The sequence below is a fragment of the Liolophura sinensis genome, chromosome 11 (genome assembly GCF_032854445.1).
Source record: "Liolophura sinensis isolate JHLJ2023 chromosome 11, CUHK_Ljap_v2, whole genome shotgun sequence".
NCBI classification, from domain to species: Eukaryota; Metazoa; Mollusca; class Polyplacophora; order Chitonida; family Chitonidae; genus Liolophura; species Liolophura sinensis.
Genome location: NC_088305.1, coordinates 8,062,439 through 8,134,527, shown reverse-complemented (window position 1 = coordinate 8,134,527; position 72,089 = coordinate 8,062,439). Strand labels below are relative to the sequence as shown.

Here is a 72,089-nt window from a genome sequence, read left to right as displayed (position 1 = left end):
TCAGTGAAGGAGCACAATATAAAAGAGCAGTGGAAATCCATCCTGCAACAAGTCGGCACATTACCTGCACTCCTTCTTCATTGAATGACTGAAAAATTGTTAAGACGTTAAACCCCAAGCAGTTTTTCACTCACATGCCTGCATGAACTCCTAAAAACAGGAGTTAGGGTAAAGACAACATTGAATTTGGTTTAAAATGAAAAATTGAAATGCTTGAATTTATTTTTCATAGACATGTAGACAGATGAAAAAGTTAAAGAATTGGGGCAGATGCTCTACATGTGTACCTACAGCAAATGTGCATATTTAATAGTTTTGTTGATGAAACTTACCTTTTGAAGAGGGATATGATCTTACCTTCCAAACAAACATCAAAGCACCTTTCTGCAGTAAACAGAAAAGCCGTGTCACACATGTAAGAACAAATTAAGATTATATCACAAAAGACAAATCATGAAAACCTGCAACAAAACACATTTCATATGTTCTGTTTTCTGTGTTCTGTTATCCTTTACAACATTAGACTCTGTGATGACCTGTTGTGAGCATAAACTTACAAGTGACATCAGTTACAAAATGTGTTTATGTTTCAAAATGCATCTAAAGATATACTTTTTAGTTTGACTTTGTTAAAAACTCAGGGCAGATTAACAAACTCGTATATATGATAAGAATTTTTTTCTCCTTCTCTTTAAAAGTGATCTGAAAAGGAACCTGTAGTTTTAGACTTAACAGATATTTATGAATACTGTGGTAGTTGGACACTTCCAAGACTTATTATTTAACACAAATTGAATACAAGCTGGTCTGTAATGTTGCATGCTTAAATGTTATGGAATAACAGACTGTGTGCAGGTTCAAGCACCTGTTTAGAAATCAGAGGACACTTTAGAAGATTGTCAGAGCTCGTGTTGTCCAGTTTTATTCTATTTTTGTTTAAAAAGGGCCTTTTTTTTTGTCAGTAACTGGATTCTCCACAAACCAGAATTAAACTAGATTTAAACCCTGCTGTTCATACATTTACATGTGTATATAGCCTAGCTGATGCTCACGCACTATCCGTGTCCATATATTGTACTGCAGTAAATGTATTAATAAGCTTAAATGTCAGTGTACCATCAAGGCAATAAATGTCATGGTGACCGGATATTGAACTAAACGCAGGCTGAAGTCTTCCTTGGTGGTGTTTGATGGACTCGCCAAAGCTTTGATTGAGATAATCATGGTAAACAACCATTTGTATTAATCCTCTGTTCTCTGCCCTTGCCATGTTTGCCTGATTAAAGGCTGATATGGTGTAAATGTTGCCTGATATCAAAGGTTGATATTGTGTACATGTATGTTGTACACCTCTCCCATATTATGACAGGCATGCATGATTTACAAAGCACAGCCGAATCAATACAACATTTCCATTGTTGCAGCTCAGCTGTGCATACCTGATGCACGCCCATATATTCTTAACTTTCAGGGAAGAAAATCATGAGATCCGATGTTTGCACTCAGAGTGTTGATTATCAGCGGAGTCATTATACTCCGTGGCAGTTAACACTCGATACTAAGTGTAGTACATACAGGTAGCATGGGCCATTTGTACACTCCAATAATAGTGTTGTATAACCTGTAATGAAGGATAGGAGCAGCTTGACTTCTAAATCATAGCCTAGGCTTGTTAAAAAAGTAATATACAGTGTATTAGAGCTGTATATAATTTGTTCCCTATTTTTTCGAATTTTTTGGACACCTGGCCTGCTATTTTTAGCCAGTATACATGAAATTGTAGCAGGAATATTTGATTGGTTGTGGACCATCTCATGAACAACATACTCATATCTTTACTTTTCTAAAAAGGTGGAAAAGAAATTTAATATTCTCCTTTCAGCACTATTAATATCTGTGCTAAAAATTAGAATTTAATAGGGTAATACGTAATTTCATCCTCTTTTGGGACATGTTTAGAGGCATACCGTGCATGTGCATCTTGTCTCTGTCCATGACTTCCAAGTTACCCTGTATAAAGACTGAGAGTTAAGTTGATCTTTAAAAATTGAAAGGCGCTTTTGGAGTTTTTGTGTCTGTGACATCTCACTCTCGGGGCACTTGTTAATTGAATGCCCATGTTAAAATGCAGGATGTGTCAAAAGCTTTACCAGGGGACAGACAGACAGACAGACAGACAGACAAACAGGCGAAGCAAATTTTAATACATGTATGCATAAACCTGCCTTTGGTCACAGCTAATAGTGCATGTAGATCTACAATGCTATGATACAGTGAATATAGATATGGTCCTAACGTTTTCCTGTAAAATTAGGAACTAAAACACATCTTGGAGTCAAAATTTCTTTTTACCCTTTAACTGAGAAAACTGATTTTGCCTAATGGTATTATCTTTTTGTTTTACTTGGCGTTGCTTTTCCCTGCTGAAGATTGTACAGAAGGAGGTAGATAGAACAGCCATGACAGCAGGCTGTATGTATTTTGTATACGTCTGGGTCAGGATGAGACACTGATCTGTTGTAAACACTCAATACATTGTGTGTACATGAAGAGCGTGCATGCAGTCTCTTGTATATATTCACCTCCGTGCCATCCATCCCCCCCCTCCCCCACCCAACCGCCCAGCCTGTCTGTATCTGGCACAGTACATCCAGCCAAAGTACATGCACTTTTTCAGGGTTAGAATGGTAGGTATGGTGTACATAGCCTCTGTAGTCATTACCGTACATGTATCATTATAATCTGAATGGCCTAAAATTGCCTCTATAAATGCATCAAATTCCACATTTTTCCTGATTCCGGATTCCTACTCTTAAGCAGTTATTTGGTCATTTGCTGGTTGTTGGATCACAGCAACTTGAAAAATGTAAATTTCAGCACCAAATGTAATATTTTATGATTTTTTAGGCAGTGATTCCATGAACATGTGATGGCGTTAGCGTTACTGTATAAAAGGTTATTATTAGTCACAAAATATGTGGCCCATGCTTTGACCACTACAAACCTACAAAACACCCAAGCAATACACCCTCGTCCGATTCGGTAAAAATGGAACATGTTTCATTTGCTCTACGTTAACACATGTCAAAGAATGATGAGCAGTCCTTGGAAACACTGCAGCGTATTTATGTAATTCCCCTTATCGGAAGAACTAACGAACGAGCAGTGGCAAACACAATCGCATTTCCACACAGAACAGAGCATTACATACATTTGCCTGTTAAAGGCAATGTTTGGGACAAGGCTTATCCCTGAGGAAGATTGCCCAATGTCTAACCGTGTGTCATTGGCACATTTAATGCACTGAAAGCCCTGAGTTTGTACATGTACCTGCCAGAGGCTCTCAAACCAACCAGAGCTCTGTTATGTTCACTGTGTGCACAGCTTTTTAAATGCCTTTGATTTTGTTCTTCTTCCTGCATCCGGGTTGGTGAAAATCTTCACATAACTATGGCAGGCATGAATGGAGCTATGGGTACAATGGTGTACATTGTGTCTGGATTGGCACACATTCCATGCCACACCCATAGGTTGTATATAGCCTGGATGGTGGGAGGGCTAGTGGGAGGGGGTGTCAGGGAAATTGCCATGAGAGAGATAGGGAAAACAGAGTGAAGACGGGCCACTGATTACAAAATCTGGCTATATGTGCCCACTGATACTGCAAAAATGCACTGTTTCTATTGACTGAATTCATGTCTGTATTAAAGCTAGTAATACGTGAATACATGTATCGCTGATTGGGCGACAGGACTATCTTCATGGGTTGTGGCTATCTTGTAGCTATCATGTAGCTGTCAACTACTTGATTCACTTAGCATGCTTTTAAAAGACGTATACAGTATACAGTTTCCTCAGGAATTGATATTTACTGATGTATAATTGTGTTGCAAAGTGGCCTTGCAATTAGCAATTCTAATAATACCCTAGCAAGAATAGTAACTTGTGAAAGTAATTAGAAAACTGATGAACTGTCAGAACTTCTGCCTCTAAGATGATAGACCTGGGATCAGTCCCAAATCTGGTCATACCAGTGACTTTCAAATTGTTATATGGTGCTTCCTTGCTTGGCACTCAGTACTGAGAGGTTAGAGCAAGGAAACAGCAGTTGTTGTGTCATTATAGCATGATTGGGTGGGGTGTCATGTCTGGTGTCATGAAGTTCAGTATTTTACTTCACAAGAAGACACGTACATGTATAGGTGCACACACAGTGACTCCTTGTCATCATGTGACTGGGAAAAAAAGCATGACCTAAAACACCAAACATAGATACATACAGGTTGGAGTCTTACATTTATGAAAGAGAGGACAACATTGTGCAATTAATATTGTGTGCATGCAAATACCATTTACATGCTCATTTTTATGCATGTAGCATTTTATTTTAACGTACTACTGAGGTGACAGGAGTTATTACTTCTCTAATCCTGATGCCTCATTGAGTGATCCTTGGGTTCTATTGGTCAATATGAATACACGGTCACATGATTTTCTGCAAGACATCACGTACAATAGATCACTCAAGGGAAAGCTACATCACGCTCACGAGGAAATAACCCACGTTCTCGAGGCAGCAGCCATTATGAGCATGTGCGTTTATTCTACTGCAGTTACCTCCATTTGTGTTATGAGGCCTCCGTGGCCGAAGTGGTTAGCACAGTACTTAGTAGTGATCCATGACATGGGTTTTGTAACATTTGCCTCATGAATATTATAATCACAGTAAGGCTCATGCATATGAATATGTATAATACATTATAATTGATTGGACGACATCAAGCTCATGCTGTACGTGGGAAGGTCTGTCAGCAGCCTGTGGATGGTTGTGGGTTTTCTCCGGGCTCTGCCCAGTTTCCTCACACCGTAATGCTGGCAGCCGTCGTTTAAGTGGAATATTCTTGAGTACAGCATAAAACTCCAATCAAATAAATAAATAAATCCATGGACTAGAGATCACAAGGAACATACCATGTCACAAAACATGAGGATAATGGATGCAGTACATGCCAGTTAATTAGAACTGGACTCCAGCACAAATGAGCTGGACATGAATATAAATGTGCGTGTATAAAGTAAAAGACGTAAACTTTTGTTAATCACTTGTAAAATTAACTATTTGGCCAGATTCTCAGAGTCCGTTCATCTCAAAAAGATGTTTTGGGGTTTGTTTGAAAGGTAGCATCGCGTTCTACTTAAATTGTACATTTCAGCACCAGAAGTCCGTTTTTTTTTTACTTGTTTTATGGCCTTTATTTGTAATACAAAGATGGATTGTTTTGGGGAATTTGTAGGCCACATCCCCGTGTGTCATGTAATGAGGCAGTACATGTACATCCATGTATGCATACCTAATGATAGCCATAACACTTCATGGATGCCCCAGGCATAAAACTTCAATGAAAACTTAAACATAGAAGTTGATGTCACGTGTGTTTGAAAATTTTTTCTATGGAGGGTATTTGGGACCACATCTTGGCGTGTGAAAGTAGTTCAAAGTACTTTACAAAGTATTTTATTTTTTTAAGCATTTTGTTGTTGAATGTCACAGCATGCATATTAATTGACAAGTGACACTTGTATTACTGAATTGAAAACTTCATACATTTACATGTGCACATCTGAAATGAGACAACAACATTGTATCCATGTAGGGTAATTTTTGTAAACCTTTAAGTTTTTGTGGAAAGTTAGGTGTTAGTTGGTTGTGAGAGTGCCAAGATTTTCACTTTTATCTGGGTTGGATCAAATCAAGTCAATTCAAGTCAAAATTTATTTCAAGTCATATATATGTAAACAGTGCAACACAATACACTGATTCTGCGGACCACCCTAAATGACCTTAAAAAAGAGCATTTTTGGAAGCAAATAAATATCATGAGATATTACTTCTGGTGCTAAAATTTACATTTTTCAAGGCTTTAGATATCATTCTACCTTCCAATTACCTCTCAAAGCATCTTTTTAAAGTCAGTAGAACTCCCAGAATCTGGGAAAGTGAGCAACTTAGTCATGGGTGAAATTTTAGGTCATGTTATAATGAGGTGCCGTCTAAGTTATTTAAGTCAGTGTACATGTACATGTTTGATATTACATGTGTGCATGTATGTGTACTATTTGATAAATTTGATGTTTGAATTCCAGCTGAGTTAAATGATATATGCGTATGTATTGACCCATTTCTCTGAAAGCCATGTGTTATGTTTGGTGTACATGTATTCCTGGCTAGGTAGAGATAAATTCGAAGCCCACCGAATTTGCCAGTTCTTATTTGCTGTAGGAACAAATATATATCTGTGGCTTGAAGATTGATCTTCAGTTTGTGTTAGGGGGCCTCCATAGCTTAGTTGGTTAGCGTGCTAGCGCAACGTAATGACCCAAGAGCCTGACACCAATGCAGTCGCTGTGAGTTCAAGTCCAGCTCATGCTGGCTTCCTCTGCGGTCGTACGCGGGAAGGTCTGTCAACAACCTATGGATGGTTGTCGGTTCCCCCCGGGCTGTGCCCGTTTTCCTTCCACTATTACGCTGGCCGCCGATGTACAAGTGAAATACTCTAGAGTACGGCGTAAAAAAAAACCAAAGAAATAAATAAATAAAGCAATCGGTTTGTTTCACTTAATACATATTCACGTAGGTATTAGTGAATGTAAAGAGTGCACACTCTTGCCTTAGAGTGATCTCAAGGGAAGTAATTCAGTGGAGGTCTGTTGGAGAGCTGAAAAATGTGTCTTTGGCATCGCACATCCCATGGCCTCTTAAGAATTCCTGATTAAAGGTAGATTTATCAAGCATGTCCTAACAAAATGGCTGTGGTGTTTTAGATCTGTTTCCACTCCTATTCCATACTAACTTATATCATAACGTTTTATTATTTGCAACATTTGTGATTTCAGTTAATAATGTATGGCTACAATGAATATAAACTGGTGTTGATCTGTTTCAGATATCTCCATACCTGTGTGTTACTGCTGCCGTGGTGTGGGCTGTGGTTGTATGCCTCAGTCGGCTGTATCTGGGGGTGCATTCTGTGGCGGTAAGATCCGAGTTCACCAATAACCTTATTCGTGCTCAAATCATATGTTCTAATTTGCTACCGGTAAACATAAGTATCAGGGCGAACATATTAGACGCATGAGGTGTTAGGCGTATGGTGATCTTCTAATACTAATGATAAAGATTAAGTAATGAAATCTGTCTCGGTTTCTCATTAGTCATGTTAGCCCTTTTTGTTATATTTAATGCTCCTCTAAAACATGGGTTTCCTAATTTTTGTCTTTCAATTATAGAGTGAGTGTACTTTTAGTTGAAAAAGATTTCTCGTGCCAGTAAATTTCCAGTTATACATAAGGTCATCATTAAACTGCAGTAACTGAATAATCTGCAGTGCATGTGCAGTAGTTGGTATATTTTCCTTTCACACAATGGAGATTTGGGTGAAAGTTAAAGTGACCATACTGTAATACATGGGTATTACTCATACCTGACATGCTCAACCGTATATTACCAGTTTGCATGACCGAGGTGGTTAGCATGCCAGCACGGTACAGTGACTCAGAAGCCCCTCACCAATGTGGTCATTGTGACTTTAAGTCCATCTTATGGGGGCCTCCACACCGGCCGTACGTGGGACATCTGCCAACAATCTGCAGATGGTAGTTGGTTTCCCCAGGATGCCCAGTTTTCCACCCACCATATTACTGGCTGCCGTCGTATAAGTGAAATATTCTTGAGTCAGGTGTAAAACTCTAATGAGATAAATAAATAAATGAAGTCACTCACAGCAAAGTTTGTGAGAAATTTGTGAAAGGTTAATGGTTTACACCAGGCTTCTTGAATTTTTCCCCCCATCTAAGAGCTCTATGAGTGTAATATTAAAGTCTGCTCACCCAAGAAACTGCCTGTTATATATATTATATTCCTAATAAGTAAAGAAATCTTCACTAAGATATGAAATATCGAGGCAGATAAACTAATAACTATATGCGGTTGCTGTGAGTTCAAGTCCAGCTCATTCTGGCCTCCTCTCCGGCTGTGTATTAAAAGGTCTGGCAACAACCTGCAGATGTTTGTGGGTTTCCCCGTGGGCTGTGCCCGGTTTCCTCCCACTGTAATGCTGCCCGCCGTCGTATAAGTGAAATATTCTTGAGTACAGCGTAAAACACCAATCAAATAGATAAATAAATAATGACTATATGTGCGTGTACCTGTGTTTCAGGATGTTATGTGTGGCATTGGCTCGTCTCTGCTCCTGATGGCCAGCATCTTGCCTTACCTGGGCAAATGTGACTGGTACATTCAAACACATATCTCCTCGCCGTTTGTGCTTTTGGTGCTCAGCCTCGCCCTCTGTACTGTCCTGTACCCAGCCTCTAAGGGATTCTCCTCAAGGTCAAATGCAACGGAGATCTTGGCTGCCTCGGCCGGAACGCTCACTGGCTGCTGGGTTTTACATTACACCGGCATTACCAAAGTCGTGCAAACCGCTGGACTCCACCCAGTCATCTACCCAACTCTAGACTGGGTTGCTTATTCCCTTGTGCGCTTTTCCATTGGGGTGGTCTCATTGGTGACGACATATTTCATCACTGGAAAATTTGCTGCATGGTTAGTTTCCTATATGGTGGGCCTGGAAAAAACTGATAAAAAACACCCATCTGTGATTATCCCTTACAAATTCATCACCTACTACACAATGGGCCTTGTTCTCATGGCGTTGGTGCCAAACATCACCAGATGGTTGGGCATTTGCCGCAGTACCTTCTTCGGAGAAGTTTTATAACAGGATGGTTTAGCATCTGTTGATTCTGTACTGGTCCAGTGTAGTTCATCAGAGGATGTTAATCTAGGCAGGATAATAACTATTGTATGAAACTGCATACAATTGGACTGTTTTTGAAACGACCCTGGCTCACATGTACGAAGCCCACTTAACGGTACGAACATGTGACTACCATGGCAACCAGCAGTGTAGGTATTACGTCGCCATGGTTGTTACGTGCTCGTTACGTTAAGTGGGTTTCGTACAAGTGGGCCCATTTCTGGAGGGATCATCAGGGTTAGAAGGTCAGGATGCAAGTATCGAAGTGTCTTTATCAGGTCCAAGTTACCTTATCGTGGTCATAGAGTCTGTATCAGAATCCTAGTGTCCTGTTCATGATTGGGGGTACCAGCTTGTATGCATCATGACCCGAGCATTCAGATCAGTGCCTGGGTTTGAGAATCAAAACTCGAGTATCACAGTCTAGTGTATGAGGGCGATTAGTCATTATCTGAATATCACGTATCAACTCTGAGAATCCATAAGTCGCTATAAGTTGTATCAAGATCCCCTGATCAGCGTATGTGCCTCAAGCTGTCAAGCCTGAGAATCGCATCACTTAACTTCCGCTTCCAGTTTGTATGCATGAGGAGAACTTTAAATACAGTGTAGGCTTCGTCAGTTCCTGATAATTTGATTGTGCATATCTACATGTGTATTGGTCATCATTCTCTGTTATGGCCAATTTTAAAGCTTTCGAGAGCGTACATGTCTGTTAGCTATCATTGAAAGCGGAAGAAACGCATAAAGGTTAAACTCCATGTTAAAATTAGAAGAGAGATTCACGAGGAATGACTGCAATTAAAAAAAAACCCATTAAACACCGTTATTATCAGCCGATTCAAATGCTTTTGAAACTTTGGATTGTGAGTTGCCCTCTTTGGAACACAGCAAGTATAAGTCACGTCACATGTTTTGCTTTAAACAGTTCATTACAAGATCTTTTCGGCGAATGCATACATTCAGACATTTGAATGTAGAAGTTTAGCGGCCTTTGTGTATGCAGTGGCAATAAACCGGAGGTGACGTCATGTGACGTCATCACAATATGGTCCGAAAAGACCACGGTAGAATCCAAGGTTTAAAATGCATTATAATCGACAGAGACAAATCTAAGAAAGCATTCATCTGACGTATACATGTATATCAAGTTACTTTTTTCCTTGCCTTGAAGTATAGCTGAAGGTGTGACCTGCCTTCCCTGTGACTCTACGAAGTAGTCATCTAGCTTCCCACAGCCAACGTTAGATAGATGTCGGCACAGAAAAGTGGATAAAAAAGCTTACCAACAAATGCTTTATACGGATGCCGATCATTTGTTAGGATTCTTCATGACTTTTACTTGTCTAGGATAAAATCTGGTGTTGAAGTGTGTGCTGAAACGTGGGGGAAGGGGCATTTTATTAGTTGTAATTTTAATCCGCCTGAAAAAGCTTTGCCGCACATGTGACAGATTTGTTCTTACTGCAGAAGTTCCAAATTCAAACAAGGTTAAGAAAACGTTCGGTGTTGTCTGACAGTTGTTTTCAGGAATTCCTGACCTTATCCAACCCAAGTGATAGTATTGTTTCCGATTCCAACTTGAGAAGGCACGAGCATTGTGTACTTGCCTTTGCAGCACCATACTCCATTATAGCGCAAGCGCCGCTCTCTACGTTCACTGAAAGCGAGCGCATAGAGCGGCACGTGGTGCAATTCATGGGAAGTTTGTTACGATTTGTAAGCCTTCAGACTTGTACATGAAAACGCTATGCAGGCAGCATTTGTAAGTAATTTCCGAAAGATAAAGGTAGAGGTCAGGAAAGATTAAGATTAGTCCTAACCGCAAATATTTTCATAAAAAGTGATCAAGGTCCAGACAGTTTCTTATGGTCAGCTGAATTGGTGGACGGGCTGGATTCGAGATCGGTGTTGATGAATACATGTATATGTGCGAGTATTAGTTAGTTTCCTTGACTCAAAAGTGCGTAGAATAATAATGATTTAGCAAAAATGTACATATTGAATGACTAAAGAAACCAATACGTAATCCTGACATTACCTTGTGATTTTTGTCGCTTTACATTGATACTAAGGGAAGAATTGACCTCCAATGACCTACAAATGTGACATAGTTTTATTATTCTTTATGTCTGAGATTTTATGATTGTTCTACATATTGTATAAATTGAGAGATATTTTTGTTACTTTAATATTGTGGTTTCCTGTGTATGTATGCGGCTACTCTTATGTCATAATCCTGTAAATAATAATAGTATGATAAAAAAAAAACCATGATAGTCCATCTACCCCGTCCTCTCTCCCATTTTCCTCTCCCTTGCTTTTCCTGTGCCTATTTCCATTCCGCATTTTCTCAGTAGCCCTTTTACAATTTTCCTGGTTCTACCCTGTTCTACTGTGCTTTCTTTTCCCTGATGTACCTTTCTGCTTCCCATTTTCCGCCCTTGCCCATTTCCCTTTAATATTTCCCTGATATCACCATGTGATGCCCTTTGCTGATCCAATAACTGACCATGTCATTTCTTTATTTTGCCTTTTCTCCATTTTGCCTTTTCTCCAACATCTTGTCTCTTTCACCTCCTCTTATGCTATTCTCCATTTGTCTGCGCCCTATGTCCTATGTTCCCAAAGGTGCCTTAGTCCCTCTTCTCCCCCAGTTCCCCATTCTACCCCGTCCCAACTACCTTCTCTCTTGTATAACCATAAATCTATATATGTATTGATACTTTTTTTCCCAACCATGTGTAATTTCAAAGTATTTGTTATCCTGAGTAGTACACGTAGATACAAAAATCTACTTGTGAACATCGTGACTACTTGTAGACAGGCTGTAACATCTGGAATGTTTAAACCGTCACTGAAAAACCACAAGGCATTTTTTTTAATAGTCAAATACATGTACGGACATGAATGTACATAACATTCGTAGGGCGTTTTTGGTATTTTTGAAGAAAAGCTCCAAATAAAAAAGTGTCGGATATTTACAGGCGAGTTTTTGTTTGAGATCATTATGCAATATTTGTATGATTGTAATATCCAATAATTGACCGTGTCGTTTCTTTGTTTTGCCAGACAAGCCAGTGAGTAATAATCTGACTGTAAACACGTTATCTGCTCTCCTCTATATTCATACAGTCATATTAGTATTTCACAGTGTATAGTTCTGTGTGGCAAAAAAGTGATACCAATGCTGTTGTTTGCTAAGTTTTTGAAATATTTTTCTTCAGATTTTATGGAAATTAAACTCCATTTTATACACCGGTCTGTCCTGGTAGGCGTTGTCCACTTGCTAGTATACGTAAACGTTTTGTCTTTTCCATTATATCTTCATAACCGCTTCTCTTAGAGCCGTGAAATTTCACATTTTTTTTTTATCTTCAGCACCCAAGCATAAGCCACCTGGCGAGCAATAATATCCCTTCAAAATTTACAGTTATCTGTCTTTTTTACAGCTTTAACATTTACACAAATACGCCCTCATTTGTGATGTAATGATTTTTGATCAAGAGTGTGTTTCAATAATTGTTCGATTTGAAGCAGGTTGATCCAGTGTAGTTTTGATTATCGACCAGCTTATGACCACTGGCATTCTGCCGAGGGTATAGTTCTGACTTTTTTTTCAGTTCTGTTCATGAAATACCGCAAACCGTGAGTCATTTTTTTAGATTAAAAAAGTCACATAATTCTTCTATGACATAATAGCTCAGTCACGGAATCATTGGCGGAGCTAACGGGTATTCCAGATCTTTCAAGGTTTCATATTGTTTAGAATTGTTTTGTGTATAGACTTTGGTGGAATCGGAAGCGTTTGAGTTGTATGTACGTATACATATACCTGTGAAGGTGCACATGGAAGCGCTTGTGCCAAATTAAGCGCACAGGGCGCTATTTCGTGGTATACATTATGTGCATACAATTTATATTTTTTGCTTTAAAAATAAACTTTGAATGCTTGTAATGGAAGCCACCTTATTCCCTCATCGGATAACCCCTTTATACAATATTCTGGGAGACTGCTAGATTGAACCCTCTCCACCTGGCCAACCAGCAGTTCCCCTACTTTTTTTTACTTTATTATGCTATTAGAAATTTTATTGCAAGTTCCATATTGCTATGTTGTGAGGTCAGTTTTCATGTTCAGAGTTTGGAAGTGTTTAAGATCTATTTTACTTTGTTAAGTTGGGTTTTTTTTTTTTGTTTTTTCTTTTTTTTTTTTTAGACAAATGGCACTTGCAATCAAAGATGGGCTTGTTAAAGTTAGGGAGAGTTGTCTACGTCGGCCAACCAAAGTTTGCATGACTCAGGTACACAGTTAACGTGCTTTTTTGCCATCGTTACATTTTTGGTGATGAAAATGAATAGAAGCATCAGCTTTAAAGTGTAGTTGTGCAATAATTGTGTACAAAATCAAATAGCGCGTTTGACGTTTTCTTGGCAAAGTGCAACACAGTACTGACTCCTGTTCCAGATTATAACTTGTATGCATAATACGAAATATACAACTGACGTATTGTAAACGCTGCTTTCAGTAAAGGTCTATGTTTCGTCATGAAGTGATAAATCAGTTTTATGCAGTCGAAGGCAATATTCCAAATTGATGTTCATCGATATGTCCTACTTGAGGTACACCTTAAATCACGATCATGATTTACACAACTTACTTATGAAAATTTTAACCAAGCTGTTATATTCATTTATGTCAAATTTTTCGTACATCTTAGCCCATGTAGGTTGTTTACAGTTCCATTAAAGAAATGTTAAAGAACATTTGTCTGATTGATCTTTCAAACGGGCGGGTAACCCAGCTAGATGCTTGCGCATGCTTGCATGTGAAGAAATACGTTCAGTTTACCTACAGTGCCTTTCAGATATCCCCAGATGCCTTGTGAAAAATCCTTTTTAACAATATAATGTTGATTACTTTATTTTCTTTTTACAATGGTTCTTTACACTTCTGTTTGGATACTGATGATTGTGGATAATTCTTCGTGGATAATTCATACAAATTCCCATAGTTTTCGCTAGAGCCTGCTGAAAACTGCGAAGTTTGTGTATTGAATTTACAGATGTTTGCCTCTAATAAAAGATTCTTTTCTCAGAAATTCCGTTTCATGGTCCTCGATTGTTTTTGTCCATGGGTATTTTCCCCTTTCAATAATTACGCTTCCTGGTGCGTAGTTAGCGTGCTAGCGCGGTGCAATGACCCAGGAGCATATTAGTAATGCGGTTGCTGTGAGTTCAAGTCCAGCTCATGCTGGCTTTCTCTCCGGTCGTACTTGGGAAGGTCTGTCATCAGCATACGGATGGTCGTGGGTTTTACACGATTGTACATGTAAATTGCACATACATACACACATACATACAACTCTTTAATTAAGCTTCCAAAACAGCACAACAATTAGTGTGTAATGAAAAAAATATAACGTGTGAGGAGTTTATACTATATAAATCCCCATGACGAGATGCGGGCTCAATTTCGGTCGTGGACAGGAAATGGGTGGATACATACAAGGATATACATATACACGACTGGTTTAAAAAGCATTCCTTCAGTGTGCCGACACCTCTATATATTTCTTAATACTCAGGAAAATTCACTATATATATATATATATATATATATATCGGTCAGCATTATGGTTAGAGAAAAGCGGGCAGATCCCGGGGAAAACCTAGGACTATCAGTACCTTGCTGGCAAACCTTCCCACGTACGACGGGACAGGAAGCCAGCATGAGTTGGACTGGAACTCACAGCGATCACATTAGTGAGGAGCTCCTGGGTGATTGTATTGCGCTTTTAGATCTACAGCACAGGTTGTTGGTCTGTAAATATACATCTTAAATTGCATGTAGAGTCGACCATATTTTTCATGGCCATCTTATTTCACCCAAGAAACAAGAAACATCGGTGAATCGCACAAATTTGCACTTGATTGGCCAGATCGAGACACAAAGACAGCTTATCCATTGAAACTGACATTATATTCTGTTTTTTTTCCTCAGTTTTCGTTGATTTCTGTCTAATCAAGTTTAAATGAATTGATGACTTTCAAGTCTACGTGTACCTGAATAGGTGTATGGGCTGGAAGGATGTTCATAGCATCAAAAAAGTAACTTCCTCGCTAGGCGTTCAGCATGAAGGGAATAGTGCTACGACTGGTTGACACGTATCAATATAATGGCTTGGGCGGGGCGGCTTACTTGCCTTCGGTAAGTCGTTTCCGGTCAAGCAGCACTAGGTAAAAGAGCGCTGGAAATCCGGCCTGCAACAAGGAGGCACATTACATGCACTTTAAGGATTCCTTAATCAATCCTCCATTCTTGCCAAGATGGCCAAGAAACTGCGACGAGACTACAGTGTGTGTGTGTTTGGGCAACAATTAGAAAAGAGACGACCAGGTGTCTATAAAATAGCTGTTCCGCGTATACATCGAGCTGCGTATATGAACCTGCAGTAGCTGTGGGCATGTCTCAATGGGCCAGGCGGACAAATGTCCACCGCAGCAATGAGCAAAAAGTCTATAAATCGATTGGCTGATTTCGTCTCCAAGGGCAACAGGGCGCGATAGAAAGATAACAGGCTCCAGGCCTCGGAGGCCGAACCACGTGACGGATGCGTCCAATTCTTGACGTATATATCATAAAAGTAAATTGCTGCAGAAATGTTTGCTCACGTGTACTGAGATATTATACGATGATGACCCGATCTGTTGCCTGGTTGCTCTGGTTTTTCCCAGGGGATTTCCATTTGATCAGGCTTTAGATACCTCAGTAATTAATGTGAACAGGCAATCTATAATATTGCAACATGTATTGCCGCAGGAGCTACTATTACAGACAATATAGAGCCTATTTATTTGTAGACTTCATCATACAGGAGGTTGGATGACAAATCCTGATAGGTGTATAGGTTTTGATTTATATTTGATTGTATACTGTTGTTTAGCGCAATGTTGAAGGATTTTGCACTTCAAACCTACCAGTTAGTTTTGTGGGCGGAGAAAACCAGAGAGAAGGTTGGAGGTGCGTCACAAAAGTGCAATTGTTGAGCTGTAAACCAAAAAAAAAAAAACTTTGTTACGTTAGGCACATACCCTCTCTTTATGTAAGGTATGAGCAAACATGATTTTGACCTGAAGCAATTTTTTTATTGGATGCTGATTAAATAGATCCGCGCGAGGACAATATGGAATTGTGAGGCTAAGCTTAAACAAGCCTACACATGCATCGCTCAGACTCCAAAGGTCAAGCTTGTCTAGTGAGGACGGTGATGTAAATCGAGTTAAGAGAGTGGCGCATGCGCTGAAAGGAGCATGGAATATTGTACTTGTTCATCTTAATTACAAGCATTTTTTTCTGTGTTGGCGCAGAGAGCGAGATGTGGCTATATTCATCCACCCTCATTGTTCATAAAGGTATCACGTTTCTTATTGTATTGTTACAAACATGGCAATTAAAGAATAACCGAATAACCGAAACCAAGCATCTGTCGTTAGGTGGAAATTTTCATTCATCTCTTTTTAGTATAGAGCAACCTGCAGATGGTGGTGGGTTTCCCCCAGGTTCTGCCCGGTTTCCTCCCAACATAATGCTGGCAGCCGTCGTATAAGTGAAATATTCTTGAGTATGGCGTAAAACACCAATCAAATAAATTGATAAATAAATAAAATCTTAGTAAAGAAACACGATGTATGCATATAATTAAGTGTAATTTTTCAATGCACAAACCGGGCCCCGATAGCACAGTTGTTAGAGCGTCCGCTACGGAAGCGGTAGGTCCAGGGTCAATCCTGACTCGAGTCACACCTAACACATGTGAAGGGAATAGTGGAACGACTGGTTGACCCGTATCAGTATAATGGCTCGGGCGGGGCCCATTACTTGCCTTCGGTAAGGCGTCTCAGTGAAGCAGCACTAGATAAAATAGCGGTGGAAATCCGATCGCTGGGCGCCCGGCAGTGGGAAGGTCTATCAGCAACCTGCGGATGGTCGTGTGTTTCCCCCGGGCTCTACCCGGTTTCCTCCAACCATAATGCTGGCCGCCGTGGTATAAGTAAAATATTCTTGAGTATGATAAATAAATAAATCCAATCGCTGGGACACACGAGATGTGGGTTCAATCAAGACCTTTGATAATTTGTGGATTTTCTTCTCTCATTTTCTTTTCTCGTGGTGTTTTGGTGACACTAAGCTGCCGACAGCACACGCAAGGTCGTTTGCTCAGTCTATCGTTCATAAAAGCCGACATTTCTCCCATCAATACGGTGTACACATCTGTAAATCATACTTGAGAAAGTTCATCAATAAGTAACCCAAGATCATGGTTTACCCCAGTTTCCTCCACTCTCAAAACTGACCGCCATCGTGGGAGAGGAATATTCTTGAATATAGTGTATAACCACAAAATGAATAATTGTATAATGCTCAACATGTGTTTCCAAAACCTACAAAAATACAGCATGCACCCAGAGGGTTATGTTCAACTTGTCTATCAACTCATATTGGGAACGATTTTCTCAAAAGAGAAAAAAATATTTAAACATGATTTGGATCCCTGTAGCCAATTGGATATGACTCAGTTTTGCAACAATTTAATTCGACATAAATATTGAGTTAAAATGTAGAACAGAGTAGAGTAATTTCTACTAGTTATTATATTATCATTTGTCATGTCTGAATCAACTGTGAACAAAAAGTAAGTATACCTGACCAATTAGCCAAGCATGGCCTTGTATTTCCTATACATGTATCTTAGTTGACTCTTTTACGCTAATGCTACTCTTCACACCAGTAATCCTGTCCAGCTACTCCTACCCCAGTTCAGCCCAGTCTAGCTGTGTGTATACATATTTATATTTGTTTATTCAGTAATTGAGCACGCCAGCGCGGCACAGTGACCCATGAGCCTCTCACAAACGCGGTCGCCATGAGTTCAAGTCCAGCTCATGCTGCCATCCTCTCCGGCTGTACGTCGGAAAGACTGCCAACAACCTGCGGATGAAGGTTTCCTCCCAATGCTGGCAGCCGTCGTATAAGTAAAATATTCTTGAGTACGGCGTAAAACACCAATAAATAAATAAATAAATTTTTCAATAACCGGTTTCTATTTATTTTTCGAAGTTTACTGGAAATGACTTGTTCGAAGTTCAATAACGTGCATGTAATTTCAATGAACTGTCTGACGTACATCACCTTCATGGACAGAAAAATAATACAAATTATACAAATTACCCCCTCCACCTCCCCTCCCCCTCCCCTCCCCCTAACTCAGAAACCTGAAAACTCACCAAGTCGAATTTAGCCGAATATCAGCCCGTTGCTTGAGAGTAATTTTTAACATATAACTGTTTACGTTGAAGCGTCAGGATGGAAGACAATGGGCTGATTCTCCCGCTTTCGAACACTAGGTCATCTAAAAAAACTCGTCACAGATTTCTGTGTGAAGATCAAATCGCGCTTCATGTACTTAAAACACAAACACTCGGCACTTTATACCAAGTATTTTGGGACTACTGTGCGGGGCTGTGAGGTCAAGTCCAGCTCATGCTGGCTTCGTCTCTGGCAGTACGTGGAAATGTCTCCAAGCAACCTGCGAATGGGCATGGTTTTTCGCCGGACCCTGTCGGCTTTCCTCCCACCATTATCCTGGCCGCTGTCGTGTGAGTGAAATATTCTTTAGTGCAGCTTGAAACACTAATTTCTCGAGAATGTTGATGAAGACAAGTGAAATAAATTTTTTTTTGCGCACTGAGGAAATTGTTAACTGAAGCTTTATATAGGCGTACACTGTTTGTAGGGCTTCACTTCGATGCACAAATGAAATAAATAATGAATTAAATGAAAAGAAAAAGGAATGAATAAATCAATGACTGGTGAAGGGTTAGTTCCTCATCAAAAAGAACACGGAAAATTGAAATTTACACGCACATGCTTTTATCCCCAACCATCTTTGTATGGTTTTACAATGCTGGTTACCCAGGCTTTATGTCACTGTATAAGTCTGAAAGTCTATACCACAGTTTTGTCCACGCCCCCCCCCCCACCACCACCCACAAAATTTAATCCAATCGAAGTTTTGTTATTATTTTAGAATAGCCCACATCAATACCTTTCAGCCTCGTCTTTGTGAGTGTTTCCGTTAAAAAAGAGGTATTAAAGTTCCTCTAATTTATGAAGTGAATAGCATTATAAGCTTTTCGAATCTTAGAATCATTTTAACTCTATAAAAGGAATAAGTGCGAGTTATAAATGTTGATTGAAAGATAATAAAGTGTACTATTCTTAGTAATTACAGCGAATCCGATTTGATTATGTAATACAGATTTTTTGCCTACAATCCCCAGCATAACCTCTTTAATTAATCAGTCCCCAACATTGCAGCAGCAGCAATCCGCTAACCCTTCTTCTTGATCATCTTCAGTTACCCGTTTACGTGACTCAGCAAAATTCGGCCCAGAAATTACCTCCCCTTTCATACTTGCACATTGCAGATAAATAAAGCGGACTCACGTGCCGATTCAGTGGAGGATCAAGGTCCTCGGACGCTCCGTGCATATCATACTGTCCAACGAGAAGTGATGGCTTGTCACCTGACGCGTGACCTGCCGAGATTTAACGAGATGTCACGTGACATCCATGATAACGCTCCGTTGTGTCAGATTCGAGATCAGGGGGTGTACAGGCCACGAGTTTTTTTACGAATAGCTTTTACCTGCGGCTACTTCATATTTTAAACGTTGCTGTTGTGTTTTTCGGGAAATATCATGGCGATTCCAAGTTACCATTTGTTGACGTTCGTGCTGCTGATCACAACCATGGTTTCTCAACGGAAGGTACTGGCGGATGATTGTACCAAAATTAGCGCTTGCAGTTGTAAGAACTCACAAGGGACCATAGATCTGTCACCATTGGATAGCGGAGGTGGAGACCCAAAGTATGTTACTTATGTTCGTACGTTAATTAAACGAATATGTACTCAGGGAACCCTGTCTTAATGGTTCAGATAAATAAAGCGTTGGGTCATTGCGACAATCATGCAGGCTTTTGACCAATGAGATCGAGACTTCGGCTCTGGTGAAGGTCGATGATTTCCACCGAGCATGAACATGAGTGCATATTTAGTCGAGCCATTTAGGGAGCTAGATTTTAATACATTACTTAGTCAATTCATGGCAATTTTATTTCCTAAAGAAGTCATCAGACAGGTCAGCCTAATGGCGATTGTCATTACATTCCACGATGGCCTCCATGACGAGCTAATGTAGAACAATAACACATGGGCGTCTTACCATCGATTACGAGTTATGAGTCCTGCTCATGTTCGGTCCTCTCCGGTCATAGGTGGGAAAGTCCAGCAGAAGCTTTCGGATGGTCGTGAGATTTCCCTTTGCTATGACCGGTTTCCTCCCAGCATGATAATGGCCGCCGTCATACAAGCGGGAAAAAAGTACGGTGTACAATCAAACAAATAAATAGATGGAATTTCATGTGCTGAAGAAGACGGTCTCAGTCAGAATCAAAATGGCACACCCTGCACAAAACATCAGTTTAGAACACAGAGAGACATTATTTGCTCGGGACGATGACTCGAGCAAATCGCTTTTATTGACTCTGACAGTAAAGCATCCATATCTTAATATACTTAATGCCTATATGACCGACATCCCTGCCCGTATTTACAACAAGGTAAGTCTGAAGTTATTATAAATGGTGGCTAAACCGTTATGTCTAAAGGACAAAAAAAGTATTTAAACCTATAGTGGACGTGTTGAATGACACGATTGTCGCATTGGTTTGTTACGTCGTGAAATGTTACAAATAACATTGTATTACAACCTACAAACTGGTATAATGCGGCGTAAATCTTGTTGGCACTCATATTCTGTATACCGCATGTATGGTTTTAACACTTAGAAAATTATATTTTAGCTTTTTCAGATACTATAATGTAGGCCTATGAGTAAATAGGCTATAGATGGATGCAAGCATTTTAAAAGTAAATAACTCTTCCTGTGTAATAAACCTCCATGAACTTGCCACGGATTGAATTCAATATTCATCTCCACTCACAAGGAGGTTCCTTTACAATCAAGTCAGGTGTAATGTTAAGAGTGCGTTTGAACACAGTATTGCAATTTAAGCATTGTCACGTTCATCGCGCGAACTTCAGCAAAATCGTCAGCGCCGTAGTTTGAGGCTCGTAGTTTGCAAAATAAACTACTAAATGTTATACTGTATAATCATTGTAACCTAACTGAAGTTAATTTAACATATTCAGACTAGCTTTGTTTTCAGTACGCAAATACAATCGACCACAGCATGGAGAGTAAGAGAAGAAAGGCGGCGACAATGTGTTAGTTGGCCATTGGTCACACGTGACCAGTGAAATTTTGCCTCTTGTCACCTTACCTCCGTTAAGGTTTTATGCTAGTTGTTCATGAAATTGCATGAAAAGCTGCAATTTATATTGTTTGTAGCAGCCTACCTTATCAGGCAGTTAAGAAATACAGTAATGTTACTTTCAATTTACGTATATCTCGGTTTGATTTGACGCTTTGTCCTAAATATATAAATTCGTGTCTTCAGGAAGGAAAGATTAAGGCTGATTGCTTTTGCTAAAAAATTCAAATGTAATGCAATGAGATTCCATGATATATATTTATTTCATTGATGTTTCGCGCTATACTCAAGAATATTTCACTGATTCATCGTGGTGGGCAATTTCATTGGCGGAGGATCCGGCGTAAACCACAGACCTTTGGCAAGTCGCTGACCCATTCTTCTAAGTGTTACGTACAGATTTCTCCCCTACATATAAAGCTTATTGACACGGGGTTTTCAATAAACGTGCCACCCCTCCGCGCGAGCCTCGTCGACGACTTATTGTCACCACGGCCCCAAGAATATTGAGAGAGTGGAAATCTAAAAATTTACATTCCATAATAAACTTTTTCAACACCATGTCGAAATAGCAGTGTGGAAAGTACCGTGAACCGGTCTCATAAAACGTTAGTAAGTTTCTTCTGGTTAATTACAAATGTTATGTTTACGCAATATCTTTACCATCCATAAACAATTTATTATTTGACTTTAACTGGAGAAACACACCATGTGGGCATTAGGCAATGTACTGAACTTTCATGAAGCCTGACCCTGCTCTTTAAAGGATTACTGTTGACGTGTATTTCACGTTTTCTGGTACCGAAGCTAACACGAAAGTAAGATTGTATAACGTATATTTTTATTTGATAGGTGACGAATGATAAAAGTAAGTGTAGATTAAATTGACGCACGATAGCTTTGCTGTTTACCTTATCGTATCCGGTTTCAGTATCAAGGTCCGCTGGGACTAAGAATGTGTACGGTTGGGCATATCGCACAAACTGCAACCCGCTGCCATTTTTCATATTTTCCTTAGATATATGGGGATCACATCATTGAAAAAGGTGCTACTGCAACTCAAGACGTGATTGATTAAACAATACTAGAAACCGGTATGTCTAACAGCAAGTATATCTATCACGAGTACAAATGTCCTTCACAGGTTACCAAGTAGAAAACGGACTGGACGCGTGGAGAACATGATGATGTTACGCGGCATATGCGCCGGGTCAAAGGTGTTCATTTCTAAATCTCATTATCTCGCGAATAAACACATGTATGATACAACGGCCATTGCACACAATATTACTTCCTTTATTCGTTGAACATTTATAGCTTTTTTATCCTTTCATACAATGTAATGTACGGTTTTGTATATTGTAATGAAATATAATGCAGTAAACATATTGTAATACAAACTCGTCTGGTAAGTAGATATGCAAATTTTAGCTTCCATTAAGTCGGTCGCTCTGTCGTTTGTGGGCCAGTCGGTAAAATGTTTATACTAATATAAACAAGGTTTAATATGGGTCGTTCATGTAACAAGGGACCTGGGTGCTACACGACACGAAATCGTATTTATTGAGATGTCGGAGCTATTGAGATTTTGCATTTTTTTCACTACCATTCCTTGTGGACTAACGCAAGATCGTTTCATTCTATCCAAAATAAAAACGATCAAATGGTCGTGGCTGAAGGTTTAGAAACCTTTACTACACACTGGCTGTGGGTTCAACTTGTAACGTCAAACTAGAATAGGTAAAATAATTCAAATTTGAAGTTAAGTTAGAAATTACAACTTGTAACTTCTAACTAAAGGTCTGTAATAATCATAACAGAACTTGTAAGGGTCATTCAAAGCCGCAAGGCCTTTCGCTTGGGAAAATTGATGAAAAGAAAACTTGTAACTAGGTTATTTTATTGGGTAAAATCTTTAAAACGAATATGTAGCACGTTTTTAAGTTCAGGATGATACGAAAGATGTTTTAAAAAATGTTTTATCATTTTTGCTAAAAAATGTACACAATATAGAATGTTGTAACTACAAGTTCACAGCAAAGAGTTGATAAGTCTTGTTTAGATCTCGAGAGCGCGTTCCTGGGAATTAATTTGTTAAATTACACAAAAAATTGCAAGATTAGGACGCTCTCAATGACTTAAAGTGTTTTTACTTTTAACAGAAAGCGGAAATTGTCCGAATTATAGTTTGTGATACAGAGGAAGTAAGATGCCTTAAAAAACAGCAAGTATCTCCAATTGTCAGTAAATGCTTTAGGCTGGTTAACGTGCTAAAGTTCCACAATGGCACGAAAGCTTTTTATCATTTTGGTACGTCGCTGTGAGCTCAAGGCAACGACTTGCTGGCTTCCTCTTCGGTAATACATCTGAAGGTGTGGCAACAACCTGCGGATGGTCGTGGGTTTGCCCCGGGCTGTACTTGGAACAAGTTTTGAGTAATTCTAGAGTAGTAAACTCTAATAAATTCGATTAACATCGCTCCAGTTCTGCTTAAGCCATGGTGCTAAGGGGCATGTGAATTACAATTATTTATGCGTTTACATGAACAGCTGGAATAAAACACTAACTCAGGTAAACGGACAAGAGGGCATATTTCACCGGTTACGTTTGACCATTTGCCGAATACGACACTGTTGTCGATGCTCTGGTTTTACTCTTTATGCTGTACGTCTTAATTATATGTTATATCCCTATCCATATTGCTGGGCGCCGTTGTACAAGCGAAATAATGTTGAGTGCGGCGTAATACACCTATGAAGTAAATTGATTAATAAAACAGCTTGTTTTCATAATATTGTCTGTGTTTATATACATGTAAAAGTGCAGATGGTCGTGTGTTTCCCCCGAGCTCTGCCCGGTTTCCTGTCACCATAGTACTAGCTGCCGTGGTAACAGTAAAATATTCTCGATTACGGCGTAAAGCACCAGTTAAATAAATAAATAAATAAACATACATGTAAAACTCTATGGCACAATTTTCGCACTGGTACATGTACATCACACGCATTTTTTCCGACATATGCAGCTCGAATACCTGCGTTGATTGTGTATTCAGGAAGTCCACTGTCCATAGTGTTTGTGTCACACGCAGTGTCATGTGCATTGTCACACGATAGTGTTTATCTCTTCATATCTGTGTAATGTTCTTACATCAGGTTCAACGTTATATGTTGAACCACTTTTCCTAGCATCTATAATACATAGGCATCCTGTAGCTTGACTCACGTGCACATGGCCCAAGCGACAGTCATATCAATCCTTACATATTTGATATAAAGCCAGCTATTGTCGCAACTTTAAGTCTGGACTTAAATCACATTAAATTTGTATTAGGATAAGATTAGGTGTATACGCCTGGAATAACTTTTTAATACCCTTGTGATCAACCGGCCCTTGGGGTTAAGAGAACTGCTCCATGACAAAACCAATCTTACCACTAAACCTTCAAATCTGAAATATTTAAATGTTTGGTGTTTCCAAGAACAAAATCTAGCTGGTTTCTCCCACCGTTAAACATGGCAAATAAATAAACAAATAGGTTAGTGAAAGCAAACCAAGTGGCTGTGCAGTATGACTTGACGTAAACCAAACCATGCGGCCATGCAGTATGGCATGATATAAACCAAATCATGCGGCCATGCAGTATGGCATGATGTAAACCAAACCAAGTGGCCATGCAGTATGGCATGATGTAAACCTAACCAAGCGGCCATGCAGTATCGCATGACGTAAAGCAAACCAAGTGGCCATGCTGTATGGCTTGACGTAAAGCAAACCAAGTGGCCGTGCAGTATGGCATGATGTAAAGCAAACCAAGTGGCCATGCAGTATGGCATGATGTAAACCAAACCAAGCGGCCATGCAGTATTGAATGACGTAAACCAAACCAAGCGGCCATGCAGTATGGCATGATGTAAACCAGACTAAGCGGCCAATCAGTATGGCATGATGTAAACCAAACCAAGCGACCATGCAGTATGGCATGACGTAAAGCAAACCAAGTGGCCATGCAGTATGACTTGACGTAAAGCAAACCAAGTGGCCATGCTGTATGGCTTGACGTAAAGCAAACCAAGTGGCCGTGCAGTATGGCATGATGTAAAGCAAACCAAGTGGCCATGCAGTATGGCCTGATGTAAACCAAACCAAGCGGCCATGCAGTATTGAATGACGTAAACCAAACCAAGCGGCCATGCAGTATGGCATGATGTAAACCAAACTAAGCGGCCAATCAGTATGGCATGATGTAAACCAAACCAAGCGACCATGCAGTATGGCATGACGTAAAGCAAACCAAGTGGCCATGCAGTATGACTTGACGTAAAGCAAACCAAGTGGCCATGCAGTGTGGCATGATGTAAACCAAACCAAGTGGCCATGCAGTATGGCATGATATAAACCAAACCAAGCGGCCATGCGGTATGGCCTGATGTAAACCAAACCAAGTGGCCATGCAGTATGGCATGATGTAAATCAAGCCAAGTGGCCATGCTGTATGGCATGATGTAAACCAAACCAAGTGGCCATGCAGTATGGCATGACGTAAACCAAACTAAGCGGCCATGCAGTATGGCATGATGTAAACCAAACCAAGCGGCCATGCAGTATGGCATGATGTAAACCAAACCAAGTGGCCATGCAGTATGGCATGATGTAAACCAAACCAAGTGGCCGTGCAGTATGCCATGACGTGAACCAAGTCTAATGAATCAGGCCATGGCAATACATTATAGCCCATAAGTCGCATGAAGCTCAAAGCGAAGCTGACACAGCTATATTTTAAGGGTGGGTTAACTTATGGTCCAAAATGAGATTTTGCCCTATTATTTTATTTGTCCAGATTTAAAGATATCCAGTCTTCTGACGCTGGGGGTAACTCTTTTTCCTGGAATCCGTGCACACCATTCTCTGAGGGGGACGGCACCTGTACAAATGTGGCGGTGAGTCATTGTTGTTATCGTCAACATTATCGTCTTTATCGTCGCCTACCACTTAGTTGTTGTCGTAAATGATTTTTTTTATCGTAGTGGGTAGTTATGTCATTATTTGAGTCGTTATCGCTATTAGAAATGTCACTATTGGATCATTACTGTTACATTCATTATGCCCATCGTCACTCTCGTCCTTCACAACATTATCATTTGCATCGTGCACGTAATTGTCGTTATGACACTTGGTCCATAATCATTGCACTTTCTAAGAAAACTCTCCACTCTTCATTTGTATTTGAATCTTCCTTTATTGTTTGCTAACAGTAAGTTTTTAAAGCTCTGTATTTCATCTTTCACGCTTATAGGCATTCTCAACTGGTTCCTTTTTTGTCTTTTCTGTATAATCTATGCATCTAAAAACACAGAATGTTCATTGACCATGTGACAATTTATGCAAACTATATACATCATTTTGATTAACGTTTTGTTCACGCACATACCTGTATGCATATGCTTTTGCAAATGCAAAATTGCACAGTATGCTGGCATGCCACTTTCACTCACTATTTTTGCACGACTGCACCGTATACCCGCATGCATCGAAAACGTGGCACAATCACGCATGCACAGATGGTGAAAACACGCTGGACAAATCTGCACCATATTGACACTGTCATCACTTTCACCGCACTTGTGTGATACTTGCACCATCGAACACGCACATCGGTTGCGTTATCGCACGCAGCACTTTAAAATGTACACTTGCAATGTGCTTTAGTGTTAAGCACTACTTTACAAGTGGCAACACCTCCTTGATTATATTTTGTGAACCACTGATTGTTTCTCAACATTTTTTATATCTTGATTATCATTGACTTTATTTTTAATGTAATTCATGACAAAATGGCTAAAAATGGTGAAACCCTAGCATAATTCAACACGTTTCGGAACTATTACAGTTTTACAGCCAGAAGAACGAATATTATAGAATATGGATTCAAATGTTTCGATAAATTTGTCTATTTCCTATCGGTACATTTGGTAGAAATGGCTCTCATTTGGGAAGAGCTCCGCTCGTATAATCGTATAACAGTGGATGCATACTGTAGAATCAGCGACGCCGCGAAACGATTTTAAATACAGAAAGTAGTTTTGCACGTTTTTTCCCTTCCACGTATCTGGACTATACGGATGTGACATGAAACTCAAGCGTCTGAAGCAGGTAAGTTTTATGAAATTCTGATTTCACTTCAGAATAAATTAACTAGTTAAAAATATTTGTCGTTTACCACTTCCACAGGTTTAAAGTGAAGTAAAATGAAATTAAGATATTTCTAATATCATCGACATACATTTTGCCAGCTAGGCTTATTTCTTCAGCAAAACATAAGTAGCGCACCTGTATAATTAGCTTGTGTGTTACTACGGACTGTAAATAAACATACCATTTTTGTGCCTTTACACCTCTTCAAAAGTTACTGATACAGTCTTTACACATTTATCAGCATAAACTGTACTTGTAGATGATCACAATTTAGGAGTTGCAATACAATCCTGAAATTAAAAAAGTAAATGGCAGTTTTGCCCTAGTAATAGAGAGTTGGTCAATGTTTACTTATGGATATGGCCTATATTTATCCGCCAGTGACAACATTGTCTTTTTTGCAGTATTTTAATTTGCATTTGTATTAAATCTAAAGACTACCGCTCCTAATGTCGGAACTTCACGTATAAGTAATGAAGCTACCACATAAAACCTGAAAAGTATAGTTGACTACTTTAAACCTTACACAGCGCAGCACTTAAGAACGAATAAAATATCGGGCATGGATGCAGCGGTACTGCTATACGTATATTGTAAAACCGTTTTCGCTAGCCTATTCCTGCGAGCAAGGCTCCATGCTGCCTGAACAGTGCGTCACATGCGATTACTCAGTATGGTGACGTAGCTATTAAACCATGGGCTGTTTTAGTAAACAGCCGCAAATTGCTGCTGAAACAGAAAGCTATTCAGGGAAACAAGAAAGTACTCACTCCCCCCCCCCCCCCCCCCACTCCTCACACTTACAGAAATCTTTTGGCTGCAGTTCGTTCTTTAAATGTGTCTGAATGAAGAAAAAAATTTAAGGTCTTTTTAGAACAACATCCAAATTGCGGTAAAGCTTGCCGAAAGTACCTTATTCATACGTTTTGACAAATGTTTTGTGTATACCTGTATAGCAGAGTCAGCTCACAATTAGCACATGTCTATAAATGAAGGTTCTTAGGCAGCAGGGTAGTGACCGAAACAGAAATCAAAAGTCTGGTATGCTGGGTAAATTTTATGATTAATCTCTGACGTAGCGGGGATAACCTATCAATGTTAAGAGAATAGATCTTACGTAAGAAACGGAATATTTATACCTATAGGCGTACTATGCAATCACTGATTCAATATGCAAGTTTATCCTGTACACGAGATTTACACGTTTTATTTTAAATACATAATCTGCACTACCAAAGCATGTTGGCATGTTATAAAATAACGTGTTATTTACTTTTGCATGTTGTCCAACACGTTTTGCATGTTTCTCTACGTGTTTTGCATGTTTTCCTACGCGTTCCACCTCAAGTTTAGCTATATTAACAGCTCATCGAAAACAGCTGCATGGTTTCATCTTTTTACACTGGCCACCAGTTAATTCGCATCAGCTGCATGGGCAAACGGTTATGCAGTATATATTCAAAACTAAGGCACTGGCAAGTGTAATGATCATTACTTGTTATACGAAGGCTTGTCAAATTCAAAACGGAGTTCCTTTCAACTACATCAACATTGGTTCGCAAGACAGCGCCGCCTTTGTTTCCGGAATTGGAAATCTTCTGTCCCTTCAATATTCAGCAACGATTGGAGGCGTAAAGCGGTAAGATATCTTCAAATTACTTTCCATAATGAATTTTACATCTAAACAAAAGCAACAAAAACTTAATGCACGCTACTAATGAATTCTGCTCAGTTTCGTTCTATTAATTTCCTTTTACCGTTGTCCTAGATCTAATCCTGTAGACAATTTACAATAAAATAATAAAAATACATGACAAACCAAACACTAAAAAATAGCAAACACTAAAAATTTAAAAAGAAGAAGTACCAGTGTAATTCTTATTCGTCAAAGTTGTCTTCTATAAAAGGCACCATCATCATATATTCACTTTTACAACCATGAATTGAGATTTATTTATTTATCTTATTATTTGATTTCTGTTTTTCCCCGTACTCATAAGTATTTCACTTCTATGACGGCGGCCATCATTATTGTGGAAGGAAAGCGGGCACAGCCCGGGGGAAATCCACGACCGTCCGCAGGTTGCTGCAGACCTTCCCACGTACGGCCGGAGAGGAAGCCAGCATGAGCTGGACGTGAACTCACAGCGATCGCATTGGTAATGGCCTCCTGGGTCATTACGCTGCGCTAGCGCGCTAACCAAGTGAGCCACGGAGACCCACGGAGCTTAAACAGTTTTATATTCTTCTAGGACATCCCATGTGAATCTGATCTGTAATCCCAGGAGATCGCCAGGAACGTTTGAAGCCATCGGTGAGGATCCCCGGATGTTAGCAAATTACGTAAGTACAGTGTTGGTAATTCGGCCTTTCTTCGTATTTCTCTATATTGAAGTTATCTCAATTTATTTGATTGTTGCTCAACGTCATTCTCAAGAATGTTTAGCTTAAACCACGTCCACCTGTTTTATACATGGAGGAAACTGATGTTCCGTGAGTAAATCTACTAACTCTCGCGAGTAAGTGGCGAACTTTTGCACACGAGATATACATCATATTTGTGGGTCAGACTGTTTATAGCGAGCTACATGTAGTCTTAAACAAGACAGTGTCCGGACGTCCGCTTATTGCCCCCGTGGTACCGGGAACCTTGGACGCAAAAGACAGGTTACAATTGAATTGGGCGTTTGTGATATTCCCATCATTATTTATACAGCAGCTGTAGAGGATATGGGCACTTGCAATAAAAGCGCAACTGAGATTCATATTTTGTTATCGATAACTTTTGTACTATCATGGTATTTGGCTTGAGTACTGATCTCACTCATTAGCCTTGAACATAACTTGTGTCTTTTCAACATCGTTGAAATTGCTCTCCGGCCAGTATTTATACCTGCAGGGCTGCCTAAATCTTGGTTGATGTAGTAATACAGTACCCAACAATGCTGAGAACTCTTTGGAAACAATGCCAATTTTTTCAAGTTTTTCCAAGACGTGCCGATTGCCTGCCTTGCTCCCCACCGTTTGACACTTCATTTATGTAGATGATTGTAGAATTAGCTTTTTGACAGGAGACTGTACCTCACATTTGCTCGATACAAAAGCTGTGTTTTTCTATTACGATTCCTGTACTCACTTGGTGTCCTTTGGATTTGGACGTAAACCATTTGCTCGCTCCATTGACTGCTTCTCTATCCATATACTTCCTTAGTTCTTTGGTAATTTGTGTTAAACGTCGCTTTAGGAAATTTTCTTGAGATTATTGACCCGGAACGTCCATATTTGTTGACGAATGTCTGTTTGCATAGATGCATAGATCATGACGAGAAACCAAAACAGACAAAGACTGCAAGGGAAATCTTTTTGGAATAGTCAGCAAAATTTTGGGGGTTAATCGACAAGCATTTCTAGAGAAACTCCATCCGATCATGGTCCCTTATTTGGCGCTCGGTTCTATGGAGAACAATTGTGAGCCAGTGAAGACTCTATTAGCTGAAGATTTCTTATTTGTCGCTCTGTCTTATCGAGGATAATTGTCAATCTAAACTTAGAGGCTTTATTTACTAATCACTTCTCTAATGTAAAATTCCATGTTTTCGATTTCAGTTTATGGTTTACACGGGTGTTTACGCATGTCCGGTGGCAGATGTTGATTCCGGAAATGGGTTCTCAGCCGGAAGCATTCTGCTCATTATGTAAGTTTACCCTGCTGGAGTATGCGTCTTAAAAAAATTAAGCAGAAAGTCGGGAGCTGCCTCTACCGAGAGGTTAAATCGCTAGGACTAAAGGGACGCGGGTTCAAACCTGGCGGTTGACTGAATTTTTACGGCTTTGCCCAGGCGCGACTAGGTACCATGTTAATATCACAACTTGTCTAGTTTAACTGGAATACTTTGACCTATTACGTCAAATGCCTATCGAGCCTACCTTGATTATGTACGAGTCTATTTAAGAAAAGTCGTCCGACGTGAACGTTTTTAACTTCGCCAAACTTGATTTCCGTGATACAAGTGAACATATGTTGACGTGATTTGTTACCCCATAAAATGGATCTGCTCATCTGATGAAAATGATCTTGTTTAGTTTTACATGCTGTTGACATTCTATGTAATTGTAGTCGTGCTTGCTCATGTTCTTGTTTTTATCAGATTCTTTATTCTGCTATTCCTGTACCTCATCTGCGGGGTGGTGTTCCAGAAAATCTTCAAGAAATCGTCTGGGAAAGATCTCATTCCGCACGTCTTGTTTTGGACAAGTTTGCCTGGCCTCATACAGGTACACCTCTAGTTCTAACACACATGGGTGTGTAGATGAATGGGATGAATGGAGGATGGTTGGAAGGAAGGATGGATGCATGGCAAATGAATGGATGGATGGGTAAAAGTATGAATGAATGGATGGATAGGTGGATGAGTGTATGTGTGGGTAAAAGAATGAATGAGTGGATGGATGGGTGGGTGGGAAAGAGTGAATAGATGGAGGGATGGATGGATGGATTTGGATGGGTGGGTGGTTGGGTGGGTGGTTGGGTGGATGGATGGATGGATGGATGGGTGAGTAAAAGAATGAATGGATGGATGGATGGGAAAAGAATGAATGGATGAAGGGATTGATGGATGGATTGATGGATGGATAGTGGATGGGTGTGTATATGGATAGATGGATGGATGGATAGATGTGTGTATGGATGGATGGGTGAATGCTAGGATGGATGGATGGATGGATGGATGGATGGATAGATGAATGGGTAAAAGAATGAATGGATGGATGGGTGAGGAAAAGAATAGATGGATGGATGGATGAATGGATGGATCGGTAGGTGAAAGGATGGATGGATGGAAAGATGGATGGATGGTTCGAAGGAAGGATGGATGCGTGGTAGATGAATTGATGGATAGATAGATAAATGGATGGATGGATGGGTTGATATCTGAGTAAAGGAATGGATGGATGGATGGATGGATGGATAGATGAATGAATGGATGGATTGCCGTAGGTGGCAAGACCTGCCATCAGCCTGCGGATGGTCATGGGTTTTCCCCGGGCTTTGCCTGGTTTCCTCCAACCAAATGCTGGACGCCGTCGTATAAGTGAAGTATTCTTGAGTACGGCGTAAATCTAAATGAATAAATAAAATAAAGCAGTGGTAAATGTAAATTTACAGGAGGTTACGGATGACCATTTTCAAACTTTCACACTGTCGTCGTTGCTTTTATTTTACTCTCTATACTGTATGTCTTTATATTACATTTATTTTTCAGGCTGGAGTATACTTTTCCTTTTCCTGCGGGAAAGTTAACAAAGGATATGAAAATGTATGACGACGTGGTGAATATTGCTAACTGTAAATTAGTGAACTGCCGAAATGAGAAGAGACGAATACGTGGGAGTAGAGAAGGGTGTCCGAAATTAGGAACGAAATAGCAGTGTGAATATGGTTCCAGAGTATTTCGCGATGCAAAACCATTAATCTGGGAAGTTGGAATAAGTCTTAAAAGAAATCGCCTTTGAGGTAGGAATCATGAACAAAACTTTCAAAATTCCGCGATACAAAACGACTTTTCTGGAGCAGTGGAATAAGTCTTAGACATATAGACAAAAACAAACCTTCCGAATCTGGAACAAGATAATGAGTTTTAATATCATGGTGGACGAGAATATCGCAAATTATCCTTCCGAACTCTGAAATTAAATGACAGGTGCAAACGTGATATACGAAGATATTGGTAAGACATCTGCCGAGCTGTATAAAAGGTGAAAGTCTTGTCGTAAGTAACATTTTGTGATTGGTGACATAGATTCCATTCTTACGGTGTACAAATCTATGCTTTCATGCAGCGCAAGATCACTTGTTATTGAGCATCATATGTGGAAAGTACTATACAAAATAAAGGCTCTTGGTATTTGGCTCAATGCCCATAACATAAATCATTCTTTGCCTTGAAGTAGGTTTGTTGTTGGTGTACACTACTTGATCACATGGCAATCCAAGGAGATATTAAAAACAACAAGAATGAAATATATGGAAATAAAGACGAAAAGAACAAAAAAAAAGCAATGTTGAGTTTCAAATAGAATCGTTGTTTGTTTTTTAATGCTTTGTTACAGTTGTTACATCACGGTTTAAAACATTGACCTCTGACACTTATCATCGCAGAGCTTATGTAGTAAGTCTACATACTGTTCACAATGGAGATTCGTGCATCATCGTGCCATCCCTGCCGTACATGTATCTCTCTACGCCAATATCGATGTGCTATGTCTATTGCAAACTAGGTTGCGCAAAACTTTTACCCTACCGGAATAAAGCCAGAAAAAAATTAATTTATGTTTTATAGGCAATGTGCCTTATTTGTATTTAAATATCGTCCGTAATTAATTTTCGAACGTTAAGAACCATACGGAGAAATGCACGTTCGTTGCTTTGTATGTCTATAGATTGTGTTCTATAAGTTTGTAATACTAAATTCGAAGTGTATCGTGTGTTGGAAGCCAAAACGGAGTAAGATCCATTATAACATCGTCTTGTGTCTGTATATTAAATCATCAGGCTTTCATAAGGACAGTATTAGATGGAAATTATTCTAAATAGACGCCTGTACTGTTCATAGCAACGAACAGGTGTATTTTGTGTCCCAAAGCATTGTAGTTTTCTAAAATCCGGTTTCACTGGGATAAGCAGTGCAAAACTGTAGTAGTTCATTCACAAGGTGCAGGGTTCAATATCGGCCTTTGACAAAGATTGCGACCTTCTCACTGTCCATGGTTCCTTGGTGAAAATAAGTCGTTGATGACGCCTACATGATTCGTCACACATGTAACAGTTTTGTCAATGATTGGTCAAAGGTCGGTGGTTTACCCCGATATTCTGGTATCCCCTACGTACCAAATTGACCGCAATCAGTATGGCATAAAATAAATGAAAACGTCAAATCACTTTCTTTTTGTAACATCTGTTCTAAAAAAAATCGTAGATTTTGTGTTAGGCATACTCATACTCTGAGTTGTTTTCAGAATATGACGCAGAGGACAATATGCGATTAAAACAAATTAAGTGAAAGATGGAGTTTGCTGTATATTTTGTGGCTGGTGAACACAAAATGCGATAAATGCGAGAGATATATGCTTGCGTAATTCCGTAAACATTTGGGAGACGATGAGCAGAAATATTGCTAAAACCCAAGACAAGTATGGCGATCCATTGATATATATCCGTGTCTCTTCGTGATCTATCGTGATCTTCGTGTGTTTGTGATCTATGTATTTTAGTGCAAGAAAGGGACAACATGCTAAGGTGAGTTTAGATAAATTTATTATAAAATTGAAGCACCCGCCGATGCCTTCTGCTTGGCCTTTGCTTTTCAGGCAATACTAGAGACGTGCAATATGAGTCGTTTCATGTTTTAGCATTTAAACCAAACATGTCACTCTTCTCAGAATAAAACCTTGTTCTTTTTCATTTGCGAAGATGAGTCAAATTTAAATGAAATGTCATGAAATCTGGCCACTGCTTTTGAGGTTAAAGTTTTAGTGATATACCTACTATCTTAGCATAAATACATGTACTGATATGAAGTACTGTACTTATGCCTCCATCCTTTCAAATCGAGCTTGTATTTATTTATTTCATTGATGTTTTACGCAGTACTCAAGAATATTCACTTCTAAACCGGCGGCCAACATTATGGTGAGCCTGGGGGAAACCCACGACCATCCGCGGGTTGCTGCAAAACTTTCTTACTTACGGCCGGAGAGAAAGCCGGCATGAGCTAGACTTGAAATCACAGCGACCGCATTGGTGGAAGACCTCTGGGTCATTACGCTGCGCTCGAGAGTGTAAGATTTTTACCTGTCGTGCTGCATTGCCTTGTGTATGGCTTTTGTTTGCCTTAAAATAGGATTTTGTTTATGGTGCAAGCACAGTGTTCAAATTTAGCACCCCCCCCCATCCTGTAACTACTTCCCTTGATTTACGTTCTAAAGTTCCGCCTGGCATTTGACAAGTGCTTGGCTTTTATATCGTATAAATGTTTACTAGTAGATAAGCTGACTAGACAAAAAAGGACATGACAAAAAAAGAAACATTCATGCACTAGTCATAAGTGACATACTATACAACTTCTTTAAGTTCTTGAACATCTTTAAGGATAATACATTTAGCAAATTACAACAGTTATGGAAAAAAATAATGTTTCCCTTCTTTTGTTGAACAGGCCTGTCAAATAACATCCACACAAAATTGTTTTCCAACCGGCACTCAAGATAGTGCCGCGTTTCACACCGATACCAGTGGAATTGTGACTCTGGTATATTCTGCCACACTGGACGGAACAACGAGGTGTGTGCCAAGCTTAAGTACATGTTGCATCTTGTAACGTTTTAGCTAATATGTTTGTCTCTCTGCGCTTGAAGAAGAGATGCCACAAAACGTGCCTTCGATGAATGTATGTATATATGTATGTATGTGTCTGTGTATGTATGTATGCCTGGGTTTTAACGTCGCACTTAACAATAAGTCATATGACGACGAAGAGTGTGTGCGAATATTGTGTCTTTTTGTGGCAGGGGGGACAAAATACCGCCACCACTGAAGTATCATGCTGAAGACAGCAGGCATGACACCCCATCCTGTCACATCATACTGACACCGGTCCAACCAGTTAGGTGTATGTGCTAAGCGCCAAGGGTGGCAGCTACAAGTACCATGTATGAATATGAATTGATGTTGCAGAACCACTTACGTCACCCTGGCGTGTGATCCAAACAATGATCCTGGAATTATGACAGCGTCAGGAGAGGACCCCTTGCAACCCACAAATTACGTGAGTGACAAGGTTTTAGTGTTCCCCCCCCCCATACCAATAATCAGAAAGCCCCCATTGATCAAATTATCTGAGGTTTGAGGTCATAGGTTGAAACCCAACAGGGGCTCATATCTTTTTTACCCTATATCATGAGAGTTTTCGAATGTTCAGCAAGATGCTGGGATCTCCCATACGCTTTTCCGTGCTCCTTCCATCTGCATGCATGACCACTAACACATAAGTACAACTACTTTGTAACAGAATCAGGTGTGTGGAAAACGTCGGGAATAGCAAGACGGGAGCTTTCTTTTTTTTTTTGGCATGGGAAGGTGAAATACCATAAAATACCTACTTCAGAAATGTATGCTCTCAGCTTAAGCTAGCCGGGATCTCGCTGGCTGAGTAAAACCAACACACCAATGGCACAGCCATTTTATCACACATGAGGTTGAGTTCTTATCCTCTAAAGGAATCCTCAGATCTTTATAGTATGATAGTGATTAATTCATTTCTGTGTTTCATTAGTCTATGACGTCGTGCTCACTAACACATTAGTGGCCGGTACTATGGTGTCAGACGTTCACACGTACGAACTGAGAGGAAGCCAGCATGAGCTGGACTTACAGCGATCACACTGGTGAGAGACTGCACTGGCAAGCAAACCACTCCACCGGGGACGGGGCCTCCGTGGCCGAGAAGGTTAGCACGCCAGCGCGGCGCAGTGGCCCAGGAGCCTATGACCAGTGTGGTCGCCTTCCTCCCCGGCCGTACGTTGGAAGGTCTGACAGCAACCTGCAGATGGTCGTGGGTTTCGTCCTGGCTCTGCTCGTTTTCCTCCCCCCATAATGCTGGCCGCCGTCGTACAATTAAAATATTTTTGAGTACGGCATGCAACACCAATCAAATAAATAAATACTGGGCCAGGGAGGCCCCGTTTCTGATTAAAACAATGTTGATTATTATATAGATTCAAATCAGACGTTTGAAAGTTGATCATCATACACATTACAGGTGATACAAAGAGGCCATTTTCCCATGACATTTTTTAGAACGCATTATACGGACGAGAGCTTGCAAGGATTGTTTAATTTCCTATTTTAGTACATTTCCGGGAATCAACATTTTGGCAGTCATTATTGGGCCGTGGCGCCGGAGGCCATTATTTTCACCACCAGTTAAAAAAACTTTATTTATATTTCAAAAGATGGTGTTTTGCCAGTTCTCAAAGACCCACATGAGCAGGGCGACACAGGAACAGGAAGCTGTTGTCAAACATTGTCGTGCGCATGCCCTCTTTAACTGAAATACCGCTGAAAAGAAATACCGCTACATAAATAAATACTGTTACACCCAGCACATCTATGACAAGAACTATTTAAAACTAGGTGACAACAACATGCAAACGATTTTAATGACGAAACAAATTAGTTTAGTTTTTCATAGATTAACCTTATTTTCAGTTTTCAGCTCGCCCTTAATAACTCCATTTTTTTTTATATTAAGGCCATTATTTTCACCACCAGTTAAAAAAACTTTATTTATATTTCAAAAGATGGTGTTTTTGCCAGTTCTCAAAGACCCACATGAGCAGGGCGACACAGGAACAGGAAGCTGTTGTCAAACATTGTCGTGCGCATGCCCTCTTTAGCTGAAATACCGCTGAAAAGAAATACCGCTACATAAATAAATACTGTTACACCCAGCACATCTATGACAAGAACTATTTAAAACTAGGTGACAACAACATGCAAACGATTTTAATGACGAAACAAATTAGTTTAGTTTTTCATAGATTAACCTTATTTTCAGTTTTCAGCTCGCCCTTAATAACTCTGATGTGTTTTTTTTTTCGTTTAGTATCTTCAATACTCTGGAAAATACGCATGCACAGAAGCCACTCCAATTTCTGGGGGGTCTGAGGGTCTCTCTCCAGGAAGTATTATCTGCATAGTGTACGTTACTCAATAGTTCTAAACCTGTAAACTAATGTTGACATTTTCCCCTGAGAGAGCTAAATTATACTGTGAGGTTATAGTAAGCCTTAATAAATTAGGCCAGGGTCATATTTTCAGTATTATTAGTGGGTAATTCTAAATCAGTGACGTCTAACATAACTGCACTTTTTTTACCTAATTCACGTGCGATACGTGTAGTTTCGTCTTTTCGGATGGGGACTGCCAGCTCACCCGCCCCCCACCAGCAACCAGGCTTAAGCTTGAGGTGTGAAAGAAAACATTGGCTGTTTTCATAAGTGGTGCGTGTCGTAAGTGCTCTTTGCCAATAATATGGCGCCTCAGTGGCTCAGCTGGTTAGTGCGCTAGCGCAGCGCAATGACCCAGGAGTCTCTCACCAATGCGGTCGCTGTGAGTTCAAGTCCAGCTCATGCTGGCTTCCTCTCCGCGGATGGTCGTGGGTTTCCCCCGGGCTCTGTCCGGTTTCCACCCACCATAATGCTGGCCGCCGTCGTATAAGTGAAATATTCTTGAGTACGGCGTAAAACACCAATCAAATATATAAATATATAATAATACTTGGCCAATAATGACGCCCAGGCTTCTCCTATTTAACGTACCAGTCGCCATGGCAGTTAGGCCGATCATGAAGATTAAGGTGATGTGACAAACCATCCCGAGCTTTGTTACTTTGAAATGATCTTTCCCGCATCAAGGAATCTTCGTACAACGATTTTCCTGGGTATTAGTGACATCACCTTATGGAATCACACTCATTAGAGAATATTTAGTATACGCAGGTATTTCTCGGCTTTGTGGATGTAGGCCTTGACCGCCATGCTACAAAAAAATACATAACAGAGATATAACGTGGATTTCACTTGATAAGTTTTTGTATCTTTTAAACGAAGAAAAGTGTGTGTTTATGTGATTTCAGATTTTTGGCACTCCTGTTTGTCTATGTCGCTGGCGGAGTTGCAGTTCAAATCTTTGTTAGGAAAGAGTCAGGAGTCAAGGCCATCCCACAATCTTCATTCTGGATTAGCTTGCCTTCGCTTATCAGGGTATAGTACCAGTTGTTTATTTCCCTCATTCTTTCATTATTACGTCACATTTAAATCTTTCCGTTCTTTCCTTGCATTGAAACAGTTAGAAAATGCTCTTTCTGATTAATTTTTCTGTTTAGTTGCTGCGTTCAAGCATACTTCGCTTATTTTACTGTGGTCAGTTTTCTTGGGGCATGAATGGTCAAAACTGAAGTCCGCATCAAGGGAAAGATCATTGAAAAATGTCTCTAAACATACCATTACTCTCTTCTTCTGATTTTATATATATGAATTGCAAGTTGGGATTTATTATGGGCTAGATTAATAATCTATGTCTCCAGTGATGTAGCACAACTATTTTTACACCTCTTTGTTCAGTTCTATTTAAATTTTTCACGAACTGCACTCTGGGAGTTGTACACGAAAAGCAAGTCTTGCACTGAATATCTGTTTTACGGCCAGAAAATGTGGGTGTGGGTCACTGGTGACCATACATTATCAATGTGGTCCATAAAGCCGCCCATACAAACCAAGTTTTTGACTTCATTCAACGCATGACCGCTTAAGTAGCGTAATGGCGAGAGCATCCGCCTCGAACTCGGGAAAACTCGGGAGACCTCGCGATCAAACCTGGGTCGGGTCATACTAAAGACTTTAAAACTTAATGCTTAATGCTTAATGCTGCCTTGCTTGGCGCTCAGCACTGAGAGGTTAGAGTAAGGAAACAGGGGCCAGTAGGCCCGGTGTCGGTATAATGTGACTGGTTGGGGTGTCATGTCTGGTGTCTTCGGCATGATACTTCAGTGTTGGCAGCACATTGACTGCATGGACTCGCACAACCATATCTAATGACTCCTCGTCGTCATATAAATGAAAATGGTTAAGTACGACGTTAAACCCCAAGCATACTAACATACATATGTTCAACCCAGTTAAAAACAATCTAAAGACCTTAGCAAAAGTATCTCCAGATGCAGTTTTAAGAAGACTTCCCTTTGTATTACTTTATCGTGATTGAATATTAAATGTGAATACAGCATAGCATTTTGAGTAATTCTATACCAGCGATGATTAAATAGATTGCAACTATCAACTGCATCTTATACCTAATTCTGCTTGACTCACGGTCTAAGTGGATTTACATGCTGTTAAATTTTAAATATATACATGAATAGTTTAAACCCTGTGGCTGAATTTCACCTGTAATACGTGTGATGATTTGCTATCATACTGTCGTCACTGCTCTGATTTTTACCCTCTATGCTACAGCCATTTATATCATTGCTTCTGATGTATACTTCATTTTACGGCTTCTTTCTCTTTAAAGTCGTAGAGCAATCATCAACACATCCACTGATTTTAGTCTCCTACCTTAGTAATTATTATTAATTACTTATGTTGTAGGATGGGTTCTTTTTCGTGATCAGGTATCGAAAAAGAGAAGAATACAGCAAAACTTGAAAAAGATGACCTTTATTCAGTTTGCTCTAAAGAACTTGCGATGCCAACAACCTGTGTTTTTTGGGGAAGTTAAACTACAGACAACTACATGTCCGTCATTTCCAAAACATGTTATACCAATAAAATAGACATCACCCTTAAAGAATTGCAGCCCAACTGCAAGTGGACTCAATAAAGTTGAAAAAGCTTACCTTCGCATACCACGTCTCCTGTGTTTTCTCATACGTGTTCCCAAATTTGCTATTGTTGTTGTTGTTGTTGTTGGGTATGATTTTTGTGTTGCTGTTGGCGATGGTGTTAGTGCTGTTATTGAGAATGGTGTTTGTTTTGTTTAGGGGGATGTGTTTGTGTTGTGGTCCGATTGACGTTTGTTTTGTTGGGAATGGTGTTTGTGTTGTTGTTGAGGATGATGTTTGTGTTGATGTTGAGGATGGTGTTTGCGTTGTTTTTGTGCTTCATCGTAGCGTGCGCTTTTGACATGCGCATGCGTCGCAGGTTGTGGCGTCGCAGGTTGTGGCGTCACAGGTTGTGGCGTCGCAGGTTGTGGGGTCGGTTATATTTTTCCTTGTTCACTGCCATGTGTTTATGATTATAGAAGTAAAATTATGACCATTACGTTCGAATTGATTTGGGAACTATAGGAACAATTTTGTCTACAAATTTTCTTTGTTCTGTATAACAAACTTGGTGTAGTATCATACAGTTTTAGCTGAGGGACGACAGTTTCACTAGATCGCTCAAACAATACTTATACGATTTGAATCGATATTTGATTAAATTAGGCGTTTTGATATTTTCAAGTTATGCGACGTATTGATGACCTACGAATAAAAAGACCTGCGTCCGCTTACACGAAACCATGGCAGTGCCGCGTAAATTTGATACCATGTGTAACCAGCACTGCGGGCATCACGTCGCCATGGCAGCCACGTGCTCGTAACGTGAACAGATCTGTGTCCAAACTCGGATGATAATTAAATCCTGGAAAGAGTCCTTATAACTACAATCACCCCCACCCCCCACAAGGGACTAAAAGAATAAGTTTCAGTGCCGTTTCAATGCTGTTTTTTGTGCCACTCATAGAAAGCACATGCTAAAAAGCATCTTTAGAATTATATCTCCTGGAGTTCACCCTTCTGTATTTTTGACTAGTTGTTCTAAACACATTTGTACTTTACTCTTATTTGGTTCACCTGAACTAAGCGTAAATAATAATCAGTTGATCTTAAAATCTGTACATAATTTTATAAGCATGTCCAATAGATTCACCATCCAAGCCTAGCAGTAATATGATTTGACTTTGATCTTTCTTTGTTCCCATCACCTTATTCTGTACATGTACATGTCATTTGTTCTCTTTGTTTTCTATGTTGGTGTATATACGTTGATGTTATGTTGAGGAGATCCCCTCGTGGCTATAGAGCTGTGGGAAATCCTCAATAAACAAATAAAGAATTACAATTATTTTGTGTGTACTCAAAAAATGGAGCATAATATTCATCGTGTTAAATGACATTGCCATGCTGGATATGTGTAAAGTTGCAATCAAAGCCAAAATAAGATGCATATGCTATTATCGACAACTTATAATTAAATTTAGAATTGCATGGTACAGGATTTGAATACTGATTTCACTCATTCGACCAGAACATACCTTGTGCTCCTCCGTCATTATTGAAAACGGTTGATTGGTTCTCTTTGCATGACCCTGTCCTAATTTTGTACTTATTATATACTTTCTTAATTGTTTGGTGGTTTGTGTATAGCGGATTTTTGGGAATGGGTCTTGAGATTATTGACCTGAAGCTTCTTGCACGAAACGGCAGACTTAGGCTAACTTGACCGTAATTGCCATGGCAACATGTCTTTAACATTATTGACAGGCAGCAATACGAATGTTTGTTTCGACGAATATGTTGCTGAATGACGTCTAGGGCATATTCACGTGGAGTGTGTTTCAGGACTTGCTGTAACAAGACATCCTCATTCCACACGCCATAATGTACACACCTGACTGAGTATGCACAGATTGAGAATATTTCTCGCTTAAATTAGGATCAAGTTTCTCAATTAAGTGCAACGGATGTTATCATGGAATGGTGAAAATTACGACATTGTAGTTCCAACACAGCACGTCAACAGATATCTGATAACAAATCCTGGAAATAAATAAGAAAAAGTAAAATAAATAAGAAATAATAATAAGAAATAAAAAAAAATTTACCGATGACAGGAAGTGGCAAAAAGAAAACGAAGAAAACGGGCTTCTTGTACTTATGCTTAAGGTAAGCTTGCTTGTTCATTTTTTTTTTTCTCACCAAAAATATACTTCCATTAAGCAATTATTTAACAGTTGAAAACTACTGGACTATATTACACATCACACCATACCATATCATACTGCTATATTTATGTAGTTATAATATCTCGTTTTCTAGCACGTCGACAAATTTGTCCTGTTTAGTTTACAATCTCACTATAATATGCACACTGGTGAACTTTTTGTATTCAGTATTTCTTCAGAATATTGCTCGTCCTGTACTCTCGTAAAACCTCACTTATTTGTCTTATATCCTGGGACCAGCCATTCACCTGGCTTTCAAAACTCTTGTGTAAATCATTTGCATATATAAAAACCGAATTATACTTTGTTTCTTTCAGATGTGCCAAATAAAAAATAGTAACCAGACAGAATATATAAACATTGGAACTCAGGAAAGTGCAAAATACGAGTTTGTACGGATTGATCGGACAGTACTGATTTACACCGGACCCGATCTGCTGACGTATGTGTACATCTTGCGTTTTCCACATATAATTTTACGAATAAAACTCATTATTTAAACAGCTGTATTATACATATACACAATACTAATTAAATTGACCCTCAGCTACCAACCTCCTCTCCCCGTGTCCTCCCACCATAATGCTGACCGCCGTTGTATAAATAAAATATTCTTGAGTACGGCGTTAAACACCAATCAAATGAATTAATCCACCCCCTCTTAGCGCCATTCTGGCATCCTTGACAACTGCTGACTTCTTCTGACAAGAGCTTATTTTTTACATTCTTTACATTTTTAGTTCTTTCGTGGATAATTTACAGTCAACGATGTTTTGGAAATTTGTCCTTGCGAGTTTTGACATTAGATGTATTTTATCGTTTGATTGATTTTTTGATTTTTTTGCTTATTTATTTATCATATTTTCAAGAATATACAGATATAGCCATAGGTCATTCGTATAACGGGATAAAAATTCAGTTAGACAGTATTATATTATGCTAATACCGAAAGTTCCTCGAAAGAGATTTACGCGTGGAAAAGTTTCAGGAGAACTTGTCTCAGCCTAGCTCTGAAAGTTTGCTTTTATGTGCGCTATGTATAATGGAAAACACAGAAAAAGAAATCAATATTTCCAGCAAATTCAATATATTCCAGTAATGCCATGGACAAAAAATAATTCTGGTTTCTATGCATTTCTTTTGTTTTATCATTTTGACAGAACGACGTATATAACTTTGGTATGTAACAGTTTTGGTGACCCTGGATCATTCGTTATCGGCGAGGATTTTCAGAAACCAGGACAATTTGTAAGTATCTCTCACAGTCCAGTTTTAGCACTTATCTCTTTATTTTCATGTCTTTAAAAGTTATTTTCGGGATATGTCCTATCTTGAATTTTAACAGACTATACATAGCCCACCTGCGACGTTTGTAATTCAGTTACACGTCCATGGTGTATACGTCGTCATGGGTTCAAAACGGGCCGACTGACTGGTGAATTAACCAAAGTTTACGGTATCCTATCAGCATGGGTAAAGATTATCTGCTTCCCGTACTTCCAACACAAGTGCTTAAGAATGATCCTTCACATTTTAATATGAATAAACAACAAAACAAGTCTAAATGAAGTCGGTCCGGGCGGTTTAATACGCCACTGTTTCTGTATAGAGGCCCTTCTAAAGCAAATAGTTAATTCACACAAACTGCAGCCTCACAGCAAAAAGATTACGCATGTCGAAACCGCCTAAAAGGCCATAATCATGATATTTGCGTTCATAAAATCCTGTTGTTGGCGTGATCAACTTCAAGGCACTCATCGTGACCATATTATTTATGTCTTCCAGTATTTATAATTCATTGCTGACTTGTGGTTATTTTTGCAGTACGGGGAATACAATGGTAAATACGCATGCGCTGTAGAATCAACACCAAAGCCATCTGGCGACATACTTATCGGCGGTTTTTCCATTGGTACCCTCGTCTGCTTTGCGTACGTATTATAGATGTACGACATTGTTAACGATTAAAATTATTCTTTTATGAAGTTATGTCTCGCAGATACTCAACATTGAAAGGGACATGGTGTTTTTCTTTCTTTTTTAACTGTGCGTTCTTTTATTTTTAAGTCCCCCCCCCCTCCCACCAAAAAAGAAAAATTCTTAGAAAAGATAGGCTTCGTTATCTCCAGCCCCGAGATAACCGTCCAGTGATCATTTTGGGGAGCGTTTCTTTTTTTATCGTCTGCATAAAAGAAAGAAAAGCTCCAGCGCGATTTCTTTTTCTAACCAACCAATCATTTGGCCGCAGGTATCGCGATTTAGACGAAACCACGAAATTTTCTGAGAGTTTTTCTTTTTTTTTTTTTTTTTCGTCTGCATAAAAACTCCAACCGCATTTCTATTTTTCGAATGTTTCTCTTTTAGGGGGACCTGCTTAAAAAAGTAAAACTCCGATTGCAATTGTGGAAAACAATAGAAAAACGCACAGCTAGATAAATTGAAAACCGGCATGTCCCTTTTACGGCTGTGTACGTGGATATCTATAGACAGGTTTTATTATTTTGTGTCTCATCGTTGTTGGAATGTTGGATTAATCAATCAAATTGGCGACCAAAGCGGACAGTTCAGTTGACAAAAACATATTTCGGACCAGCAGTACGCAAAATGTAACCCTTTAACGTAGGATGTATAACATGAGAATTTCGCCTATCCCTAAATTTCATTGTTTATCCTTATTATTTCACAACAGTAAAGTTTTTTATAAACTATTGTCAAAGGCGCAGCGCTTGAATACTGATTTCACTCAGCGGCCTAGAACATACCTTACGTCTTTCCAACATCATTGATAACTGTTGACTGCTTCTCTTTGCATGATTCCGTTTGTGTTATATGTCGTTCTTTTGGAAATTGGCCTTGCGATTATTGACCTGGAAGGTCCTTAATGGTTGGCGGCTGGTACACGAATGCCTGTTTCGACACATAGATTCAGCCTGCTTCACATATCAGACACCAAGTGATCTTCGCTGTTTTAGATCTCTTACTGATTAGCAAACAATTCCTTTGAAACAAGTATTTAAGGGCTACGTTGTACAAATATTGGTGCAGACACACACACTTAAAAAAATTCAGGGTCGTTACTTACTGCACAGGATACAATATAGGTTATGTGATACGAACGTCACCAGATTTTTCTCTTTATTCATCTAGGTTTGCTGGCTCTATAGCTTTGTTCTTCCTCATCGGAGTTCCATATCAAATGTTCGTTAACCAGGCGTATGGGTTTACAGTTATACCCCTATGGTCGACATGGATTTACCTGGCTTCTTTGGTCAGAGTAAGCCCATAGTACTGTTTTATGCACAGTTCCTTTGATCTTCATACAACTCCACGTACACGCTGGGTTATATTAAAGTGGTTAAGTGGTCTCAACCACCATAATACGTGAGATATTGCTTCATTATCAGCCACGTTAAATACATGAACAGTTGCAATAAAAGAACAACCCATATACGATACTAATGTCATTCATTCGCCTAAAGCCCTAAAGCATTCCTTGAGTCTTGTCAACATCACTGAAAACTGTTGGCTGCTTCACATCTCAGTTTCGCACTTAATATATTTTCTTAGTTCTTTGATGGTTTGTTCTGAACGTTCATTTGGGAATGCCTAGATTCAGACAGAGAATCTCCACCCCACTCCACTCGCCTGTATTGTTGTTTGTGTCTTAGCAGCTCTGTTGGTTATCTTACGTGAAGTTAGATGACGATTATACACTTGCCTTCCACCATCGTCAACTTGGGAGAGAGAAATATCATATGTCACAGACTGGGAAGTGCTTCCGTTACTTGGCTGTTCTCTGTCGTAAACTCCCGTCTTCCTCCAACCAATTCTTGATTATGGTCAAATAATTAAGCTCTAATCAAATAAACAGACAAGTCAATCCATCAATCAATTTGTCTTACTTGTCATTCAGCAAACTGGCATACTAGATATATATTGGTATAAATGTGGCTGACAGTAGCGTACATTCCTTTTGTGAAGAGTTAAAAAAGTTTAAAACAATAGGCTGTTCCACATTATTGGTAGGCCGAAATAAAACACTTTTTAATTGAATTTTATTTTTTACAGGACGGCGCTCTGTTTATTTTCTGTCCGAAACCAAGAGGTCTATATGACGGGATGTAAAGGAATTTGTTGATCGTGGATCAGCGTCACGATGAATAAGGAGTAACGGTGATTGACTTATCGAGATGAATTTTACGCGCACTCAAGTTGCATTTATCATTGCAGTGTTATACGCAAATACCACCTATATAGTGACCTGGCGTTGGAAAAATGAGAAAAAAAAAAACAACAGATATGATAAAGCATATGTTATCACACATTTGCTCAGAATACAAGTCTGAAATGTTTTAAAAGCACTCTTCGTTTTGTGTGTTCTTACCTTTCTCATTTCATTATTTATTCATTCTTTGATCACATAAGAGCATCTGAAATGTTACTCATCATAAACTAAATTGCTGATAGCACATTATTCAGGAAACAGTAATGCTATTTTTAACACGTTCTGTTCGCTAACCTAGGTAGTGTATAAACAGTAGTTTTAGACTATACCTCTTCCAAAGATCGAATTATATTATAGAGCTGCGGCGGTATTATCAACTGTCAGAATAAAATTTAGACTGTCATGGAGTGAAATGTTATGCTTATTAGATGAAAAAAATGCCAGCGCTGCGTATGCCATCACTGAACTGTGGGTATTACGAATGTGCCCTTCTGCTTATCATGAAACTGTTGTGGATACGTGTAACTTAATGATAATTATCAGTCATCGCTGTTTCGGTATTAATAAAAAAAATGATTTAGTTTACTTTTTAGTTTGTTTTCGTTCTTATTTTCTGCGCAATTTTTCATATTTTCTGTGTTTTGAAACAACCAACAGAACTCAACGGTGCACGAATGTGTAAGCGTATGCATATCTGATATATGTTTCCGTTTTTCTTATCTATATGGAGCGAAATACAAAACCGAAATGATTGTTATACAATGTGGATGTAACGGCAACATGTCCGTCATAGAGGCTGGTTAAAATATTCTATCCATTGTTTTATGTGCTCCCCTTTTGAAAGATGATACCGGAAATAAATATTTTCGTGTTCGCCCCAAGTATACCTAATCACATAGACTGAGAAACTGCCTATTCACACAGACCGACATGAAAATCGTCACACAACTGGTAAGTGCCTTTTTTTCTGTTTTCTGCTACAGGTTTATAAAGATGTTTCAAAAGATTTGCACTTTGCACCAATGTATAACTATATATTCTGCTTTTGCTTCATTTTCACTCGCACTTCAATTTTTTATAATTTATTATTATTTACATGCAAAGTTCAGTTGCCTGTGTTAATTCTCCGCAAACATCAACCACAATGTAAGTGCTTATATGATACCAGTGATTCTGGTATCCAGATTACGTGTTATAGAATTTCAAATTTCAATGCAACACGGGAGGAGGTGTTACTGGAATTTCATCTACTGATAGTTTACGGGACAGATGGTGTAGGGTTTTGCTGAAAATTGAACGACTCACACCTCTGAAGCCGTAAAAATAGAGCAAAATCATCTGGATGTTATTTTGTTCAATAGGGCTTAAATCAGATGTAAGTAAAATAACCAAAACTTAAACGCTCTAATTAAAATATTGCCCTCAGCCATTCCATGAGCTATAGGACTTGCCGAGCATATAAATATTACCTGTATATAAAAATTTACCTTTGGAGTTCCAACGAGCAAGGAGGAGAATCTCAAAAGTTTCTGTAGTCAATTAAAACATTTTGATGTCCAAAGAATAACCACGCCCCTCTTCTGTCTGAACCAGTTGTCCCATAACAAACAGATAGGAGGTGCTCCTATGAAATTCAAGTGTTGTTCTGGTTTCCATTTGTCCTTGTCAAGTTGCTGTTCTATGAGGCACATCCTTACGTTCTATTTGACAGGCCTGTCAGGTTCAACCGGGATCTCCGCCATCATACTTCTCCACGGGAACCCAGGACTCGGCCACATTTGCCACAGATCCTTCGTCAGGTGTCTTAACTTTGCAGTACTCCGCTACTACAGACGTCACAAGGTTTGGAAACTTTCTTTTCCATTTTATTTATACATATAGAATTTTACATATATAAAAATACTTTAGGCGAATTCTTTCTCCCTTTGCTATCGCACATGGCTATCGTACGTATAAAGTAAAAATCCTGAATATAATAAATTCTGTATATATTTTAAAGCCCACTTTTGCAATATTATGCGATAATACACGTTGTATATTTCCTTTCGTGTTCTCTTACTGGTCGGTATTGTTCTGTATTTTCAGGATTTAATTTACAAAATCACGTTACATTGTGTTCACTTGGCACGGTTCTCACGTCCTTGAGTTCTGAGCTCCTTGATTACTCTGCGTTTCAATTACTTACATGAGACCTCAGCGTCAAACCCGACATTCATATACCATTCGCAAGACCCATACTTCATAGGGAAATTCAAACATTATAAGGTATAACTCGTGATGTACCAAAAGACCCCCTTTTCACTTCGAGAGACCGGTTTTGCAGGCAAACTGTAGTAGTGAGGTACTATATTCTCTACAACTCATTGGAAGGCATACACCCATTCAAAACAATGACCGATTCATATTATTCCAATAATATCATGATGGCATGGGCATTTCGTCCTGTAAGCGGAAATAAAGTGTGAAGTGAAAAAAGGGATAGAAAACGTTGAATGTGTTTTATACACTTTTCAGTCCGCTTTTCCAAGGTGCGATTTGTTGTACTGGAATGCAGATAGAATAACCTTCATTTCACTGCACCATTTTTTTTTACCAAATTTTATTTAATCCCTATGCCATGATGCTATGGGGCGTGTCAAGTGCTGCTATTTTTAAGCATTTACATGAATAGTTAAAATAAGCCCTAACTGACCTAAATAGGCAAGAGGTCTTATTTGACCATTTGCTAATCATCATACCGGTACTCTCTGTGCTGTAGGTCTTTTGTTGAATGTTGAATTCCAGCATCAACCAGGATTCTACTGGTGGACTAAACAGCCCAGGGATCTAGCCGCATTGCATTGTTTTCGTGTTATTGTATGTTATATGTGATTATAACACAGCGCTTTGAGTAATTCTAGGCCAGCAACTTCTAAAAGATTGCAGTTACCATCACTGAACTACATGTGTTATGTTTATATATATATATTTATATATAATTCTGTTTAAGCCATGATTCTAAGGGACGTGTAATTTGCTGCTATTTAAGCATTTACAAGAACAGTTTGAACAAAACACTAACTGAGGTAAATTGACAAGAGGCATGTTTGATCATTTGCCTACTGAAATACCATGGTCACTGATCCGGTTTTACTGTGCTGTTGTCTTTCATATTATAGGTTTTCACCAAAAATCCAATGAAGTTTCACACTTCAACATTATGCTGAATTCTGCAAGTTTGTTTTTACGACAAAGCGACCATGTGAATACCGCTTTGACCTCCAGTGCTTTATGATGAATGTTTCGAAGTGTCTAAGCGTCCATGCTTTACACTCTCGCATACGTGCCACAAAAGTAGTAAACAACTAAACAATGGTCACACATGTCAATTGCTCTCCAGTTTTAAAACTCTTTGACAGACAAGGTACAATAAAGCGCATGTTTAAAAGGTAGACACCCTTTCTTATAAATGTTACCCAGTGATTGTTTGTTCACACATATATATATATATATATATATATATATATATATATATATATGGTGTTTCTATAATATTTCACAGAACCCAGTATGGTAAGTCAGAATTCATTTAATATATGTGTACAGGTGACAGATCTAATCTACTCTACCTGGATTGCTCAAAGTGTATTCCATCAAGTGGTCTAAACGACTGACATGCACTGACCTTGATTTGGATCCTGACTCTGAAGTTGCTGGTTCGAAACTAAGAGTGATTTCAACTAGTTTGTAGAATTAGAATGTGAGCTATATACGAGAAGTGTTACCCCTAATAACGATAATTTTGATACTATGAAATCAACTTTCTAAATGATATTTATTTCTACGTTTTCACGTGTTGTTTTGCATTCTTTGGTCAGGACAACCTACGTCACTCTCACATGTGATCAAAGTCAGGACCCTGGGCAGGTTACGGCGACAGGAGAAGATCCTACCATACAGGCGGAATACGTAAGTCATACCAAGGCTGCATTTCTTCTTATATGGAACATTTGCCTGTCAATATGAGAAGTCTGCCATTTGTAACGGCGACGTAAAGTCCGGTCCAAATTCAAACGGACGATTTCTTATTATAGACCATTATATCAAAATGACTTTTCGGAGTTTCTTTATTGTGATAACTGATACATTAAATGTACAATGTATAAAGTGGGCCCAGGTTTCAAGGTGAAAATATTTTTATGGGAATAAATAGCAGCGTCAAAAGCAAATTACGTACTAACTTTGTGAATATATACAATCGATTTTTACTTGTAGCTAACATTTCGTCGAATTAAAGTTATGACATGTAAATGCAAACGTTATCACAATTCGGCTCCACTTTTTCTCGTGTTTATCAGTAGAATAGTGTTACTTGGTGCACTTTTCAGTTTTTTCAAACAGTGCGGTCTAAAATATGAATCAAACGACGAACGATCACCTTCAAACGTCTTAGCTCTTGTCTCCTTTTCTACCAGACTTTAAGGTTGTGTAAAGGGAGCGGCTTTCCAGTGCTCATGCTACCAGTAGCTGACGAGAATTGACATCGGCTTCTGAGTCCCGAGTTTGAGATAGAAAACAGAATTTTGCTGAAACCCAAACTTACATAAACCTAGTTTTTTTAAAGTTTGGGGCAGATATTTCTAGTGTGGGTTTCTTTTACAGGCTTTTTGGAAAAGTTAAGATATGAATATGTTGTTCATTAGATGATGTAACCATGTGAGAAAAAAGAAACTCTATATTCCTGCTGGAATGAAATATATATTGGCTAAAATGAGCAGATCATAATTCCAAATTTTAGAAAAAATAGTGTCAACAATCTTGCTGAACGCCACATTTACATTACACAAATTTACTAACCGACATATTTATATTAAACAGTGCTCTTATGCTCGTTCTTTGTTGTTCCAATTAAAAAAAGAGCAAAAACTGTCTTTTACTTTCAGAACATGGAATATACCGGAAAGTACGCCTGTCCCACTTCGAACCCACCATCGCCCACGCCCTCCGGAGGAGGAGGAGGAGGGCTCTCAGTGGGCAGTATACTGTGCATTGTGTAAGTACCCCTGGTGTCCTCCATCAATGTCCAGTGGATATGTCTTAGACCCTGATCGCCAATATCCAGTGGATAGGTTTTAGAGTCTGTTTGCCAGTATCCATTGAATAGGTTTTAGACAGTTTTAGATTGTTCGCTAGTATCGAATAGATGAATTTTGCATCCTCTGCGCCAGTATTTAATAGACAGGTTTTGCATCCTATTCGCCAGTATCTAATCGATAGGTTTTGCATCCTGTTCGCCAGTATCTAATAGATAGGTTTTGCATCCTGTTCGCCAGTATCTAATAGATAGGTTTTGCATCCTGTTCGCCAGTATCTAATCGATAGGTTTTGCATCCTGTTCGCCATTTTCTATTAGATAGGTTTTGCATCCTGTTCGCCAGTATCTAATCGATAGGTTTTGCCTCCTGTTCGCCAGTATCTAATCGATAGGTTTTGCATCTTGTTCGCCATTCTCTAATAGATAGGTTTTGCATCCTGTTCGCCAGTATCTAATTGATAGGTTTTGCATCCTGTTCGCCATTTTCTAATAGATAGGTTTTGCATCCTGTTCGCCAGTATCTAATCGATAGGTTTTGCATCTTGTTCGCCATTTTCTAATAGATAGGTTTTCCATCCTGTTCGCCGGTATACAGCGAATAAGTTCTAGACCTTTTTCGCCAGTACCCAATGGATAGGTTTTAGGCCCTGAACGCCAGTACCCAATGAATAGGTTTTAGACCCTAAACGCCAGTATACAATGGATAGGTTTTGGGCCCTGAACGCCAGTATACAATGGATAGGTTTTGGGCCCTGAACACCAGTATACAATGGAAAGGTTTTAGACCCTAAACGCCAGTACCCAATGAATAGGTTTTAGACCCTAAACGCCAGTATTCAATGGATAGGTTTTGGGCCCTGAACGTCAGTATACAATGGATAGGTTTTGGGCCCTGAACGCCAGTATACAATGGATAGGTTTAAGATCCTGATCGCCAGTATACAGTGGATAGGTTTAAGATCCTGATCGCCTTTATCACTTGTATATCCTGTTTGTCCATATCCAGTATATAGGCCAAGGTTCTGTTTTACCTATGTCCAGTGAATAGTGTACGATCATGTTTAACAATATGCAGTGTATAGTTCAGCATTATGTAAACGATCTAGCGTATCGTTTAAGATTATGTTCACCTCTATGCACTGTATAGCTTCACATCCAATTCACCAGTTTTAACAGTAAAGTTCAAGATCGCGTTCACAACTATTCACTTCATCACTATCTAGTGTACTGTATATCGCAATATGTGTTCAGTCCAAGATCTTCTTCACAAGTATTCACCGTATACTTAAAGATCTTCTCCACAAGTATTCATTTTACAGCTTAAAATCTTATTCAGAAGTATTAAGTGTATAGTTTAAGATCATATTCCCAGTATCCAGGTGAATAGTGTAATACCTTTTTATCAGTATCCAGAGAATGTAGTGAATGATTATGGCTGAAAGTCATCTCAGCATATATTGAAAGATCCCGTCTATTAGTCACCAGCGGTTTGTATAATATTGTCTTAATCGAAATGTCATGTGCAGTGTAACGTTCTGCTCATATGTGTCCAGTGTATTGTCTAAGATAATGGTCATCTCTAGTCAATGTCCGGTGATTGATTCTGCGGGCTCGTAGTCGCTGTTAGTTCCAGTCCAGCTCATGCTGGCTTCCTCCCCGGTGGTACGTGGGAAGGTCTGTCGGCATTCTGGGAATGGTCGTGGGTTTCCCAAGCCCGGTTTTCTCCCACCATAATGTTAGCCACCTTCGCATAAGTGAAATATTCTTGAGTACGGCGTATAATACCAATCAGATGAATAACAATAATCCTGTTGGCCAGTCTCCAGCGATTATTGACCTGATTATTGATCCTTATTGGTTCTGTTTTCACGCATAGATCCAGAGTGTAGCGTAATATCATGATTAACAGTATCCAGTCTAAGACATCGCTCAATATCCAACATATAGTCAGTCATCAAATTCATCATTACCCAGTAAACAGTGTAAGAACCTGTTCATCAGTGTACAGTGAACGAACCGGATCAACCGTACAGAATAGATTCTGTTCATCTAATTCTGGTTTACGGTGTAAAATCCTGTTTATCAATTTCCAATGTAACGAGTTGGATCCTGTTTAACAGTATCTATTGCAATACTCTGTTCATCACTGTAAGAGGTATAATGTTAAACCCAGTTCATCAGTATTGAATGTATAGCGTTAGACCCGGTTCATCAATATTCGGTACATAGTGTTAAGCGCGGTTCATCAGTATTTAGTGTATAGTGTTAAACCCGGATCACCAGTATTAAGTGTGCATTGTAAAACACAGCTCATCAGTATTCAGGTTTAAACATGGATCATTAGGATTCAGTGTATAGAGTTAAAAGTGAATCATCAGTATTCGGTGCATAGTGTTAGACCCGGGTCACCAGTATTAAGTGTGCATTGTAAAACACAGTTCATCAGTATTAAGTGTACATTGTAAAACACAGTTCGTCAGTATTCAGTGTATAGTGTTAAACACGCTTCATCTGTATTCGGTGTATGGTGTTAAACACGGATCATCAGTATCCAGTGTGTAGTGTTAAACGCAGTTCATCTGTATTCGGTGTATAGTGTTAAACCCGGTTCATCAGTATTCAGTGTTAAACACGGATCATCAGGATTCAGTGTATAGAGTTAAAAATGGATCATCAGTGTTTGGTGTATAGTGTTAAACCCGGATCACCAGGATTCGGTGTATAGTGTTATACATAGTTCATCAGTATTCAGTGTATAGCGTTAAACCCGGTTTATCAGTATTCAGTGTTGAACACGGATCATCAGTATTCGGTGTATAGTGTTAAACACAGTTCATCAGTATTCAGCGTATAGTGTTAAACACAGTTCATCAGTATTCAGCGTATAGTGTTAAAAACAGTTCATCAGTATTCAGTGTACAGTGTTAAACACAGTTCATCAGGATTCAGTGTACTGTGTTAAACACAGTTCATCAGTATTCAGGGTATAGTGTTAAAAACAGTTCATCAGTATTTAGTGTACAGTGTTAAACACAGTTCATCAGTATTCAGTGTACAGTGTTAAACCCGGTTCATCAGTATTCAGTGTTGAACACTGATCATCAGTATTCAGTGTATAGTGTTAAACACAGTTCATCAGTATTCAGCGTATAGTGTTAAACACAGTTCATCAGTATTTAGCGTATAGTGTTAAAAACAGTTCATCAGTATTCAGCGTATAGTGTTAAAAACAGTTCATCAGTATTTAGTGTACAGTGTTAAACACAGTTCATCAGTATTCAGTGTACAGTGTTAAACACAGTTCATCAGGATTCAGTGTACAGTGTTAAACACAGTTCATCAGTATTCAGGGTATAGTGTTAAAAACAGTTCATCAGTATTTAGTGTACAGTGTTAAAAACAGTTCATCAGTATTTAGTGTACAGTGTTAAACACAGTTCATCAGTATTCAGCGTATAGTGTTAAAAACAGTTCATGAGTATTTAGTGTACAGTGTTAAACACAGTTCATCAGTATTCAGTGTACAGTGTTAAACCCGGTTCATCAGTATTCAGTGTTGAACACGGATCATCAGTATTCGGTGTATAGTGTTAAAAACAGTTCATCAGTATTTAGTGTACAGTGTTAAACACAGTTCATCAGTATTCAGTGTATAGCGTTAAACCCGGTTCATCAGTATTCAGTGTTGAACACGGATCATCAGTATTCGGTGTATAGTGTTAAACACAGTTCATCAGTATTCAGCGTATAGTGTTAAACACAGTTCATCAGTATTCAGCGTATTGTGTTAAAAACAGTTCATCAGTATTCAGTGTACAGTGTTAAACACAGTTCATCAGTGTTCAGTGTACATTGTTAAACACAGTTCATCAGTATTCAGTGTATAGTGTTAAACACGCTTCATCAGTGTCAAACATGGATCATCACTATTCATTGTATAGTGTTAAACACAGTTTATTAGTAATCAGTGTAAGGGATAAAATTAGATTCATGTATAACTAGGGTACAGCTTAAAATACTATTCATGAATAGTCATGTAATGTCCTGAACATCAGTATCCAGTGTAAAGTGTAAGATACATACTCACAGACACTGATTTGTTATTTATCGCGACGTGAGATAACGATACACTATAGAGCAAGATCCTGCTCTGAGGTCAGCGTGTTTCTATGTAAACATCTTGGTCACTTTATGATTGGCTTTATGAGATACAGTAAACACTGTATGCAAATACATACATATTGGTTTTCACTTATGTGCATGATCTAAGAATGCATCCCAATTGTAAAAATGATTGACACTTGCGATGTACAAACAATGAAAGAGATTTTTTGTAGTCATTTTGTAGACTGAAATGAAGCATGCTATCGCCATCGTCTTTCCCACCTTCCCGACAAAAAATGTTACTGTAGATGCACATCATTGTATCGAAATTTATACAATGTCTCTTTTCGCTCGGGGAAATACATCGTTATTATCGATTGGACTATCGTATTTCCCAAAAGCCTATGTGTGTGTTATATGCGAAATGGACGAATGCGCATGTCAGTAAGTAGGAATTACAAATATCAGCTATAATACCGTTTCCATAAAAAAAAATTACGGGCTTTTTCGTCAAGCATGGAATGGACAAGTGATGATGATAAACGAAGACAACTTCATGTGAGTGTATAATAAAGGTTAAGTCGAGACTAATAACTGCGGCATCTGATGCACTGTATTAATATAGCATTTTTTCTTACCTAATTCTGTTTAGGCCATGGCGATGAGGTGTGCATAAGTTGCTCGTTTCTGGGCATTTACATAGCCATTTAGAACAAAGCCCCGGCTGATGTAAATTGATAACAGGCCGGATTTCACCTGTTACATTAGAGACGTAAAGCATAGAGTTGAACCAGAGCAGCGACAACAGTGCGATAGCTGGCAAATGGTCACACATGACCAGGGAAATACGGCTACAGCACACAGAATAAAAATCAGAGTAGCGACGACAGTGTGATAGCTGGCAAATGGTCACACATGACCATGGAAATACGGCTACAGCTCACAGAATAAAAACCAGAGTAGCGACGACAGTGTGATAGCTGGCAAATGATCACACATGACCAGGGAAATACGGCTACAGCATAGACGGTAAAACCACAGGAGTGACGACAGTGTGATAGTTGGCTAATGGTCACAAGTGACCGGTGAAATGGGGTCTTTTGTCAGTTTACCTCAGTCAGGGTTTTATTCTAATTGTTCACGTAAATGCATAAGAGAAGCAAATTACACGCCCTCTAGCACCATAGGTTAAGCAGAATCAGGTTAAAAAATGCAATGGTGTTAATTGCAATTTATTAGACGTCATTAGTCAAGAATTACTGAAAATGTCATCACGTGTAACATACATGTGAGCATTTCCAGGGATCAAGTTGTCCTCAGTACTTAGGCTTTACTCTCTTTGCGGTTGACTTTCATAATATTCTGCATTGCTTACTCTTAGCATGGCCAGAACAACTCTGCGTTTTCAAAGAAACATTTACACATCTTTGTGTCATGTCTTTGTAAGACAAAGTTGTTCGGTTTGCCTGATCATGTTTATGTTGTTGTATACTTTATTTTGAATGAAGAATTTGTAAAGGTTTGTTGAAGATGTCAGAATCCTGTAAATGTCTGGTTCAGGGGCTCTCAGTTTGAAGATCATGAGTATATTTTTCAGATCGTATGAGATCAAGGATATAATAACATAAACGGCATTCCGAGGGTAAAAAGCTCCGGCACAGCTAAGGCTGAGCCGTGTCATCCAAATATGCTCATCAGCACGCTCATCTGACAAATGGACGAATATAGAAACAAACACGGGCAAAAAAAATAACCTCACTTGGTTGACATAACAAAAACCAGCTGACAACATGACGGCTGACCAAGGCTAACACTGATTTCATGGCCTCTCTTCAATATACTCCCAGCGAATGAATCAAATGATCCATGTTTCATTTCCAGATTTTTTGCACTTATCATTGTGTACGTTGCCATCGGAATAGTTGTCCAGATCTTCGTCCGAAAAGCGTCCGGAAAGGAAATCATACCTAATGTCGGATTCTGGTCACGTCTGCCGGGGCTTGTGAGGGCAAGTAAATCTATATCCCGGACGTCCATAATACGCGACTTCCATCCCCCAACATTTTCAAAAATAAAATAAAGAAAACCAAGAAAATCTTTAAAGAAATGAGAAATTAGTAAACGAAGGATGGCCGTGGATTTCCAGTGAGGCAGCACCATATTTAGGGCGATATTTACGCCCCCCCCCCTCCCCCTTCCCCCTCCTCTCTTTTCAAACAGAGGAAATAGTAATCCAAAAATATCGGCGCATTACCCAATGTAAAATAACACTTTGTCAGCTAAGGCTAAAAAGTAATATTCGCATATCCGGTGTAATGATCAAGCCTATTGTTTTTACACTTTCAGGATGGTACATTGTTCGTTGTAAGGCGAGGACAGCACCCAAAAAAGGGCTACAGTGACATTTGATGAAAACACGTCAAATTTAGAGAGCAGGGCAGAGATGAACCAGTATTTGTCATCCCAGTCATCGTATTTATTTGTCTGGAAAAAAAAAACAGCCACTTTCTGTTTATGACACTAAACAGACGTACATTGAGTATGTTTATGTTTTCCTTTCTTCCTGACATCATTACCTGTCTATTCTGATTTGTGTAATTTTCAAATTCACTTGTAAAACGGATGTTACTGACTGCATTAATATAACACAATAAGTCACTGTCAGATTTTATCAGATAGGTACTCTGATGTGTGCATACGGGTTTTTATAACACAATGACCTCATCGCATAAGGTATTTAGTAAACATTCCGACTCAAGAAAATTCTGATTAAAAATCAAATTGATCAGTGCAATTTGACATAATTACTAAACATTTTACCACTGAGGGATTGTTTTGCCTAAGATGGAAAAAGGTAAGGGAATGGCGAACATTTGTCAAGGGAGTATGGTCAGTTCAAAAGGTCGTAGTATGAGACATAGATGGTCAGAAAACTTTTCACATTCTAAGCAGAGATTCAAGACCTTTTTTATACAGGACCATATTTGTTTTACTACTATTAAAGGAAAAAAAAACACTAACTTGATTTATGTGTCAGATGAAAGCCGACTAAAAACTGTCCACAAAACTTACTGTTGATATTTTTTTAACACTTTTTCATCACCGAAAAATCTATGGATACGTTATCTGACAATATCGGGACCAGTGACATCACAATCACATCAGGTTTTTGCCAGTTACCAAACATACACCATTTAGTTTCATCTTATTAAATGTATATACATGTTGATCTATGAATGTACTTGCCAAATAGACTTTGAAACAAAGTATTGAATATGTAGGTGTCGTCACTGATACCTTCTGGGTCAGTAAACACCAAAGCAGTTTCTGATGTTTGAAAACCATTCTAAAACAATAAATCGAACTATTTTCATGATTAGTGGTTTAATAGTCTTTCACCTGATATACCCTTCATTTTAGTGTTGACTTTTTTTCCTTTAAAGAGGGAGATGACGATTTAATTTCTAAAAATCAAACAGAATAATACGAATCAGTAATTGTGAAAGATATATTCTTGCTATGATTTTGTTTAGAGGATGACAATTCTTGTGTCCAATGTCATGATATGTATGATCTTTTTTATGTCATTCGATCGTAACGTGTAAAGGCGTAACTTGTAGCAAATTATTGAGAAACTTTGCACCTGGAAACCTCGAAAGATATAATTGCTTTTCTTTAATCCATATATAACATGTTTTGACGAACACTGCAAACTATCTCGTATGCATTTTGCACACAAATACACAGCAGCCTGGTTTGGCTTTAATGTTGCCTATCACAGATGCAGCGCCATATTATTAGAATCGTCTCGATCTCTACTAACTTTATTTTGAGTGGAGCAAAATCATGACTTAAAGAAGACACTGAACAAGCCTTTAAACAGTTGTTTTTGCTAAAATGATTTATGTACCATTTAAATAAAGAGATTTTAACAGCAAGCTATTGTCTTGTCTAACAATGTGCATGTTTGTGTGTGTTTTATTGATACTTTGTTCACCATGTTTAAGAACTGTATTTAATAAAAACTGAAATCCACAAACAAACGTGTGTGACTTTTCTTTAACATTTTTTGCTCGCTCGACAAAGTCTTGTGCGTGAGTTCACCTGTTTAAGTGCATGGTGAGCGGGCTAAAGAGTCGGACGGGATTTGCCCACTGCAGCTGAGAGGAACACGTCGCATGCGAGACTGTATTGTTCAAACGTTTGAAGATGAGCTGATTGCAACGGTAAATATGCATAGACTGTCTCTTTCACTAAATAATGGATTTCATGCTGTTGTGAAGTCTAAAGACGGAGACGGTATGTTGTTGATCCAGTTGATACTGGTGATAAATGCATATACCCAAACAGCACGGTGATAACACAAAATTTATTAAACAAATCTAAGTAGAACTGGCTGTCAAATGGTTCAACACATGCAATGAGAATTAAATCATTTCTACACTGCAAACCGACTCGGATGCAACAGAAAATGAAGTTCGTAGAGACATTCTACAAAAGATCAGACATGTAATTACTAGTAAAAATGTACAACAACTGACACACAACAGCAATCTTGATGAACACGTTGTGCAGACAATGTCAAACAACATACCACTTGTTACAATCCTGAACTAAATCGGCGTCACGGATTAAGTATACAATGTCTCTAGCATCCGATTACAAACTGACTCACTGGTCTTACCAAACCAGAAATAATTCCTACAACACAATGTTGTTAACCAACCCATACCACATTGATCCAACATTGCCAAGAATCGATCTTACCAATCAATACAACCAACTTAATTTCATGATCTGGTTTCTCAAACTTAGCCATAAAAAGTTTAACAAAGTGTGGAGGACAGTAAGAAATGATTGATGGACACATAATTCGCCCCATAATTGTAACATGCAGGCTATCTCTATCATTCATCACGCCATCCACAAATCATCAGTTCATTTGGGTTTTTCTTTTTTCACCTCTTTGACACAAATTTACCATTGTTTTTTGAACTCTTGACAGTTGTTCATGAAATCATTTGGTGGTTGATCTGAGTTGGTTTTGTAAACATGCAAGTCACAAAAATCTTTAAACGTCATTTTTAAATTCCATCAAAATAATGCTGCAATTAAATGCAAAACTTAGTTATTCATCAAAAAGCTTTGTTTGTATAGGAATCTTTTTTCATATATAACTGAACCTGTAAAAATATCTTTCAGTCATGTCAAGTCCAGCCCGGGAACCCGCCTGCTTATTTTAACATCGGCAAACAAGAGACGGCTACATTTCAGACGGACGGGTCCGGGAAAATAACACTGCATTATGTTGACAACACCTCGGACGGAAGGTTGGTTAGAGACAATGGAGTTTCCATTTATATTTCCCATGACAGCAACTTATTTTGCTTTCTTGCACTTAAGAACTGGCAAGCATTCCATGGGTCCAAACCTTCACCCCAACGAAATGAAACCATCCCTTCGTTGCTAATAAAAAGAACAATACTTTGAACTGCCCTAAATAATCCCCACATAAACATGATGTTGGGGTCATTGACCGCAGGACAATCTTTCCACATCCTTTTATCCAAATCCATCCCGTCCTGTTGTGCAATCGTTTAACAGTTCTTGGATCGGATCGGATTTCCGTCAAGACATAATGTATTGGTCAATGGCCAAATGCCAACCTTTGAACATACTTTGATCCAAATCCCTGCATAGCTTGTTCCGAAAACTTTCTGACAAAGAAAAGCCGAGAAAATATATAACCCCTTCTGGGGAGGTAATAGTGTAGTTATATTTTTTTCATGCATTGGGTGAATAAATAAATAAATGATAGAATGAAAATTACTAAGCGCCACTTCCGCCAATTAAAGCCATATCGTGGCGACATCATATTTTAACCAGGAAACTTAATACGGCGAAGTAATATCAGTATTTTTATGTGAAGAACAAAGAAACATATTAAAATGGTCATGTAATTTAGTATATGATACTTTGGATTTTCATCATTCGTGATTATGTTCTCCACAATATGGCTGAAATATTGCCAATGTGGCGCTAAGTCGTAATCATTCATTCATTCGTGGTTAGGATAAAGTACTTATGTTAAATGTTATACGAGCCACAAATACTTTGTCGTGTAAGGTTTTGAATTCGAATGTTCCAGCGCACCACAATGACCCAAGAGCCAACGCGATGACTGTTACCAACGCGATCATTGTGAGTTGAAGTTCATATCGGCCTGACTTCCACTCCGGAAAGGTCATTCAGCAACATACGGATGGTCGTGGGTTTCCCCACCATCCCAGTATTTTCTTACTGGCTGGTTTTTTACGCCGCATTTAAGTTTATTTCAGAAACCGAAGAAACGCACGACAATCCGCAGGTTGCTGTAGGACCTTCCCACGTACAGCATGAACTGGACTTGAACTCACAGAGACGTAATTGATGACAGTGTCCTGAGTCACTCTGCTGCGCTAGCATGCTAACTACTCGACCACCGAGGCCCAACATCCCTGGGAGCTGCCTTGTTTACCCCATCAATTCTCGCATCTTTATTTATTTGATTATTGTTTAATTCCATACTCAAGGGTTCTTCACGTGTACGATAGCGGTGAGCTTTATGGGTTCAGTACCATCGTGGCATGAGTTGAATTTTTGGTATAAAACACAAATCACGTATAATAAAATACATTAAACTTTCTTTCAGAAAAACAGTGATAAATCTAAACTGTGACAACACACAGGATCCAGGAACAGTTACTGCACAGGGAGAGACGGTGACAAAACAATATGTGAGTGAAAAGCGCATGTTGTAATATTTAATTATTTATTTCATTGGCCTTTATTGGCCTGTATTCAAGAATATTTCACATACTCGGCTGCGGCCAGCATCATGGTGGGAGGAAACCTGGAAGAACCCGGTGGAAACGCAAAGCAATCTACCCGTTGCTGGCTGTCCTTCCCTCGTACGACCGGAAAGGAAAAGAGAGTTAAACTCACGGCAACCGGAGTCACCAATAACATGTATTGCTGGGAAAAAGCCAGTTCGTTGCTAGACTACATAAAAGAGCACTCTCGACAATTTACTGCCAATAAGTCCCCGAGAACAGTACACTCAGGGAAAATTTCTTATCAAGTTGACCTAGCGATTGGAAGGAGGACACCTTAACCGCTCCACCATGAATCTCCTGTGGGGAGGTAATTGTAATGTTATGTTAACACTTTCCACGTCTTAAGCGACCACGTAATACAGGTTGTTGAGATTTACGTGGTATTTTACATTGCAGACTTTGACATACACGGGTAAATATGCCTGTCCCAAGGCCGCCCCTCCCAGCACTACACCAAAGCCCGGTCCGGAGCCCGGCCCTGGAGGTCTGTCCGTGGGGAGCATACTCTGTATCGTGTAAGTGTTTCAGACAAATCTGCTGATATAAATATATTGCTCCATATGATAATTCTTGACCTTGGAAGTACCAGTGTGTAATGTGCATTCTCCAACGAAATGTCTAAGTGCGTGAGAAATTTGAGCATTTTATAAATATGTTATAAATACGCGAGGAATTTCAGTGTTATGGAGTTAGCTTATGCATCTTTTCGAAAGAACAAATATGTGAGAAAACGGACTGCAGGCATTTTGGCAGTATCTTATTCACATTCTCCAAAACGTAAATAGGTGGGAAAACTCTTTAATGTGGACGTATGCAATCTCTGAAAATGGGTGAGAAGAACTCAATAGTGTGATAGTACTGAATGCATATCATACAAAGCTAAATGCGTAATAAAACGCCGTATTTGGAGAATATGTTTTTGAGTATGTTCAGTAGCTTGGATGTTTGACAAAACTCTGGATGTGTGATGTGTATACACATTACAAGGGAAACCAACCAGAAGATTCCCGAAGAAACTACAGCTTAACAAATTATTGCGTAAAATAGTTATGTTGACCTAAAGTTGGCAAAGAGACTAAAGCGACTTATTACCAAGTCTTAAAAAATAAAGGTAAAAATTAATTAAAAAAAAAAACATGCGCGGATTCGACACATATAAACTTTTCATTGTCATTTATTTACACACACTTTAACCACTCAGGGTGTTACGGGAGGTACAGCATCATACATATTTACATAACATGGCGGCTATGCACAACACAACTACATTTAAATCATTTAACATCATTTAAAACTTACATATAATCATACCTTCCTTTATGAACGACGACAGTCTTTTTAGACTGGTCGAGTCTTCAGATTGCAGAAGAAGTTTTAATTTATATTGCTTTGAGTAGACATAAGGGCAATCTATTTTGTATTTTATTCTGAAGTCCTTTAATTTTGTGCACTAGTGCAACCTGTTTCGAAAGCCTTCCAGAGACGCTGTGTCAGTTTTAGACCGTCTTCCTCTTTCGATCGGAAGTCTGTGACTGGATGTCCGAAATTTACTTCGGGCTTACCTGTTGATTTCATATAGTGACAGAAGATTTTTTCTAACAGGAATTCTGTTTTATATACCTTTTATATTCTTCACTTGAAAGATGGTTCATTATCACTGAACCATTTCCGGAGAAACTAATCTATTAATGTTTGCTCCATGACTTTTAATAAGCAACTTGCAGTGTTTACAGCTTATGTGTCCCATATAAAGTTTAGACCAGGTGTATATAGAATTGATTTAACATTGTTAAGCCATGGACTGTCATACGTCTCAGTTGTAATTAGATTTGTGCATCAGGTTTCCGAGCTTTTTCTCTTCACCCTGGATGATCTTAACCCAGTATGAGATTATTCTATCATACACCTTTATATACAAAGGGTAAACCCTAGTTCCCCATAGACGATAAAATTTGGAGTACGCCGTTTCACTCTCAATACACGTTTACATCATTCAAAGTAAAATGAATCAATTTCATTTAATTTTTCCCATAGTTTACAACCATACAGAATTATGGGTACAATGATTTGTCAAAAAGTCTCACTTGGCGGTCAACAGGTAAATGTAGATTTGTACATTTTCTATAGAGGTATTTTTAGCTGCGGAATAAGTTCCTGGGTGTTTCATTACATTACCTAGATAAACATATTCCGTAATGATCTCAGTGACGCAACCATTGAAGAAAAACGATGGTATAGTTTCTGGCAAACGTTTGCAGAATATCATGATCTTTGTTTTCTTGGTGTTGACATCCAATTCCCATAAAATACAATAAAAACATCAAAGGCGCTTTGAAGGCCTCTCTCCGTATAGCATTATTATAGTGTCATCTGCATATAATAAAATACGTATTTGTATTAACACCAAGGTGGACAGTCATATCATGAGACTGACGAGATAAGCCTACAACATTATTATACATCATGAACTCTTATAGGTCACTCAAGTACAGGGAAAAAGTAATGACGAAAGATTTTCTCTCTGCGTTACACACAGTAAGAATTCAGATTTGGATTTTTTGGTTATGACACAGCAATTAATAACATGATATATATTTTGTATCAAGTCAAAACACTTTCCTCCCAATCCCTCATTCGGTAGTTTGAACCACAATCTCCCTCTCCTGACAGTATCAAATGCTTTTGAGAAATCTACATATGATGAATACATTTTTTTTCTACGCAGGTAGTATTCAGTAGGATGATGCAGTACAAAAAGGTTGTCGATGCACCAATAGCCTTTCCTGAAACCTGTTTGGCTCATTTAGTATCTCCATACATTCATAATAATCACCAAGTCTCGTACTAATGATGCTTGTATAGAGTTTTCCTAAACATCTAAGCATAGTAATCGCTCTATAATTGTCCGCGCCTTCGGTTTTCTTTTCGTTTTTGTAGATTGGCTGGATATTACCATTTAACAAGGATTCGCACATAGAGTCGTCACTCTCTGGTAGATGGGGGTCATTATGCTAGCCGTGCTTTTGATATATCCGTTAGCAACTTCATCCTAACCAGCAGATTTGTTGATTTTCAAGGCCTTAATAGCATTCTCTATTTCTGTGTAACTCTTTGGCTGATAAAGAGGTGCATTCGAATTAGCAGTATAAGGGCCAACTAGATCAAGTTGTCTCACGTCTGTCTCGCCTAGCTCATTTACGTCCTTAAAGTAGGTATAAAATGTCAGTATCTATTTCATCGTCAGTCTGTCAATGGGTCACTATATGTAGGGTAACGTGTTTGACTTGCTGCTTATTGCTAGAATACCTTAATTTTGATTCATTCTGTGGTGTTTTGTATTCGCGGTATACAGCTCTGATTTGTAGACCTTCTTTGCGTTTTTTTTTTTTTGAGAACTGCTCATCAAGCCAAGGTTTATGGAAGCTTCTGTTATAGTTTTTATGATCCTTTGCGACCACATGTTTTCACACCGCTTTTCGCAAGACAGTCCGTGATATTATCTACGACTGGGTTGATTTCCATAGATGTATTCTGGTCACCCAAGTCACCTATACGATTGCTCAGCTCTAAGGTGGTGTGGTAGATACTGTCAACAACATCGAGATAAATATTTTCCACATAAAGGCGACACTTTTTTCTGTCCCATTTACGCAAAGGGGGATCGCCACTAGGTGAACGTATGTCCTGGGTTAGTTCGTAAGTTCTATGGGGCAATGTATAGCGGACAGTAGATTAGTAAAATCTAAGACCGCGAAGTCTGTAACTATATATAAAAAAACAAGGACTGGGCTTACGATGGCATAGTCAATTAACCTTGTGCCTCTAGACGCTGGTTTCTCAATTCCTTTGTCTTGGCCAACTCTCCCACAGTTAAAAGATTTGACTTCGTGCAAAACTCAGTCAACGTGTGACCGCAGTTGTTTACTGACGTGTCCATGGAGAATCGTGTAGTTAATACACCACATTTTTTAACAATTGACAACCTAACGTAAATTGTGAAACATCATGGCCCCATTGTACAAAGCCTGAGAATCTCGTCAGTTTCCGAGGAGTTTTGAATGCTTCTCGATTTAGCATTCTAGTCACCCATCATGTACACGTCAGAAAAGTTTGGAGAGACTCTCACGATATCATGATACAAATCAAAAAAACAGCCACTGTCATCACAGACATACTTTTCAGGTGGCATATACACACAATCCAGTAACAGATCTCGCTCATGTCACTGACGAGACCTATGTAACAATACTACATATGGGTTGTCGGTGTTAATTTCTGCGAAATACAGGGAAATATTTTTATACCATCACAGCGATAACTTGCGAGTATTTTTTCTGCTTCCTGACGGTTTAGACAATATGTTAAAACTCGCAATGTCAATAATGTCATGTTCATTTAGTTTCGTTTCAGTCAACAGGTTTGACCTTTCTCCGTATGACCCCCAAGTTTCTTCTGTACGCCATTCATTGAAATTTTCTGATATTGAATACCATGCCATTCATTGAAATTTTCTGATATTGCATACCATGCATACTAGGGTTACCTTGGGAAGGTGTGTGTGTGTGTGGGGGGGGAGAGATACAGGGGCCTTCCACGTATAAGTGAAATTTTCTTGACTACGGCATACAACACTAATCAAATACTAGGGATACAATCTACAATATTTCGGACACGCTTCAAGTGCTCTGGAAATTATGTTCAGATATGTTTTTCTAATCGACCATCAAGATTTGAACTTGTTGTTACTTGTTGTTATAATAGCAGCATTGACGATATACAAGAAAATCGATTAGTGCCCATCAGTTTTGGTAAACCACACTCTGACGTACGTGTTCAGTGTTTAATTGCGCCAACCACATTTTTGAATGCACCGGCATTGGGAGTTTTGTCAATATCTACAATACTGCGGAAAGGCTCCTATTGTTCTTGAATGTATAAAAGAAACATCACAATGACGCTGTTGGTATATCAACCAATGACAGATTTGAATGCACTCATATTAAAAGTTCTTCCAGTATTTATATTGCGGCTTTGCCTCATTTGCTCTTGTAATAACAAACGTTAAAATGATATAAACATACCAACCATAAATTAAAATGCTCCGACATTCGAAGTCCCATCATTGCCCACAATACTAAGGCTCTTGCTATAGGTGTTATAGTAAACTATAACCGTTGTTTCTTCACGCTAGGGTTTTCACTACGCTTATTGTGTATATCGTGGCTGGAATATTAATACAAAAGTTCGTACGGAAGGCCGCCGGCAAGGAAATGATTCCACAGTATTCTTTCTGGTCTGCGACACCTGGTCTTATAAAGGTAAGATTCATAGTCACACAAACAAATGACTGTACATTTTCTTATTTTTCTTAACAAATTAAGAAGACAGTTCACTGGAATTCTTTCACTGTTCGCATTTCTTCATTGGCAACTAAACCGTGTATTCAAAATGCCCGTGTCTTCTCTCCATGCTAGTGAAGACCAAGACGCCACGACGGCAATGTTAAAGGGGTTCGGATACACGTTTACGCGAAAGTAGTCTGCAATATAGTGCTCTACCTGTACTATTTTATATATGCTTCACACTGGGAGCGAACGAAACTGGGCAGGTACTTAGGTTGTTTAGGTGCTGATTGTTGGCTAAACATTACAGAGATAAATGGCCCGCATTTCAATATAAATATCGGGCCTTAAAAAAGTTTTATCTTGCACAATCTACCAAGGTATATGTTATTCACAACAGCAAACATATACCGCTAATATTTATGCTCCAAGATACCTTTTCCGTCTCTAACTGAAATCCATCATATTGTGCCGTTTTGAATTAGACTAGATCAGCCCAATATCTGCTGCTTTCGCTCTATAGCTCTTCGTTCACCTATAACAGCCTTAACTGAATGATCATTGTGTAATGTCTCTCCTCAGAAGTTATACAGCTTTGTGAACATTAAATTTTTTTGAACATTTTTTGTGAAAGTAAGAAAATATAATCCCTGATTTTGCATGCCTTGTCTTACAAATGCAGCAATATTTGGACACAGAAACATGAATGTTATCAACGGGCCTCATTAATGCAACGGGGCTAGCATTAATATGCTAGCGTAGCACAATGACCCAAAAGTCTCTCACCAATACGATCACTGTGAGTTCAAGTACAGTTCTTGCACGCTTCTTCTTGCTGCGGGTGGTCGGTCTCTACCCTTTTTCGCACCACCGTGCACATCGCCATGAAAGCAAAATATTCTTGAGTACGGGGTGAACTCCAATCAATTATTTCTTTTGTGTTACAGGATGGGGTTCTGTTCACAGTCAGGCGGGGGCGAGTTGGAAAGTCCTATGACAATATATGAACTTTGTTATCATGGAAACGAATAGGAGAACATTACTCTGGTGACCGACGAATTATTTTCCATCGAAAAGAAAGAGCTTTTGTTATAAAACGTACCCTTCTGAATAAAAAGGTGACGAAAAATCATTTATATTTTTTCTTTACAAAAAATGGTTTCTAGTCAAAACTACACGAGAAACAATGTTTTTCCTTACCATCGAAGGTTATGTGTACTGATTTATTTTATTAAAATTAAATTCATTGAAATCTTTCCATTTTAGAACATAGGAGTTTTGAACATGCAAAGAATGGCTAAATTATTTGATCCTCTTTTTTTGTTACAACTCGTATTTTACAACCTTATACAATTGGTCTAATCCCTGTCAACATGAAATCTTTAAGTGAAGTATAAAGGCCCTTCTTGAGACCTTTTTAAAGAATTTCAGCACAACTGAAATAGAAACCGAAAGGATAGTTAGATCCCGAGAAACGTAACATTCGTGGTGTACCTTGTCGATGAATATATCCCCTTTCATACTCCAAACCAAGCCTATCGCGTTCACGTGAGATACGCTAGCTCAAACCTTAAATCCACTCTTTCCTCATCCCACACTGAGAATTCCCACCTGTAACAAACCTGATGGTTAAATAAAGGTTTACCAGTACTATCACGGCCGGACAGTTTGCAATATATTTCTATAGATAGCTGTGTGTGTGATGTTGTGTGTAATAATATAAGATACTTTTTAGATATTATTTATTTGGGTTATGAAATGAAAGTGGCATACATGTACATGATATTCACATTTCGTATAATCATAAAGACAGGTAGAGATTCCTGAGTTTCCGTAAGCCTTTCTGTCAATACCAACCTGTAAGCAGATACGTTACCAGCAGAAATGAGCCTGCTTTGTAAACTTACCAGTTTTACTAGCATGCTTATTTTTTTCAAGGCTGATTTGAAAGCGAGTTTAATTAAATAAAGATGCTGTACAGCAATCTGTACACAGAAATGTTTATACTCAAGTGTGTTTGAAGTCTTTTTTTCCTCCGACGACATTTATACGTGTATCTTCAGAAATACTCTCTCATCTCTTGGGTTAGCCCAAAAACATTTGCTTCTGTAACCGCTATGAGAGCTATTATGGGAATACTGGGAAGTTTTTACTTGGGCTTGAAAGTTGTGTTCACAAAGATTACGTTCACATATCTATAATATTCTTTATGTTTGGTACACATGGAATTCGATAGGGTTTGTTTTTATTTGCATTGATGAAGTAAAGTGGGACGGGCGTGATCGGCATTATGTCTGACATCTTGACGCTAAGCCGTCCCACTTTATTTCGTCCATGCAGATAAAAACAGACTTGGTCGAATTTCATATGTTCATGTACTAAAAACCAAACACTATATTAGATATGTAAACGTTATTTCAGGATCCAATGGTGATACCTTATTTGTAGAGCTATACGTAGTGTGCCTTGATCGACGATCGACATTTCCGTCTTTGAGATGGCATAACTGAACTACAAGGTGTCGCCACTGGACTACCTCCCTCCATTGTCTTTGAAAGCCAAAATTCTTCCTCTACGTTGACACGGTTTGAATTGTCGCAGCAGTTTGCAGAATTAAACAAAACTAAAACGTCAGCTCCTTGAATAGAAGTAGAAATTATGGAACCGCTAAAGGGATAACAAAAAAGATAGTTTGTTATTAGATCAGGCTTGCATTGATTTATCCCTCATTAAAGTTGTGAGCCTTTTCTTCCTGACGTAGTCTACAATATATGATACGGTCTACAGCCTATACTGATATGTAGTAAGACCATAAAGGTTTCTACATATGAACTATTGTTTTACTGGTTAATTAAGTCGGTGCCTGTGATACTATCTTGTGCCCCACGATAATCAACCAATAAAAAAATATTTCGCTATAATATCAACAGTTATAAAAAGTTCCAATTTTTAGAAAAGACACAAGGACAACTGCAAGTAAAAAATAAATTTCATTTGGTATTGAAACTATATCAACTGATGAAAAAATGCCTTTTTTAAGACAATCAGTGTTTTGGGGGTGTTCCTTTCATGATTCCGTACAAACATCATATGCAACATATCTTGTGGAATTTCCCATTCACTGATCGCTTGCAATGATTGAATGCGTCAAATCGCACCCTTGGACAGATATTAATGTGAAATACACATCGAAAAAGCTTTGTCATGCAATTTTCCATTCTAACCGAAAATATTTCATACTGTTGTTGACATAAGTCTCTTCTTCTGACACCGAGACAGAAGTATATTTGCTGAATATTGTCGCTTTTTCTTACTTTTCCGGAGACCGTGAATCCTCATTAAATCGTTAAATGCGTGTTTATTGCTTGTTGTGGGCAGTTGCAGCTGTACTGGTGTGCATCTACAGTAATGCGTGTTTTTCTCATGGAAAATCAGTTACTGTATTTGT

The 72,089-nt window shown here is 38.8% G+C and overlaps 3 protein-coding genes and 2 long non-coding RNA genes across 7 annotated transcripts in view; all 5 read left to right on the top strand.

Moving 5' to 3' along the window:
* Positions 1-9,845, top strand: part of LOC135477459 (sphingosine-1-phosphate phosphatase 2-like) — a 14,220-nt gene extending 4,375 nt beyond the window's left edge. The window contains exons 2-3 of the mRNA XM_064757574.1: positions 6,945-7,034; positions 8,217-9,845. Of these exons, the coding sequence (XP_064613644.1) occupies positions 6,945-7,034; positions 8,217-8,780 (654 nt within the window). The 3' untranslated portion in view covers positions 8,781-9,845. The remainder of the gene's footprint in view (positions 1-6,944; positions 7,035-8,216) is intronic.
* A 9,641-nt stretch (positions 9,846-19,486) lies between these two features.
* On the top strand, positions 19,487-70,590 carry LOC135477612 (uncharacterized). Of its 2 annotated transcripts, none has more exons than XM_064757780.1 (7): positions 19,487-19,753; positions 26,060-26,159; positions 61,627-61,754; positions 63,116-63,200; positions 63,696-63,814; positions 68,491-68,617; positions 69,589-70,590. In XM_064757780.1, the coding sequence occupies exons 1-7, from the start codon at positions 19,584-19,586 to the stop codon at positions 69,646-69,648; spliced, it is 789 nt and encodes a 262-aa protein (XP_064613850.1). In that variant the 5' UTR covers positions 19,487-19,583; the 3' UTR covers positions 69,649-70,590. The 2 variants fall into 2 exon arrangements, with proteins under 2 accessions (XP_064613850.1, XP_064613849.1); XM_064757779.1 differs by lacking the exons at positions 61,627-61,754; positions 63,116-63,200; positions 63,696-63,814; positions 68,491-68,617; positions 69,589-70,590 and adding exons at positions 48,958-49,088; positions 51,104-51,194; positions 52,169-52,278; positions 58,306-58,432; positions 58,771-60,779.
* LOC135477616 (uncharacterized) lies at positions 31,021-33,721 on the top strand. Its single transcript, XR_010445218.1, has 3 exons — positions 31,021-31,109; positions 31,563-31,689; positions 32,676-33,721. It is a non-coding gene; the product is annotated as an uncharacterized LOC135477616 (long non-coding RNA).
* On the top strand, positions 36,150-40,867 carry LOC135477614 (cation-dependent mannose-6-phosphate receptor-like). The gene is made up of 4 exons (XM_064757781.1): positions 36,150-36,236; positions 38,076-38,170; positions 39,108-39,234; positions 40,621-40,867. Exons 1-4 carry the CDS (start codon positions 36,195-36,197, stop codon positions 40,675-40,677), a joined length of 321 nt encoding a protein of 106 aa, XP_064613851.1. The 5' UTR covers positions 36,150-36,194; the 3' UTR covers positions 40,678-40,867.
* Positions 41,101-47,150, top strand: LOC135477615 (uncharacterized). Of its 2 annotated transcripts, none has more exons than XR_010445216.1 (4): positions 41,101-43,463; positions 44,182-44,269; positions 44,846-44,952; positions 47,090-47,150. It is a non-coding gene; the product is annotated as an uncharacterized LOC135477615 (long non-coding RNA). The 2 variants fall into 2 exon arrangements; XR_010445217.1 differs by lacking the exon at positions 47,090-47,150 and adding an exon at positions 46,169-46,285.
* Positions 70,591-72,089: the final 1,499 nt, after the last annotated feature.

What these genes read in the sequence shown, in the direction of transcription:
- LOC135477612 (XM_064757779.1), top strand. Translation starts at nt 19,584, where the DNA reads ATGGCGATTCCAAGTTACCATTTGTTGACGTTCGTGCTGCTGATCACA. An exon ending in GCACCTGTACAAATGTGGCG is followed by an intron (nt 26,160 to 48,957) that starts GTGAGTCATTGT and finishes TCTATTTGACAG; the next exon opens with GCCTGTCAGGTTCAACCGGG. An exon ending in GCTACTACAGACGTCACAAG is followed by an intron (nt 49,089 to 51,103) that starts GTTTGGAAACTT and finishes TTCTTTGGTCAG; the next exon opens with GACAACCTACGTCACTCTCA.
- LOC135477614 (XM_064757781.1), top strand. Translation starts at nt 36,195, where the DNA reads ATGACAGCGTCAGGAGAGGACCCCTTGCAACCCACAAATTAC. An exon ending in CCTTGCAACCCACAAATTAC is followed by an intron (nt 36,237 to 38,075) that starts GTGAGTGACAAG and finishes TTTTTCGTTTAG; the next exon opens with TATCTTCAATACTCTGGAAA. An exon ending in GGAAGTATTATCTGCATAGT is followed by an intron (nt 38,171 to 39,107) that starts GTACGTTACTCA and finishes ATGTGATTTCAG; the next exon opens with ATTTTTGGCACTCCTGTTTG.